Genomic DNA, 60,948 nt, shown 5'->3' with positions numbered 1-60,948 from the left:
TCTGCTATAGCAGCAAGTAGAAGCCCCAACTTCAGAGCAGAAAGTGCTGTGTTGGGTGCTTTATCAACAAAACTGAAACTTGAAAGTTGACCTAAGAAACTGCAGTATTTGCATAGATGCTCACACAAATGCCTGGAAAAAAATAACCACGCTACTACTAAAACTTGTTGTCATACTGTATTCATGGCAGCAGTTTTCCCACCAAAGCTGCCAAATTAGCCAAGAAAGTACTGCCACCTGTTAGTAAGGTGGCAGGAACAAGCTGGAAGCTGGGGATACACGGGGTGGCTTTGTCCAAGTATCTGCCTTTGAGGATCTCCTTAACGGAAGGGTTTATAGTCTGGGATGCTTGCTTGGAAATGGTTGTTCCCCCAGTGAAAGCAGACAGTGACTGCAACCCCAGCTGCCTGCAGATGGGGAACGGGACACAGGACCTGCTGGTCTCACCAAATATCAGACACCGGAAAGCCCAGCCCCTTCCTCTCCAAGGTGTCGCATCCCTTATCCACATGTGAACACGGTACTTGTACCCTGGCTTCTGCTGGTGGCTAAAAAATGTGTGGCTGAATGTAAGTGAAGCCTTTTATTCGTATCCCTCCACTCCAGGATTGATGCTGACCTTTTGCTGCTGCCAGCACTGATGTTGCAAGGGAAACTCTCCAGCACTCATCGCTGTTAGTATCAGCTTTGTCTTCCAGGCTTCCTGAAGGCCAGCTATGTAAATCATACGTGCAGCATTTCACTTTTAAGGAGCTTGTCACTTGAGGTAACCAATGCCGTTTGACAATGCTAAGGAGTGAAGGGAGTGACTGAATGAAGACAGCGTTGGCAGCCCAGCTTCCCATAGCCAGCACTGTGGCTGCTGAATGAGTTCGTTTTGACCATTGTTTCTCACATTCTTCCTTTCCAAGTAGTCTAAAAATAAACACTATTTGTTGGGTATTTTTTTTCTGTGTCAGAACTTTCGAGTGAACACTGTGTAGTATTTTCAGGAAACCAGTTTCAAGTGGGGCCATTATCAGCAGGTGCACCAAACACTGTATCAGAAGAAGAGCTTCCACGAGGGTTGGATGAAAGTGTTGAATTATTGTCACTTGGGTTTTTCATTGCACCTCTGAACAATACAAAGGCCAAAAGTTATTTGCAAAAATTATTCAGCAACACATTTCAAATAATGAATATTTCAAGTAAATAATTTTGGGCCTACTTGAATAGGAAAAGAGGCAAAATAGTTGATACATTATTCATGCAGCTTTAGCACTAATGTAATAAATATTACATGGTGTCAGAGGAAAATGAAGGATTTTGAAATGAAGAAAGAAATTAGCTATGAAAGAAAAGCACCTGAAAATTGGAGGAGGTGAATACACAGGTTTGAGATATGTGAATAATAATGAAGAGACTAATGGGAGAAAATAAAAAGGATGACAACTACAAATCACTTTGAGAGGCAAAATGCTGGTCTTTTTTCATTCTTTCTCTACAGAGAATATACAAACTTTTCATACTTCTTCAGCTCTGTTTAAAAACAAAACAAAGAAAATAAAAGAAGACCGCCCTAGGGTTAGCCAGGTGGGAGCATACCTAGATCTGGCTAAAGGAAATTATACAACCAAAGTACTGATTTACAAAAGGAGCATAACATTTTGGGAAAAACACCATTTTGAATATCAAAAAATGTGTTACTTTTATTTTGCAAAGTGACTTTTCTCACCAGCTTACTACTGAATTAGAACAGTAGGACTGTATATTTGTCAAGGGCAAAATTCATAAGGCTTCTGTTGTGCTTTGGATAGGCATGTTCAGCAGCATTAGCTGCCATGCTATTAAGCATGTCTGAGTGGTCATTCAAATCTGGTCTGACATGCAGCATCAAGTAGCAAAGGCGTTAATTCCTTGTTTCCTGTTTTGCTCAGGTGTGGTGTGTACAGATTGTCACTAGTCTTATCAGTTGAGTCCTCACTTTAACATTTGAAAAATTAATTTTTTTACTGTCATTTTTGTGTGACAGAGGGAGTTAACATTTTTTCCCCCTTCCAAATCTCTTCCTATTTACCTTCTTTTTCAATAGTAAGTAGAAAATAGGAGAAAAGAGGAAACAAGTTTAAAAAAACCCCAACACATTCCAAAGAGATCTTGAAAATAGTTACTTTCTAAAAGTGGAAATGGAGATGCATTATACAGTTTTTCACCATTGACAATGGTCTTGGGTTTCTGTTAACCTCAGGAATAGCATAACATTAAAATGAAATGTTTTACATTCTTCATTTCCGTAAATGTCTCATTTACAAAATCTGTCATGGGCACACCAGTCTCCTCCTCATTGGACATTTACCAGCCTTGGCATATCAATCCATCTTTTGCACATCTGCTCCGAAAATGTAATTAGTTATACCCATATGCTGCAGAAGTACATGATAAAACTTAAGAAACAGAAAAGGCCAAGACACTTGACAACCTTTCTCTTTCTTAGTATGTGTATTTAGTCGAAGACTTAGAAAAGTAAGAAGCTTTTCTTGCCCTCTGCCACAGGGTGGGGATATCACTGCGTCCTAAGCAACTTCAAAAGATTAGGCAAAAGAAATTTATAGTTTATTCTAACACTTTTGGTTCTATTCAATTGAGAAAAATAATTTATACTGTAAAAAGACATAATATTCCCCAAATAGACATACCTTCTTTTCCTGATCATTAGCATATTTATGAACTTGTCCTTGCAAAGACAGACAAGGATATTCATCTGAAATTTTGTGACATAGGAGACCCAGATGAGAAGCTCTTGCAACATAAAATGACACTGACATGTAGTAAATATGGAAACTCTAAGCTTGTTGATCAGCTTTTTGACAACCTTGCTCTGTTTTGCTGATAAGTGGTAAAGAAGAGAGGAACTACAGTCCAAAACTGAGCTATGCCTCAGCAAACAAAAAATTGGTTCAATGGCATCTTTGTGCAACTTTGGCTTGTGGGTAGAGCTGCTCCACATTCACTGATGTTCAGCCCCTGTGTTCAGTGGCCACGCCTCTGCAAAAGAACCAAGCAGAAGGCTGATGTAACTCCCTTGGGCTTTATGAGTTATACAATCCTCTAAATTCTGCATTTTTCAATAAGCAACATTAATTACCTTGGATTCATATTAGGCTCTTCTTTCTTATGAAACCACAATTCAGGCTGTAGATACTATAATAGAGCTGCTATAGCAGTGATTTATCTATTAATCCCAGCTTCTTCAAAGTTAACCCCAAAGGATGAAATATGCAGTGCATATACTGTAGTTCCATCTCCATGGCAAGGGGTTTGGAGTTTGCAGCTGTTCTCAAAATCTGCTACAATGCAACACTACTTTAGGGGGTTTTGGGTGGTACATTATCAGCTTTAGCTGGTGGCACAAGATTTCAATTCAGTTAACAAGAGATCTGAGCTTTCAATGGGACGTCACTGACACAGTGTGGAGAAGACGACACTGGCCACTTGTTAAATCTTATGGTACAACACAAATTCTGAAAATGCTGAATTCTGTGAACTCTGTTCTCTTGTTTTCTTACTGAAATCCAAAACAATGTATCGCTGTTCACTATCTGAACTAATTAATGGTGATTTGGCATTACTGAAACATTATTTTCAGTTCATCTCTGACACACCACGTTTAGTTGTTATGCTGTTTAATGGCTGTATATTTTCCTTTAAAAAAACCCAAACAAAACAAAACCAACTTTCAAATTATTAGCATTCTTTTAATTCAGTAGGGAGTTCAAAATCAAAGCTGCTGTACCTCCATCCTCCCACTTTTCTTTTAGGGTTAATTTGGAAAAAAGAAAAGCTCTCCTAATTATAGAGATTTAGCTTTCTTTATAAACTGGATATTTTAAGATCTGTTTAGAAGATCACAATGTGAAACATCATTCAAAAACAGTGTGAATTGATTACATCCTTCTGAAGAACACATAGCAGGAGAATATGCATTTGTAGCTGTTACACTGCCCTATAATTAAGGCTTTATTGCTTCCCTTTTAAACACACATTGCTGCTTCTGGAGAACAGCTGAGATACTTATGATTAGACAATGGAAAATTCTCCCCCCCCAAAAAAAGTCACCCCCCCAACCTTTTAGAAATAAATGGCAGAAACTACCAAATGTACGAGTAAAGTCAAGGTACTGATTATATTTTCCTGCTTCGGTTTCTTTTTAATGAGCAATTTTTTCCCAAATACTATTAATAATCTGAATGTTGTTTAATTGGGATACTTTATATTAAAAAAGCTCAACAGAGTCTTCAGCATTTTATTCATTTCCATGGATTCTGGATCATAGCATAATGATGGAGTGGTCAGCAATCACATTGGGAATTTTCATGTATACCAGAAAGAATGAACAGACCTAAATACAAGAGGCACCATATAAATACATCAGCATGGTTAGAATTATTCAGGGAACTCAATTCTGCTCTGAAGTGATCTCATATTTTTTAAAAGCTAAAATTAATACTGATGCTCCTTGCACTGAGCAGCTCTCCACACAGATGAGTGAGTGAAATGTCAGCTACTGGATTCATGGGCACATGGCTGTGCCATGTGACACTGCGCTGGCCATTTTATGGAGTTATATGTGTGTTCCTACATCCTAGATTTAAAATAGCTCTACCACCAGTAATGAATTAGAACAATCTAACATCTGGATCTGTGTTATTGGAGAGGGACTCCCAAGGAAAGCCTTCACAGCCTTGCAGTTTGTTCTGAATAAACACTTTCAATAAATGAGATGACAAATTAAAAAACAGATATGAAATAATACTGTTTTCCTTAAAGGTCATCCATAGAATCATAGAATCACTAGGTTGGAAAAGACCATTGAGATCATCAAGCCCAACCAACATAAGATAAACATAAGATAACATATATTGCAATAATGTTGATCAGCTTTGTTAAGCTGTAGACAATGGTTTTCTGAGAAGTGCAGCCAGAATTCCCATAGCAACCCTCACAAACTTCATACGCAATATACATTCAGTGTATGTAGCAAGCCATATAAAGTAAGAATGGGAACATTTTAAAGCAAGGGTTAAAAAGTAAGCTAAATATAATTTAAATCATGAAAGTAAATATCCTTCTAATTGCATCCAAGGTACTTTTTCCTTCCGTACTATTTTTTCATCTTCTATATTCTGAAATCTATGTATAGACTGCAATGCAAGTGACAGATGATAGTTATCTTTGTACCAATCCAAGAATCTTCTTTTGAATAATGAGACTCAGTACTGTAGCTCCTTTTGCTCCTCAGCATCTCTCAGCTCTGGGGCAGTGCTGTGGCCTAGAGAACCAGGATTACCTTTCTCTGACGTGTGCTTCACTCCCAGCACTCCACGTCCTCCTCTTTGCCAGTCCCTCCATCAGGCGGCTGTGTACCCTGTCCTAACCTGGCTGTAAAACACTGCATTAAATCTAGGTGAGAGGCTCAGTAGGTGAGCAGGAACGGGTGTAGGACCTGTAGGAAGTGGCTTTGCAACTCTTACAGAAAAGGAAAGAAAAAAAAAGAAAGTATCAGGGAATTGGCATCTCTGTGTTTTATCTGGATAGGACATTGGGTTTTTTACCTTAGTTGAAAGAAGCTGGCTAAGACTTACAAATTTGACCCAGTGCTGCCTTTCTGTGTCAGACATTCTGGGTAAGGCTGGTCTCTACTGGGAATATTTCTGCTTCAGCAAAAACTCGGAAATGAAGAAAAGGCTGATATAAAAAAAAAGGTTCTAGGTACCATCTTCAGCAGAGGTTTATTTCTTCATTTGCTGTACCCATTTATGACAAAGTGAGGCACAACTGTATTTGCATAATATTTTGAAATTCTTTTAACAATTGTGTGCCATAGTGCATGTACATTATCACAGAATATTATAAATTAATTACTTTTTTCTGCTTTTATGCCTTCCCTTTTATATTTCTCCATTATTTCTCTTCCCCAGAATGAGATGGTAACAAAATGTGTGCAGTCACAGGAATCAAGCTCCATGCTGGAAGTCACCAATAAAATATTGAACAACTTACTTTACTATGTTAAGCTGTCACAAATAATTCCTGCTGAAAACTCAGTGTCATGTCACAGGCTAGATCAAAAATTTTGAACCTCAAAGTATGGTCTTCTTGCCTATAGGAAAACTAATATAATAGGTTTTGATCACTTTTCCAATTATATTTTAAAAAAAGAACATCATTTTACAGTTCAGCTTTTCTCTATTTTTGCATCCTACCTAAAACAGAATATATCTTCACTTTTCAGTTCCACAAAACCTCCCACATCCACTGAAAGTTTGTGGCTGTCCCTTTCAGGATTGGATGAACTATCACCTCTCTGTTCCCCCCAGAAAGGCTGAGCCACTGCTAACAGTGGCGGCTGCACCCAAATGGTGCATCCTAGAAAAGGAGGTTTCTTGAAGGAGTTTAAGGTTCTGTTTGTGGCAACGTTTCTTTTAATCACTGTTTTCAATATGCTTCCTCCGTGGGATTCCATAGATAAAACTTTTCTCTCCCCACAGTGATGGCAGGGCTACAGTAAAGACAACAGAGAGCCAGTCAACAGTTTGTAACTGTCTCACACAGTAAAATCTTCAGTGTTTGCAGTGCTTTATGAATGTTTTGCTGTCTAGGTGTTTTCTGCTAAGGATGCACAATTCGATCCTCTAGTTACTCGAGTCAGCTCCACCAGCTACTGGGTAGGATCTCCACTATTTCTCAGAGAAGGTTTATGTGGCCATTTTCTTTGAGTAAACTTAAAACATGTGAGAGGAGCCTATTACACCTCTGCCCTCATCCATTCTTCACTAAGCTGCAAAGGATTGTTTGTGCAATACAATGGGCAGTGCTGATATGTAATAAAGTATGAGTTGGGCATATGAAAGAAACCTCCTTGATAGTCCTCCTAGCCTCCAAATCTCATGCTGGAAGATTGATTTCATGATATATTTATGCCAGCATTTTCCTTATTTAGTGAAGCTATCGGTGAAATCCTGCCCGTATCGATCAGGCAAATGAAAGAATTTCAATATGTAAAGCCCAAAGTTTTTTGAAAATTCACCGTCTTGGATGCAGGCTGACTGCAGCAGGGACCAGCAGCTATTTTTTAACGCCTGTATTTATTTCCTTTATCTCTGGACACGTGTCCTGCCACAGATCACTTGGAGCTTGCCAAGCAATAGAGTCTGCACAAGGCAACCATTTACAATTGTTCAGCACTTGGTGCCGTCGATGTCTGACCCATACAAGTTGTGCATGTTTTACCTTTATAACTGGCGATTTGCACTGGTGACAGCTCCCGTTAGGTACCTGAGAAGCTTTTTATTCTTTTGTTTCTTTATGTGTGTTTTCAGTAACAAGAAATAAATGTATTGTTTGCAGGCCCTAGGTATGAACCACTAACACGTTAAAGAGGCAGCATGCTCTCAACAATTGATCTTTTCTTCTAATTGCTTCCTCTTTATGGTCAAGAGACAGATCACAATGACTAAACCCTGCAGCCCCACAAACTGTACAATCACAGTACTGAGAAAGCTGACTGTGGTTAGCCAGGAGTTGGTGTTTGCACACTGTACTCTGAGCAAATGGAAGCCTCTTTCCTTTCTTTTAAATACTTTTGACTCGCACTTACCAAGTACCTGTACATAAATTCAGAATGCTGTGAGGGGCACTTTAAGAGGTGTTCAAGGCCAGCTTGGATGGGCCTTTGAGCAGCCTGGTCTAATGGGAGGTGTCCATGCCCATGGCACGGGGGTTGGAACTGGATAATCTTTGAGGTCCCTTCCAACCCAAGCCAATCTATAATTCTGTGAAAACATGTATGTTTCTGGTGTGCCTGCATTTGAATACTGGTTGCAGCAGAACTAGAAAATATAGCGAAAAGCAACAACGGTGAACAAAGATGTGAAATGCCTGTTGTTCAACACGATACTAAGCTACAGCTTTTCCTCTGGGGAAAAAGGCAGTGCTTGCAAGACACACTAGAGGTTTGCAAATTCTTGAGTGGGACAGGGAAGGCAAATAGGAAACAGTTGTTCATCTCTTCTCCTATTTTAAGAAGCAGAGGGAATTACCTAAAATTATTGGGTAGCTGGTTTAGGAAATGACAAAATGAATTGATCTTTCCTGCACATTAAATTGTGGAATCCATTGATATTCGGTATGGCAAATCCTAAAAGTTTAGATGGGGAAAAAGGAAAATAAATCACAGGAAAAGGCCTTAAGGCTATTAAGCTCATTGACAAAAGTTCTGATGTTAAATAAAATAAGTGGGAAAGCGCAAGACACTGAGTGGCACAGCCCTTCGGCACTGCATCGCCTTCTACCTAACATGGACTCACCTCTCATCTGTGCATTTTCCAAGCTGGGAGAGATACATGCTTCATATAGTATTTAAGAAGCATCTTAACTGCTATTTTATAGCTAAAATAAAAAAAAAAAAAAACAACAAAAAACCTGGGCTTCCATTAATCCTTCAGGGGGCAGCATAACAGCAGTCTTCTTTGTATTGCTGAAAAGGCTATGATGGATCCCGGTCTCACTTGCAATCTAAACTTCTTAATATCAAAGCCACAAAATGACTCATCCAGCTTGGACAGATCTATAGCCACCCAAGAGCAGCCGTGTGCTCAGGAACTGACTCTCTGAAGCCATTAGGTGACTGACAAGAGCAAGTTCACAAGTTATCAGTGATGATATTCAGTGATGACTGAAGCCTTGGTGTTCTGCAAGGCCAGAGCCACAGACAGGCTGTTTCCAATTCCTACACTTGATTCTTTCCATATTCAGACTTAGGCTTGCTCAGACTTTAACTACCAGGGAGAACAACTCCAAGAATTACAAGTGCAGACTAACAGACCTTTTGGGTGGAATAATTCTATGAGCGGAACATACTGCATGAGTGAATCAGTTAATTGTTTTAATTCAAAACTCTCTTTTCCTTTCTTATCCCTTTCTCTTCACCACTGGCTATTCAAAGGGGGAGGAAGTTAAGGCTTTCAGGAAGGTCAGCCACAGGAGTAAAAGGTTTGATCCCGCAAATGGAAGCTGTTGTGTTGGCAGGATCAGTGCTGTGACTAACATGGTGCTGTTGTAGAAACAGTCTTTTTAATGAACTGTAAGTTTTTCCTTTTTCCTTTTAAAAATGTCAAATTCAAGATGTCTAACAGACATGTAAAAACTGGAAACTGAATTAACAGTACTTTAAAGCAGCATTAATTTTACAAAACATGTTCAGCATCTTTTTGTACCACATTGCCATCAGCTGACTAGCACAATCTATTAAAATAATCCTAAAGGGCTCCTTGAAGACTATGCTAGGTAATATTAGAAGTCCTGGAAATTACTCAACAAAGAGAACATAACAAGCATACTAAAATATCAAAATACTTCTTAAAGACTAGGATACAGAATGAAGACATGCTTTCCTTATTAAACTTTTTATTAAAATGGAGCTATTTTTACATATTTAAAATACTTTATATCCAAATTATGCAATATTTATGAAAACAATTGTATGCAAACACTTGCATAAAAATAGGTAAAATCACAGCTAAGCAATATAAAGCAATATATAGCATGTTCCAAAATGTATTTCAGGACTAGAATACCTGAGTTTTCAATAAGCTGGTTTCCTGCATTTCACTGATTTTTAACAGTTAAATTTAATAATGTATCTGATCTTGTATAAAGCACTTCTTTGGCTGGGAGAAACTGCACGGAAAAGGCAGAGATCGAGCAGAGACATTACTCAAGGCCTATCTTCAGAATCTTCTTCCACATGAAGATCCACTGTTTGAGATGCTAGGAAGGACTCCCAAGTAGCAAGGCACTTTAAAAAAAAAACAAACAGACATACATGTGAATATAGCAGATGGATTTCTATACAACTGGTAGCCAAGGCGAAAAAGAATTTAAAGAAATATCAGAATACATAAGCATTGTCACAAGCTTCTTTTGTGGGATTATGTGAGCACAAAATATGGTTTCCTAGGCAGCTCAGTGATATGCAAAATGCTAGCCAACACGCCGAGTGAGCTGTAAAGGTCACTTTTACATAATGACAAGCGCACAGTGTGAGCATGATAATTGTATGTGGTAGCAAGGAAGATGCTAACATTAATTATGCTTTTCTTTAATCTCTCCCCTCAGTTACAGGCAAAGATCTCTTCCAAATAGAAAGTGCATTGTCAGGCACAGTTCCCTGTGGATTCCTATTATATACTTAATTTTCCTTCCAAGTTAAATTAAAACATTTTCTTTCTAAACACACAGAGAATTCATTTTTCCCCTGAGTAATGGGAAAGAAATGAGTAATGGGAAAGAAATGGAGGTGGGGGGGAGTAGGGGCAGAATTGTCATCCTCACAAGTGGCATTTCTCTCCTCTTGGAAAAAGTATATAACTGTACAAAGTAATTTTTTAATTTGAAGCACCAAGGCTGTAGGCAGTAAAATGGAAAAAAAAATCCCAAACAACTTTGGTAAAATTTGGCTTAAATGAGCGTTGGCAGCTTGGCAAAGCATTTTAAGTCAGAAATTCATGCTGAGGGTCATGGCAAGGCCATCACAATGTAACCTGTGGTGTGCTGATGCTCGTTACCCGAAGTACCAGGTTCTACTGTTTCAAATCAGTCATTACAACAGGGCAGGTACGCAAACTCATGCAATAGTTTTATTGTTTTGATGCTACTAAAAAAAAAAAACCTAAGACTCAACCTTGAAATGGCAATGTTCTATCAAAATTTTGACTTATACGCTCATATCTACTTATATGCTCTTGACAATGTGGCTTATTTACCACTTACTGTACACGACTTTTGTTCATGAAGAATCTAAAACGTCCACAATAAATAAGTCTTCTGAAATTCCTTAGGAAATATCTTCTATTAAAACCTGGACAGCATACTCCATTTATCTCAACTTTCAATTAAATCAGTACCCTGAAAACATCATCATTTCCCAAGCAAAACCTTTTGCCATACACTATTCAAGCCACAGTATTTTGCTATGCCCAGCTACAATAAAATATCAAAATACCTAGCTTAGGAGACATAGAAAAATACACTAGCATTCATACTGCTTGAACTTAAAGCCACTAACTCTGTCTTACTACACATTTCTAGTGAATGACTTCAAAAGTCTGCCATTAAGTATGCAGATTTAATGATAGTACATTAAAGAACCTAGGTCCTGGTGGTTTTGCATACCTGTATGCGAGGAGACAAGTGGGAGGTTCTGATAGTCACAAACAATGTTGAACTATAAGCCCAAGGAGCAAAATGAAGCAGACACATAGCATGACCGGAGTTGAGGGAATCCACAGTGACACATGGATGCAGAACCAAGAATACCCGTAAAATGATGGGTGTCAAAATTAACAATAAACAGCAAGCAAAAGTCAACAGCAATTATGTCTCTGAAGACAAAAAAATAGAAGACATAGGTCTGCAAGATAATGTGAGAAGTTTAAAAAGCCAACTGACCCAAGAAATCACAAGTAAAAAAAGATGGGAGCTTATTTCTGCTAGAGGTTTTGGGTCGTCATTCTCAGGCATGTTAGAGACTGTTCCTATCATTCGTATACCGTCCCCTAAACTGTGGAAACCACAAATCTGCTTCCCAGATCTTTCTTTTCTCATCTTGCCTCAAAAACCCCCAACTAAATGCTGCCGTACACAACATTACGCTGCTGTTCAGAGCACACCTAAGGTTGGAATTACTGTGAAAAGAGAGGAATAATAGGATAAAAGTCAGAAGGAAATCTGCTTTCTTTATTGACTTTTTGGAGAAGTGTTATTTTGAAATAGTAAATACAAAATCAAGGAGAAACAGTGAAAACAGTGTTAGCATGAACAGTGACCTGCAAGTGCTGCAAACTGATTTTTGATTTAAAAGGTATTTTTGACCTTTTGTATAAAGGCTTTAAGGTGTGATCATGAGATTTTCCCCTACTTCATGTAATACTGAGGCAGCAGAGCCTATCTGAGATGCTTGAGCTGGAAGGTGGCATCTTGGTTTTAAAATGTCAGCAAGGCAGCTGCTAGCAATGTGTCTTCACCGTGGCACTCAGTCTCAGATCTCTGTTTGCTAGAGCCCAGCCTGGATTACCATCCTAGAAAGCTGCAAGGCACATCTGTTTTCCTTGGCTTTTTCTAGGTGCAGGACAAGAAACTATCACTGTTACTTGATGCAACTTTTGTTGGCAATGACTGACCTTTTTTTTTCTGAACTACCACATAAATCCATTCTGTAATTTCAGTAATGTGAATTAAAATACATACATCGGCACTGGCTGGAATGTAAAAATGGCTATTATCTTTGCCACACTGAGCCAAACTGCACATATTAAAATGCAATTGCAATATGTTGCTTAACCACATAGATACAATTTACCAAAGTCTTTCCAGACAAAGATGAAAAGCATTTTTTTCAGTTACACAAGTTATTCAGTTTTTAATTTATCCTTGGTTTATATAACCAAAACACATTTTCCAAAATGTAAGAGCAATGGTGGCTCATTTCACTGTCAGACATCACAGTGCTGCTACAGCTGACAGCTTTATAATTAACCATACCAAAACAAAACTAGGTCTCTGTGCCTTAGGCTCAAGCTTTTTATATTGTGAAGCATGAACTACAGAAATGATGTTTCGTTAGTGATGTATACTTCAACATTATTACAGAATTATTTCACTTCATTCTCCTGGGAGGTTGAAAATGGAGATCTAAATAGGGGATCAGCCAGATTTTACAAAGGATACAGAAAGGAAGAAAGAAGAAAAACCAAACCCAAGAAATTAAATGTTCATGCACAGGACTGAAATTCATAATCCAATTACTTGTAAAAGCCCAGCAGAACACATTAAAAAAGCCTGAAACCTCAAAATCAAATAGCAAGAGCTTAAATAAGAGTATTTTACCTAAAATATTCTGATTAATACAGCAGGTCACACATCTGTTCTTCAACATTAAAAAGCAGAAAAAGCAGTACAATTGCAAATCTAACTAAAAATGAGATATAAAAATAGAATGTGTAGTAGGGATGATAACAGAAGCAGTGTGTCACATGCCATGTGTGTTACTGTTCCAGTTCCCTGTTTACTGTGTTTGATACCTTAAAAATATCATAACTTATGATGGCATTTTCTGGAGCAGAATCTGTAAATGAAATCTCATCTGTGTGTGAGTGACAGACAAAATGCTTTCATAGCTTCTGGTTGCAAGAAAACAAAAACTAGAGTGCACAGAAATAGTGATATCCTCTATGAAAATGATCTTTCTGAAATTTAAAATAAATGTTTATGTTTGGAGTGAATGGGGATTCAAAGATGGATCCTAGCTTTGAAGCCACATTCACAGAGACAAACTGACTTAGCCACATTAGAACTTTTGAAAATAACATGAAGTTTGTTAGCTAAATTCCCAGGCATTGCTAAGGTAAGATGTGATTAACATGCATGAGCAGTTATTTCTTTGCTACACAACCAAATGACTAGTTAAATGCATCAGTACAGAGGCCTCTAGGGCAAACAACAAATCTCATCTATTTCGCCACAGCTTATACTAGATAGAGAAGTACATAAGGGTTTTGGAGTTAGAGGGAAGTTGCTCTAATGGGAAATGAGTATTGTTTTGCCTAATGAAGCTTTTGGATCAATTTATTTCTGTACATCAATGTAGGTCACAGAAATAATTTATGCTTGAAATAGTTAAGAAAATCAGCAAATTATTTATATTTTTGGACAAGGGTAAGCTGCCAACAAGATACCAACAAGAATCTCACTATATCAAAGAGAATAGCTGCAAAGGTTTAACAGGATTAGTTTGACATGAGAAAAATAAAATTATAGGCTATGGTTTAAAACAAAGGCTCATCCATGCACAAGAAAAAGTGTGCCATTTCAGTGCCAAAAATAATTAAATATCATCTTAAATTATATAAAAAAAAAGAACCCAAATCTTCCTGCATTTAATAGAGCGCCTTAGAAGCTGTGGAACACCCAACTCTGGTACGTTTGCTGGATTTATAATGCCTAACTAGTCTCTGGATTGGGCTGCAAAATCTAGCCACATATTCCAGTTCTTTTTCTGAGTATAATACATTAACAAAGTTCTTTGTGAGGAAAAACTAAAGTGTTTCTTTTTCTTTGACGCTGTAAATATCCTATAGCAAACACGTGAGAAAAACAAAAGGAAAAATTTAGTCAACGTTTAATTGCAATTGCTCTTTGAAGCCAGAGTTCAACTTTGCCTGGTGTGGCTTTGCTAATTTGTACCAGGAACACAAACATTCTAGCTAAATAACAACAACACTGTCACCACCAGTAACTTTGTATCTTGTTTTGGTCTTAGTGATGCTGCATCTTTAGGGCTCTGCAGAATCTCTTTATTCAACCTAATGGAAATACTGGCAACAATCAGCCTCCTCAGCTGTAAGCTCCACCCTGTGGACAGCTTGTGGTTCTAGCTCTTCAGCCGATCACCCCGTCTGGGCTGAGATGTGCCATTTAGACAACAGTATCACACCTGAGGCACGGGGAAAAAGGGATAAAATAGAATGATACAGTGTTAACACGTCCTTCATTCAACTTTTCTCTGTAAGACAAACAAATTGATGGTATTTACTTCGGAAATAGCAGTAAAGTTCTGATTTTTTTCTTAATTAAAAAGTTTTCATATTGTTTTAGAAAATCATCCCTATTTTAGCAATGCACTTACAGTATGTTATCGGCTTTAAGCCTTTGTGGAATACAGAGAGGCTTCAACATGTATTCAACTCTATTCTAGAAGCAAAGTACAGGAAGTAGAGAACTCCATGAACTCTTGAGACCAGCTTACAGAAATACCAAGTGACTGGTCAGTCCTGGTGATTCTTGGCTACTAAGTGACATTGTATTTAAATGTATTATAACAGAGCTTGTAGATTATCACAGGAATGCCTTCATTTTCATAGGTCTGCGTAGCAGCAGCCAGTAAATTTGCAGTACTGAGCTTTAACTAGTGTCTTGGTTACCGCAGTGCTGAAAGACACAAAGCAACTGGTGATTCCACAGCTTTAGAAACAAAGAAATATTTCTTATTCTATTATGTTAAAACTAGACAGTCAATAAACTGGAAGGGTACAGAAATATCTCTACTTGTTTTGAATTAGTAAGTCCAGGAAATATAATCACAGATAACACTTTAAAGTAGCACTTCATTTAGCCTCAGTGTTAATGCAGCTTAAGGGAGACATACTCTCTTATGTTAGTTAGGTGATGCTTGACAAGCTGACAGCAGGATCCTTAGGAAATGGCAATTAAGGAAAAATCCAAACAAACATAAGGTCATACTCTTTCCCTATATTGTGACAAAGAAGAAATAACACTTTAGAAATTCTAGTGTGCTTTGACACACTACTAAGTTGTACTTGATCACACTGGCTTTAGCTATACAGTCTTGAAGGGCTCGATTCTCCACTGCATAAGCCACCACAAAACACGAGATGTCTGTCTCTCATTATTCTCTAGTTCTCAGAAACTTAAAGGACGCAGAGAATGGCCACTAACAGGAATGACTCCTGGTTAGGTTGTGTGTCTGGGAAATGAAGTCAGTAAGACTGGGGAATAACGAGGAGCTGTAAAACACTGCTGTAGAGAAGCGAATGGGAGTCTGCTCACAGAGAGGCAAGAATAGGAGTTGAATTTGGGGGGGATGGGGGAAAGCTGTGGAAAGGAGGAGAAACAGGTAGTGACTGAGTTAGAAAGTAGGAGATGATTCCTCACAGGAGGAGGACAGAAGTGCTGAGCAACTGAATCATATCCATGGCATATGTGGTGCCTGAGAGCATGGAGAGAACATGCTTTGAGAAAAAAGAGGCAAGCAATAAGGTGAGGGATGCTACAGTAAAAGAGGCTTAATGAATGTCAAATGGTGCATCAAAAACATGAATGAGTAACTTAACTTTGGACATGAGACAACAATAATGACGTTAGTAATGACTGAACAAGTGAAAAACACAGTAACAGGCACTGTGTTTGTGCACGCGTTTAGTGAGTGATAATCAAACTATTATCTTTTAAAGTAGGATTTTTGTTTTCTACTGAAAATATAAAAATCATATTCTGATTCTCAGGTTTTTGAGATTCCCTTCCTCAAGTTTCACTTCCAAATATTGAAAGCAGATGCTAGGGCTTCTTTTTCTGCTGTTTTCAGGAGTGCATTACACACCTGTAGTTTGTAGTATAAGGGCCTCTGACAGTGATCACTTCACCATCAGCATTAACCACAGATCTCAAACACGCATACTTTTGATAAAAACTCTCAATCTAAATATTAATTTTAGGAAATTCTCTTGACTATCAGGATTAAGGATAATGATTTTCTAATAAAAAAGAAAAAGCTGATAAGCCCTCACTTTGCAAACAATATTAAAACCAGTTACCAGTGTTTCCTATTATTGCAACTGCTGCAGTAAGATTTTTTTTTCCTAAAATCTAGACCTGCTGAGGTGTAAGAGCAAAAATATTTTTTTATGCAGATTTCAGTATTCAAGAAAAGCACCAGTAAAGAATAATGCCTCAGTACAAACCAATTCGTCCAGTATTTCACTGGCTATTTAAGAATCATGGGTAGTTCCAGAGATCGCTGAATCATTTTCTGCAGCTTGTGACATAATGACTGTAATTTCCTGTACAGGACAAGCTTTGGCGTTTTGAATTAAAATTCTAATTCAACAAAAAGCATCTCTAGACAGGAAAGAGAGCTGAAGAATTACTTTTGTGTTTTAACTTAGCCAATCATTCATTAATAAAACATACTTAGCATCATTTTAACATACATATTGCTGATCTAGAAGTCAGAGATCATCAATAACTGAAGAAAACCTGAAAGGTTGTCAAAAACTTGCTGCCTGATTTCAGAAAATATTTTGATCATAATATGTAACACCAGATTGTCAATGGCTGTGCATCTCACAGACTGTATGTTAATTAATTAGACTTGATCATCAAGAGTTCTCTCTTTTCAATTATGTTTTTACAAAACAATTTGTAAACTCAGGACACCGTCACTGATTAAATCCATAAAAACTTCAGAATATAGGAGTGGAAATTACAAATATCAACATATATCAGTGAAAAGTACTAATTTATGATTAATAGATTGCTTAGTGTATTCTGATTTTTTTTTCCAAAATAAGAAGAAATTCTTTAAAATAATTCAAGATATCTGGGAAATTTTCAAAATGCATGCTTCAATCAGCAATGTATTCCCCATGAAGAAACTTCATAGAATGATTAGCATACCTTGTTAAATATTTTCAAGTTTTCTTCCTTAGTGTATACTCTTTTAAAAGGGAATTCTTGCCAAGAATGTTAGCCGGGGCACTTGAGTTGAAAATAATAATCTAATTACAACCACTTTTCTTTTTTCTGAAGTGTGTTTCAGTTATAAAAAGATTCAATTTATTAATTTCATACATTTGCAGCATTTGTAGATTTTTTTAAAGTTCAATAAGCTTTTCATATTGACTTCTGAAAACTGTGTGATCCTTCTTTATCCTAGTAATGTCTGATTATTTAATGAAAGACTTAGAGACATAACAACCAGGACTTCCTGAATGTGCTGTGTAAAATGGAATCATGTTGAAATGTTTTCCTTATACAAGATCATTTACACAAGTCTGAGCTTTCCAGAGGGCTCATAAAGGGCTTCATAAAGCCGTGGCAAAAGGTTTCCAAATTGAAATACAGCAGCTGACATTGAAAAGAAAAATATGTTCCAAATTGTTGTGGTTAGTAAAACAAGAGTGCCCTCTGTCGATGATGAACTCAGGATCAGCCACTTGGGCACAAATAAAATACATTTTGATTGAAACTTGCCAAATTATGGATAACTGCCTCCCTCTTCCCACAAAAACTGATTCTGAAGGTAACACAGATTTGAACTAAAATGCAAAAATTCCTCTTTACAGACAACCCATGGAATTCTTAGTGAAGTAATCTATGAAAAAATAGCACTGCTATGATAAAGTGTTTTACTTTTACCTCTTCATAATAATGGAGATTATTCTCAGCCACATTAGTGAACGCTGACCTCATATCACACTGCATGTTTTGCTTCCACCTGTCCCAATCTGCTTTCAGAGCATTATTGGCACATTCGACTTTGTCTTCAAGTTTTCCAATCTCTTCTGAGAACTAAGGATGAATTGTAAACATTAAAAAATATTAGTAAAGTCACCATTTCAAAAGTGACTGAAATCAAGTAATTGTAGTGCAGACAAATAGAACCACAGAACCAGGGCTGATATATAACTTAGCACAGAAAATCATTCCCTAGGGATAAATTTAAATTTTATTCTTAATGAATAACTCAGTACAATTTCTGAAATATTAATAACAGAAATTCTAGATCAGAATTAAAGTGTTGCTGAAGGTATTTTTTGTTGACTGTGAAGTTACAGATTCTGGCAGCTCTTCACTAGCACCTGACAGTAATGCGTCTGAAAAAGAAAGTATAGAGGGCTTTACTGAAGTAGAATCAACTACACAAATTAGATTTGGCCAGAGAAACTGAAAAAAACCCTGACAAAACCTTTGATAATCTCAGAAGAAACCAGAATAGAGAGAAGACAGCAGAAATCAAAAGCACAAACTTTCTGATTTCTAGCCTGTTACCCTGCAATCTTTTCTCATGGAACTAATCTCTGTGTGACCATGTGAGGGAGAGAGAAATACAGAAGCAGAGAAAGAAATAAAAGCAAAGGTCTTCTGCAGAGAAGAAACTCTTTCTCAGTGAATGAGGATCAAAAACTTGAGGGCTACTCTACAGACATTTTCTTCTGATTACTGTAGTGGCACGAGTGACTTTTCAGCTAATGGGAATGAGTAAGCGGACAGAGGCCACCTCTTTAATGACTCCTCTAGTCCTCTCAATAATTTTGTTACCTATTGCCATTTATTAATTAGCTGTGTCAGTTCTGGCTGGCATCCAGTTACTGAACAAGGTCATCTGCAGGGATGTCACAGTGACTACCTGCAGCAGGAGGGAGGTCAGGCAGAAACACCACCAATAAGGAACATGAAGCAGGAAAAGATAATCTCCTTGTATTGTTTCCATTGCAACACAGGTCCCATAAACCCGCCTTTTCTTCCTTGTAATCTGCTGTCAGGCTTTTTTTTTTTTTCCCCCTCATACAGTGCCCCTGTAAAGTTGGATAGCAACTCACGCCCTCCGCAGAGCTGGTGCTTTTATCAACAGGAACTTCAGGATTCCAGGATTAACTTTCAGGATTTTTGAGGAATGCTCAGGCTATTGGCAGAAAGAAGAAATATCAAAACGCAAAGCAGGATGTGGAAAGTCTTGATGCACGGCCTCCAGCTTGAGACATGCAAGGAGGACAGTGTTCCAGTGCAACAGCCGGCACTGCTGCCACCATCAGAACAAACTATGCAGCATTGCCTGAAATGGTCACAGAACCTGAGCCCAGTGTTTAATTCAGACAACATGGTCAATTCAGTTTGACATACAAGAACCCTTCAGCTCTTAAATTAGCCAAAATCTCCTTCACTAGTAAAACTGAAAATTTCATCTGCATGGATTTTCTCCACATTCCATGATACGCAGATGAATAAACATTTTCTGTTAGACTTGATTTCTACACCGATCTTCCTTGCCATGTTTCTAGATTAATTGAAAAACTGGTTATTAATCAAGAACAAAAATGCAAAGTATTATTTCTACCGTACTGAAAAGCCCAAGTTCAATTATCTACCCAGACCAGTAACCAAACTAGGGACAAGGGTAATTTCAACTACCAACATTGTATGCAACATGAGAAGGTTGATCCAAAGTTTAAATGTGGGGAAAATACCTTTAAGGAATTACAAGCAGCTGGATTCGGTTATGTTGGGCATGTCACAAGTTAATTGCCTTTCATTCGAATGCCAAAAATGAATGCACACAGAATACTGAAAACAGTGAATATTTTAGATGACTTAGAGTAGGAAAGGCAGTTGAATCCATTTTCTGTTTTTGCAAGATAAAGTCCCATGTGGGAATGAACTCATACTACACACAAATAACTTCTCCAACTTAGTCCTGGCTGCAGCAGCTTCTCTTTGTCTCATTTTACATATCTTTAAGACGTTTGTTTTACAGTGTACTTTTGTCTTGCCTTTTCTAGGAACTATGAATTTCCAACATGGTATAGTCACAACGTGACACAGACAGGCAGGCTCTGTTCTACCTCCCTGCCTAGATAAGTGGCTTAAACATCACCCTCTAAAGCCCAAAAGAAACTGTGTGTTCTGTTAAGGCAAGAGTTGGATGTAAGGTCTAAAGACAGCATTATGCCACACTTCATCATCTCAGCTAGACAGGTTTAAGATCTACTTTTTCACAACTGAAAAGAAACATAAATACCACCCCCCTTCTGCCATGACAGAAGAAATCAAAGGATTGGCTTGGTCTCAACAAAAACATCTACCTAGTGTGCTCCTCATTTACAAGGTGTAAATTGTTACAATTTGTCCTGCAAATTAAATATGATTCTGAATCCACTTTCTTACATTGATTTCACTGAGGCAGCTGGTGTGATAAATTAAATCTCACATCAGTGATCCCCAGAGAAGGACAGCCCAGTGCTCATAAGACGATAGGACAAGAAGGTGGGAGGTAGACACTGCTAGGGCAGAGCAGATGTGAACACTGTGACCTGCAGACAGAGATTTGGCCCAATAGCCACTGAGCAAGTGACACAGCATTTTACACTAACTCACTATGCAAAATAGCCTGAATTTCTGTCTGCTACATGAACTCATCTTACAGCTTGGTGATACTAACCCTTTTTAGCCTAGAGTTAGAACATAAGACATACTCAGAATGTGATAGATACAGCATTTCATCTCTTCACTACTCTGTTTCAAGCCTGAACACCAGAATCCTTAAGTTAGGACTTAATGTTTCTCTGGTTTTGTCAGAGCCCATTATACCAACCTTTTGTCAGAATTCCTATTAAGCCCTAGCATCAGTACCAAAATTGTTAAAAACCCCCAAACTACAGAGGGATGTGCTAGATTTGCTGTCTATGCCTTCAGAATGGAGGATGGGAGCCATGGAGCCACAAACTCCAGCATCTTTCCAGACAGAGCTCTAGAAGTATAAAATGTCTTAATAAGCATGAGGACATCAAAGTTTTCCCAAATATCTGTACAGCCTGCATCAAAAATCAGTCTTCAAACCTTCCATACCCTGAACAACTGCTTTCTCTGTGGACTAGATTTTGGAGTGGGAGACAAGGTTTTGGCTATTGAGGAGCACCACAAGTAGCTTTGTAAAAGTCCAAAGGCAGAAGCACAGCTCAAGGAAATTTTTCCCAGACAATGATCCAGATATCTCCAAAGGTTTAATTTGTGATTCCAGCCTATTTCAGCTCTACCGACCTTGAGGATGTTTTGTATTCTCCTGCTGTATAACCTCCTGTTTGTTAAATCATTTAATGTTTGCTGTGACCAATGCTAAAGATCTCACAGCCTTTTATCAGCTCTAATGACAGTCTGAGATTCCTTATCCATGGTGGAAATGTACTTCAAATGAGATTAGAATTCATGCCACTCATCGTCAGCAGAATTTCTGGCTACTAGATTGCACTGACAAGTTCAATCTGACATCTATGAGATCATTATAAGCTACATGAGTTCTGCTTAGGAATAAAAATGTGCAAATACAGCCAAACTCAGTGTTCAACATGAATTCCAATAACAGTACCTGTGTTGTGACTACCTTTTATTCTGGTTAGACATGTCAGTGAAATATTTCAACATCACAAAAATTAAAACATAGTAAAGAAATAAGAAAACAGTTAAAAGTTACTTGAATAGTTAAAAATAGAAGTACGTTGTTTTCTGTGGCCAAACAAACATTAATAGAAAAAGCCTTAAACTTCTAATTTAGAAAAGTCTTCAGGATACAGCTGCCACTCAAGAACACAGGACTTCATGATCAGATTAGACTAACAGACATCTGTTTTACTGCTCTTGTGAGACTGCAAGGAGAATCAGGATCTCAGAAACAGGATTTTTTGAAACAAATAAGAAATAGAGGGGTTGGAAAGATGAAGCAAAGATCTGAACACCTAGGTAATCACACTATCCAAACAAAACTGTAAACACAATTTTGGAAACACAGAAACAACGAAAAAAGACAGGTTGTGCAAATTGATCTCAACATTTTACTGGAAGCAAGTACAAACATCTCATTATGGAGCAAACCATTGTCAATATCAAATTGACATGGTATGATCAATACTCTGCTAAGGGGAAAATTATTCCTTTTTGTCTGTAACAATTCAGGCAAAGAGAGTGTATGCACCTTGTCTGAGGACTCCATCAGATTATAACAGAAATACATTCCGAAAGAACCACGTCCTGCCAGGCAATGCTCCTCTCCCTACAGTGGACAGCAATAAGACTAGCTGCTAAACAAACTGCATCAAATTGCAATTCATCACTGAATTGCCCTGTGCAAATGCAACTGGTTTAAGCAGGCTGCCCACAAACCATACAGATGGGAAGTACTGATTAAACGGGATGCAATGTTGAAAAGTTGAAGTAACTCGCTGCATACAAATAACTCATGCAATGACATGTAACACTCCTTTCTGCCATAATAAATTCGTAGAATCATAGAGTATCTCAAGTTATAAGGGACACATAACGATCATTCTTAATATATACAGTGCTTTTACATGCAGTGCAACTAACGCATGCTGCTGGCCCACAGGGCACCCATGGTGTGGGGTGTAGGGGACATGGACAGGCTGGGAGAGAAGCCCTTGCAAGGCAGCAGGGGGACTAGAACCTGTGACTACAACCCTAACTGCCAGCTTAGGGGCCTTCTTCAACTTATCATACTCTATGCATTTTATACTTCGAACTTTATACGTAAACTAAGGACAAAGGACAGAAGAAGAAGCAGCAGAAGTAGAGAAACAAAACCAGATTAGAGAACATAAAGGCAGTGAAATGAGTATAAGAGGTAAGTAAACAGAATTTCAGCTTCAGGAAAATTCAAAACCAGAGGTAGTTAGCGACTGTCCCACAGCAGTACACAGGTAAATTGTTACATAATATACCATAGCCATTGTAGGTATCACACGGTGGTAATGTATTCTAATTTATTCAGTTTGGTGACAAGACATTAAATAAAAATATGCATTTCAAGTGCCCAAAACCATCTAAACAGCTCATCTTTACGTGAAAGCTAATTACAACAAGCCTAATAAAAAGTATCTGAAATGTCAAGGACTTTCTCCTTTGATGTGCTATAAAGTTACAGTGATTATTATTTAGTCATCTTTGTATATTAATTATACCACATAAAACTTTGTGTTAACACTGTGGTAAAAGGACATTATTTTGGCTGAAGAGTTAAATAATCAAAAATTTTGAATATTCTAATACTCATCCCAGAAATTCCTTTTAATCAGCCTGTTGACATTCGCTGATGTGTTTGGGGATGCCAACCCCCATGGGCCACCAGTTATGGTCTGACTTCACTAGTATGAAGGAAGGTGTCATACTGGAAGTAAAAAGTATCCCTCAGCCTAATCAGGAAAGAGAAAAACCTGGAAGAACATAATCTAGAACTTTTTTATTTTAAATAAGCTTAATGAAGACCTTCATACATTCCAACTGTATCCTTTCCCTCTGACATCAATGGAGCAGCAGCTACTTGAGCATGCTAGCAAATCTTACTTTCTTTTAACTCCCAGTGTGGAATTAAATAGCAATGCTAAAAATAAGCCATGGTATAGTCAGTGTTGACAAAACACAGTGGTCGCCCACTATTACCAGTCCTTTGCTCCAGCAGCCTGTCTGCTGAAGTTTTGCATCCTTCTCATAACTGCCTTTGCCTGGCATGTATATCTACAAAGACCAAACCTTTACAGAAGAAGTATGAGAATTATAGAGACACCATCCTGTTACAAAGCATGGCTTCAGAGGACACACTTTCTTCAGAGGATCATCTTTTGGAGTTAGAATAAGGCCTGAAAGATTTCAGCTTTTTGTACATACTCACCATATCATTTTCTGTCTTTTTACTGGCTAAAGCACCAACTTTGGAGTCTAGCTCGCCTTGAATTTGGTCTCTCCTTTTCAAAACACCCTTAATGTAGAAGAGAAAAAAAAAAAAAAAAGTAGACTGTCTATTGAGAAAACCACCAAACAACTTGGTTATTTAATAAATTAAGCAAGATCACAGAACGCTTATTTTCAGCAGATGTAATTATTCCCTCCTTTAAAACTTTAATAAGGTATTGGGTTTTAGCATAATGTCAAAAAATAATTAGAAAGAGGAAGGAACATTACTTGTTCAACCAAAATACAGGAACAGCTTTGCAGATTAAATTTCCATTTCCAATGCTCATTTGTACCGTGACCTCGAGAAAGCCTTAAAAATTTATCTTTACCTTAATTTCCACATCTGTAAAAGCACACTCAGGCATGCTTATCTCACAGAAATATTGCAAGGCTTTAGTCCTTTTCAAAAAAAATCAGAGCAGGACATATAAAATTACAAATCTCAAAACCATCTTTCACATTACCTTGCCGTAACTGGTTTTACAGCTTCTTCTGCATATACTAAAGAGATTTTCAGTATTCATCTCTAGCACAGGGCATGTTGAAACAGCACAGGGCACAAGCAGCTCTACCTTCTCTAGCTGACTTATTTAGAATCATAGAATAACCAGGTTGGAAGAGACCCACTGGATCATCGAGTCCAACCATTCCTATCAAACACTAAACCATGCCCCTTAGCACCTCGTCCACCCTTCCCTTAAACACCTCCAGGGAAGGTGACTCAACCACCTCCCTGGGCAGCCTGTTCCAGTGCCCAATGACCCTTTCTGTGAAAAATTTTTTCCTAATGACCAGGCTAAATCTCCCCTGGCGGAGCTTGAGGCCATTCCCTCTTGTCCTGTCCCCCGTCACTTGGGAGAAGAGGCCAGCACCCTCCTCTCTACAACCTCCTTTCAGGTAGTTGTAGAGAGCAATGAGGTCTCCCCTCAGCCTCCTCTTCTCCAGGCTAAACACCCCCAGCTCTCTCAGCCGCTCCTCATAAGGCCTGTTCTCCAGCCCCTTCACCAGCTTTGTTGCTCTTCTCTGGACTCGCTCCAGAGCCTCAACATCCTTCTTGTGGTGAGGGGCCCAGAACTGAACACAGGATTCAAGGAGTGGTCTCACCAGTGCTGAGTACAGAGGGAGAATAACCTCCCTGGACCTGCTGGTCACGCCGTTTCTGATACAAGCCAAGATGCCATTGGCCTTCTTGGCCACCTGGGCACACTGCTGGCTCATGTCCAGCTGGCTGTCAACCAACACCCCCAGGTCCCTCTCCTCCAGGCAGCTTTCTAGACAGACTTCGCCTAGTCTGTAGCACTGCGTAGGGTTGTTGTGCCCCACGTGCAGGACTCGGCACTTGGCTTTGTTAAACCTCATGCCATTGGACTCAGCCCAGCAGTCCAGCCTGTTCAGATCCCTTTGCAGAGCCTCCCGACCCTCCAGCAGATCCACACTTCCACCCAGCTTAGTGTCGTCTGCAAACTTGCTAAGGGTGCACTCGATGCCTTCATCCAGGTCATTGATAAAGACATTGAACAGGGCTGGACCCAGCACTGAGCCCTGGGGAACCCCACTTGTCACTGGCCTCCAGCTGGATTTCACACCATTTCCCACCACTCTCTGGGCCCGGCCAGCCAACCAGTTTTCCACCCAGGAGAGTGTGCGCCTGTCCAGGCCAGAGGCTGACAGTTTCTCAAGCAGAACGCTGTGAGAAACTGTGTCAAAGGCTTTACTGAAGTCCAGGAAGACCACATCCACAGCCTTTCCCTCATCCAGCAGCCGAGTCACTTTGTCATAGAAGGCGATCAGGTTAGTTTGGCAAGACCTGCCTTTGTGAACCTGTGCTGACTGGGCCTGATCACCCGGTTCTCTTGCATGTGCTTCATGATAGCACTCAAGATCACCTGTTCCATGACTTTCCCTGGCACTGAGGTCAGACTGACAGGCCTGTAGTTTCCTGGGTCCTCCCTGAGACCCTTCTTGTAGATGGGCACAACATCAGCCAGCCTCCAGTCCAGTGGAACTTCCCCAGTCTTCCAGGACTGTTGGAAGATGATGAAAAGGGGTTTGGCCAGCACATCCACCAGCTCCTTCAATACCCTAGGGTGAATCCCATCCGGCCCCATAGACTTGTGGCTGTCTAGTTGGGCTAGCAAGGCTCTGACCACCTCCTCTTGGATCATGGGAGCCTCATTTTGCTCCTCTAGCTCCTGAGTTTGTACACAGACCGAGTTCTCTTTGAAATCTTGTCACTTTAACAAACACAATAGAATAATTTAGGAGGTTAATTTTCAAATAATTTTTCAATCTTTCTTTTTGAACAGGTACTCACTAGAAATATCTAGTAAATCTAATTTTGGACAATTCCGAGTAATAAATTAGCAATGCATACTAATATTCATGAATCTACTTTTCAATAGCTCTGAATATCTTTTGATTAGAAAATACAGAAAATGTTTAGCTGTAAGCATAGAAGCAAAACAAATGTGTCTGGAACAGCTTCATATTCAAAATGCTTTCTCTCTTTTTTTACTATTTCTTTTGCCTCTTCTAAAGCTGTTTTAATGACTACTTGGCAACTTTCACCACAAATACTCCTTAAATTACAAGATAAAAACAATTATTTGATTATTAATGTGCTACAACTATAGATGACTGCTGGCTTCTAATGGCAAACAGAGGGACTGTGTTTTTAAAACATACATAGTTTTACAATTTTTTTGTGTAATATTTAATGGTATCCTGTGACAAAACCCTCAAACAATTGTCTGTGGATCTGTAACCAATTCATTGCTGCAATTCCTACCCAGAGGCACAGCAGCACTCTGCACTCTCCATATCTCTTCTATGACTCAGTTAAGAATGAGCCAGTCCAGGTGTAAATATTTTAGCTATGAATTCATTTTTCTCCCCAGTGTAAGGCTGAACTCTCAACACTGGAAAACACAAGGATTATACTGTACTGACCACACCTCCTTCTGCACATTTGTGCATGGTCTTGGCGGCACTGCATAAAGGTCCCTGTGATGAAGGGTTAAACACACCTCTGAAAGCAGGTTTTACTAGCATGTGACCTATTGAATTTTCAGCATGAGTAGTCCCTTCTCCAAACTGCAAGAGGGAAATCAGCTGTAGGAAAATTAAAAATCCACGACGAATGAAAGGAAAGAACAGTTGTTGAACAGGAATGAGCTAGTGGAGGAAGATTTTACTTAGGGACAGGTCCTCACGGCAGCCTAATGCTGCATTTTAAGTGTCTCATAAAGAACACTGCAAGCAGAAAAAAACCCAACTATGGCCAACAGCTACTTGTACACGAAGAGCCAGGTTGTTACTCTGGGATCTGTACCCAGAAACCTCTTTGTGCTCTGGACAAAAGAGAACACCTTAGAAAGGGTGAGCCTGGCAGCCAACTAGAAGGGAATGCAAAGGCAGAATCTCTTCAATAGCATGAGGACTGGGATGGCTCATTGGTAACAGATATCAAAGTTATGAAAAACAAGGAAAATGCAAAATGGAGAGAGTAGGAAGACCTGCAATTTGCTAAGACAGCAATCTTTTCAGACTTTTATGCAAATCAATACTTACCTCCATCTACCTGCACTTACATGCAAATAACGAGGCCTGTGAGATACAGGACATTTTGTATATCCCCTCTTTCAGTGCAGCTGGTTTTAAACACAGCAGTCGTTGCAGCAGTAATTCCTAACATCTTGGTAGCTAAGCCTTACTGGGAAACTGGTAATGGTGCCAGCAAAGGATGAGTTAACTTGCTCTGGTCTGTAACACACTCTCAGCACCTACTCAGAAACGACTGCAGTAGGAGTTGGGTTCCCAGCAGGAAGGCAAGAACAGATACAGCAGCTTGCATTGCTCAAAACCTAGACAAAGAAGGGTTTGTACACATTTTGTGCGGAGTGGAAATTAAGATATGCTGAATTGAGCTACTCAATTACGTTGATTATCCATCAGCACTGAGTTTATCACTTCTGAAGTTTGATTTTTACATTCTCTCTAACTGTAACAAAAATAAGTACATAAAGTGAACTGAGAGCATCAGCTTACAGCATAGACTAACGTGCTTATATAAAGGCACAGAGACTGGAAGTTCCCTGCTATTCTAGGAAAAGAAAACAGTTTAGGAACATCTCCTAGAAAGGTAAAAACCTCTCCATTACTTTTCCCCCACACCATCTGTTACTCAATGAGTTCATATTTCAGCAGTGTCAGAGGAGCGCTCTCTCAGCTGCTGTTCCCCAAACCTTTCTGGGTTCCCACCTCTGCTACAGCGTAGAGCTCTCTGAAGATGGCAAAGCCAGGCACTCTTTAGCCCAGCCTCCAAGGCCTGCTACACAAAACTATCAAGCCCTTCTCATCTGGAAGGGATGCCTCTTGCCTGATCTACACGGAAACACGACCAAACAGATTCTCTGCTACCGGACAGCTACCCTATGCTGTGCATGTTTAATAAGAACAGTAAATAGAGGGACTGCAAAATCATTTTCATCAGTTGCAAATTCTTTTCCAGACTGTGTCACTGGACAAAGCCAAACTTTATATAAAGCCATAATAAATGCTTAAGGAGGCCTTACCATCAGAATTTCACTGTAGAGTACATATTCATGTAAAATTGGCAGCAGATTTTCTGAGAGCCCTGCCATCCACTTCTCTGTAGCCTTGCAACACTTGTCGATGCAGCTGGCAACACCTTTTAGGGAGTCAGCTATATCTTCTTCTGATGCTGACCAGAGTGTGTAGATGGGACCGTATTCCTTCATTTCATTAAAATACTCTTAACAGGAACAGATACACGTATTAGTCTTCTGTTCATTAATAGATGTCTAAGTGATACTAATCGCAATCTCGTATCTACTGTGAGCAAAGCAAGAGACAGAGGCTAGTGTTTAAATTTGCTCACAAGACAAAGACAAACTGCAGTTCACTGTTTATAAATAGATTTATCAATTAATGTACTGTAACTAAGTAGTTCATAGTAACCACCTATGAGCAAAAAAGCCCCAGTCATTTTAAACACTCTTAGACCTGATTGGTTGTATTCATTTGAAGGACCTGAATTACTTCACATTGACTTCAAACAGAGGGACATGAGGCACAGCAGCCCTGGGCAGCAATCGGCTGCACTTGCTTCTACTGCCCTGAATTCCTCTGCCTACAATGATCATAGAATCCTGTCTAGCACTTGGGGTGTCCCAAAAGCTTCAGGAGACACACTGAAGTTCACTCCAGTTCTGCAGGCGTTATCTCCTTTAGTAGTTCTTATTCATCTAAATACAAGAATATCCTACAAATCATTTCTTTTATATCTCTAGGCCAAGTAACAACCTGTAAGCAGAAAAAAGGCCTGGAATTCACTGTGCCGTTTAGTAGGGCTAAACTTGGGAAACGCTGGATATGACCCGGTAGTGTCCTGTTCACAGGAATGTACTGCGAACAAATTGATTATGTACCAAAACCACAATTGCATAACAACTGAATTTAAAATGAAGGCATGTCCAAGGAAAGGTGCCAAGCACCTGTGTGGCATGAAGGATAAAATGTCTCCTTTAAGATCAAGTGGACAAAAAAAAATCTCTATTGAAGATTTAATTAAAAAGCTCATGTTAAGCTATTGCAAGCAGGAATGTTTTCTGAATCACAGCTATCAGCAGTTCACATCCATGACAGTGCAGCCCTGCACACAAATGTTCTGCCAAGTGCTGCTTGGAAAATCCAAAAAAATTATAACGTACAGCATTTGGGAGCATGTCAAAATACATGAGGTTTTCCAAGAAATATTTTGGCACTGATGCCCTGAAACTATGGACCTCAGCCAGCTATTTCCACTGAAATACATGATACCAAAAGGAACTCTTTTTCGATCAACATGTATTTTCCTTTTATAAGACCCCTCCAACTTAGTGAGGGCACGCTGAAATCTGGTACTGGACAATAAAGCACAAAGGCTGTTACTAAAGAAAGCAGTGCAGCTCTTCAAATTATATTATACAGACAATAAAATCCTGCAAGCACTGACCAGTGGAAATTCTACTGAAGAGGCTTAGTCTGAGGTCAAAGCCAGTCTCAGAAATTTTGCAGTTGAAATAGGTGTGCAAACTGCTGTTACTTATGGGGAAAAAAATAGATTAAGTCATCCTTTCTAGGAAAACACTAACAGACACATTTTCCCATGACAGAAATTATAGTCAAAAAAATCCAAAACATAATTGGTTGACACAGAAAAGAAGTGGAGAATGAAAACTAAAAAAGAGATGTTTAGAGATCTGGACTCTAGATAGCATTTGCCTGTACAAGACAGTACAGAAAACAAACTACTTACATTCCACTGAAAGAACAAAAACAAAAGGTCACACAACTTTCCAAAAAGCGTAAATGAAAAGACAGCCATAGTTGTGAGGTTTTTGTCTTTCTAAGTTCTTTATCAAGTAGTTCAATGACATATTAAAACTCTTCCTATTAAGAAGTTATTCAAATTAACTAAGTCTGCCCAAACAATGACCACTATGAAAAGCACAGTATAAAGACAGATCACCCTTTCCCCTGCTTGTAGGAAAGTTTATTTTACCTGACATAATGAAAACTAATTTAACTTTTCCAATATATTAATTTCTTAAACCAATAAAACTGATACTTGTTTTCTACTTACCTCTCTCTTCCTTGTAAATTCTATGAGCTATTTTGTCTAATACATTTATTTTCTGACTAAATGTTTCCATGTAATGGTTCATTTCTGTAAACATTTCAGGACGATTTTTAACTCCTCCTCTTACTGAGGATGTTACAGCTCTGACGGTCTGTCCCATCCTGCTCAGCAAACCGGGACCCTGCTTCTTGTGTGAGGAGAGCTCCTAAAGACAGAACAAGCTCTGTTTACTTCCAAGTACTTCTTTAAATTCTCTGAAAATAATACATACATTAAAGCTGTTTTTTCTTAAACAAAACTACATACATAAGCATGTATTTTTAGTGCACAAGTCTTGTTTAAAAATTATTAGACCCGTGTTAGAACCGTACCTGTCACGTGCTCTTATTAGCTAAGCCTTTCTCAGAAAACAGAAGCATGCCAAGTATCATGCTCCCACAAGAATGGTTAAAGATGGCAGAGAACCTTTACCCTCTCATTCCTTCGGGTGAGTCACCTAGTTTTCAATTTCGCCTTTTGAACAGGGAAGCAGAAGTAATTATTGCAGAAATAAGTGATTGAGAAAAGCAAACAATGATCCTGCTGGAAGAAGTAATCACCTTTTTTTTTTTTTCCACAACTTTTTATATGCTGCTAGAATAACCTTTGCTGAAGTTCAGAGGCAGGCTTGTTTGAGGAAAAAATTCCAATTTTCAACTGCACATATCTTGCAAAAATAGAACAGGAAATTCAAAGGCTACATTTTTTTTTTTTGGTAAAGCTAGTATAATCTTAAAAAAAATCAGATGAAACAGTGCCAAACAATACAATAATTAACTTAAAATACTACTTTCTATATATTGGGCGCTTATAAGTATACCATAAAGCATGCAGAGCTGAAATATTGTGAATTTGCCTCAAAAAATCCAAAATGCAGCAACAAAAACTGCTGTGGAAGGTACAGCAATATTCATGGCCACACATGTGACTACCAAAATCATGGAAGAAAAGGTTACATCAGGAGATGAATATCCCATAAATCCCCTGCTGCCTTTTGACACTTCTGTAACAAGCCGTGGGAGGACTCTATTGAATACAGAACTTGGAAGACTTCTGATATACTCTGCTAACACAAAGTATAGTATCACATAACTGTAAATAAAACTAAAGTCATTTTACCCAGGCCTGTGCAGTAAGAAAAATTTTGAAGTCTTCGTTAAAAGTTAAAGTTGGATGATCAGCAATGCGGTTCAAAAATTTATGTAAAGCTTTTCTTCGAGTCTCAATGAATTCATCACTAAATCGTTCCACCATTCCCTTCATTATGAATTTTTCAGGTAATGGCTAAGAGGGAAAAAAAAAGAAAAAAAATATATCCTATAATTTACATAACGTTAAGGATATTATAGTAGTTCTACTCACTAAAAAATATAGGTATACTGTGTAGAATCCACCATGCAAAACCCAAATTCTTATAAAGTTATCACATTCAACAGTGGTACAACATAGTACTTGTAGCACACTGTGCAGAAGAATACAAATACAACTATGAAAGGACTGCATATGGCACAATTACAAACATAAGAAATACCTTTATGGGATATTTACTTATAACATATGTATAAAGCCAATGAAAGAAGGTTGGTTTAAGGTTTGTGAGACATCAGAAACTGAAGAAAGACCTCAAACATCTCTGTATAAAAGTGAAGCCATCTTATAAATAAATAAAAATAACTCAAGCTTTAGCAAACGAACAGGAATAATAAGCGTCGGATGTGCTTCTTCAAGCTTGCTCTTTAACCACAGGAAATCCTGATATCGTCTTCGAACTTCATATTCACTGGAGTCAAATTCACCACGGGATGTCTGAAAGCCAGAAACAGAAAAAAAAAAAAGGCCAAGATTAGTTTTAGATTTTGGAGAAAATTGAGTATCTGAAGGGAATGCATACATGATTCTATGTTGCTCATGTTATTTGCTTGCTTTTTTTTGAAGTGCAATGATCAAGTACTTGAAGAGATAAAACATCCAATTCTAACAAGAAATCAAAGTTCTACTGTAAAAAAAGAAAATAAAAGAAAGCACTAAACTGCACACAGAATGCCTTGTAATAATTAGCCTACTAAAATTTTTTTTTTAAAAAAGTAATCTAGTTTTTAGCATTCTGGAAAAAAATTAAGGAGCCGCATGCATCTTTGGGACCTGCTGACCTGAGTCAACAATCCCCACATCCAAAATGTGAAAACTTCAGCATATCATGGCAATAACACTTCCTGCACTGCTTAATGGATTCTGCATTCCATCTTCAATTCTGGTTTTGTAGCCCTTTGTTAGAACTTCCCAACAAACCTTTAATGCCTAGAAAAAAATGCTTATTACAATGTTGCAAAATTGCCAGACCATGAGATTTATTTTATCACTGCTCTGTCTTCTAGAATGAAGCCACAAAGAGCCCATGCTTTCATTAAAGTAATATCTCCCGTTTAGCATTGATTTTTGCACAGAGATTTATAATGTGATGCAAGTAAATTCCAAAACCCTCAAAACATTCGTTTGTAATCTAAACGTTTTTGAGGGTTGAATAAAAAATTTTCAAGGTATGTGGGAAAAATGCTATTCTTTTATCATGAACAACCAGCACTTCAAATTAAATATAATAAGAAAGTATAGAATAGATAAAAAAGCAAAAGCAATCCACCTTACAGCCCTTCTACATTTGCCTGAAGAAAAAATGTTCTTGTCTACAAAAACATGCATGACAATTATTGCTAGCAACCTAATGAAGATAGCTCTCTTTCTACTCTTCAAATATTTCATGAGGAATTGATATCTCCTCTTATTTAAGGATGAATTATCAACATAAGCCATTATAGCCATGACCAGATGCTTACCTTTGTGACAACTCTGTATGTGATAAATGTTTCAATGGCTGTAATGTGGCTTTCAGGATCATCAACTGTAATGAAGAGATCTCTTAGTTCTGGTTCATCTTCAAATTTATACTGGTTTATCATTGATGAGGGTGATATTGGCACTGAGGGACTGAATGAGTTTACCTCGGCCAGTGATGTATCCTACAGATTAGACATGGGAACGTCCATATCAATGCATGTTTATATACAAACACACACATGCAAACACATAGTTCTCAGATGTTAAAATGGCAAGGCTTTAAATAATCTGGTAAAACAGATAAAACATAGGGCAGATGAAAGAATTGCATAGTACACGGCAAATCTATTTTTCTTTTCTACATCTGCTTCAGTGAGGATGTAAGAAATAAGAATAAGATTTATTCTAGAACTAACGTAAGAGCCATGTGCTACCACTTGACAAGAATGTTATGCATAGCTAGAAAGAGATCTTGCCTATGAATGCTCAAATCAGTTACAAATGCAAGCACCCGGTAGCTGTGTAGGATACTTACCAGCTTTATTATAATTGTTACAAGCCAATTACTCAAGACTTATGAAGTCTGAATTATCGCTAATAACCTAACAGGGTGGATAAAAAGTTATGATTTTAAAGGAAAACAAGATAAAATTCTCATTAGAACTTTTATTGGAACTGGATAGTTCAGCCTGAATACATTTTTAAAATAAAGTTTGAAATGGGAAACTTCACAGAGAAATATTTTTTAAAAAAGAAAAACAGTAAGTAAGGATGCAGTACAAATGTGTTGCTCAATGTCTAAAAAAAAAAAAAAAAAAATCAAAATCAAACCATTGTTTTGCTGAAGTGGAAACCCACTTTTTGATACTATCAACCACTTCCACCACAGCACTCTAAGTATATGCCCCCATAGCAGCTGCTTCAGCTCAGTGTGTTCAATTGCGACCACTCAAATACTGAGAAATGAAGTGGAAACTGGAAACAAGCAAGAAATGTTCTTTTTCTTCTTAGATGCAACTCTGGATGGGATCTACTAATCTAAAATCTTGAAGGACACAGTGACTGGGAAAATAAATTAAATTCACTAACACCATAAAAGAAAATAATAATTTACTAAATCACTAAAAACACATTTGGGCAACTCAAATCAATCTCTATGTTTTAAATATGAAACACTTGATACAGTATTTCTAATACATCCAATACAATGAAGTATTTTTATAATAAACTTCTAAATTAATCTGTTTTCTAGAAGCTTTCTAGACATGTTATTAGGCTACACTAACTACCGAGTGGCAAAAAGTATTCCCTATTGGTGACTCACTAACTATGAGGTGCAAGAAGAAAAGGGACATTGCTAAAGAGAAAACTGCTGGAATGGCAGAGTGGAAATGTGGGAGTCCACAAAAACCAGGGTCACAGCATCATCCCAAGGCCAGTCTTGTCAGAGTGAAGGGGATACCACTGCAGTGCTGCTGCACTTAGCAAGAGTTGCCTTCTTTTTTTTTTCCTTTGAATTCAGCTGGATCAAAAATTTCTCTGGAACACATTCTCCACTTATTCTTTTCTTGCCTTAAACCTTATTTCCGGCTGCCATCCCTCTTCTCTGGATTTATCAATGTACTCCCACAAATACAGAGCAAAAATTTATATTGGGAGTTCGGCACAGGAAGCACTGACGCACCAGTTCTACTCCCATCACATCGGTACAGTTCTTTGAACAGGGAGACAAAACTAGGACAGAAGACCAAAGGCAGTGCTTTAAATATTACATAGCTGCTTACTTGTACACCTGTAAGTCATTTTATTTTTACTCAGTCTGTTCTTATGCAAGATTTCTGTACTGGTATCTAGCCAGCACTGTCCTGTTTGGCGGAGGATAAACAGAGAACCTGTTCTCTCTGCCTGCAAGCACTAGCTGTTCATGCTCTACATGAAGAATGAACACCACTGGTTCAGAGCAGCCCATGAGATTCAAAATGCTGAGACAATGGCAAATTTCTAGAAAAAGAAAAATACATGGGAGCATGTAAGGGACTTGAATGGTCATCTACCTTGAGGAATAATGACTCTGCAAGGCAAACGTATTTCATATTTTCTCATTTTCCATGGGTCATTAATACCTTAATGTTTTATTCCTCCTTCTAGGTTGCTACTAAAAATTGCTCTATGCAGGCAGGCTTCATAAGATATATTTTTATATGAAAGGGCTTATGAATATGTAGTTTATGAAACAAAACATGAGCAATAAAAATCCATAGAATAAGCAGGTCTTCATTTCTCTTGCAATACAGCCCTAGTGTTTGTGTACACATGGATGAAGGTGAGTTTTAAACAACCATCTCTTTCTTTATCCTCAACATACTCAACATTTACTTCCAGCAGTGCCTGAAACTTGGGTGACCGAAGTCTGATGTCATCACAGGAACATGGTTAAAAAAGATGATAATTTTCTACTTTCTCTACAGCTGTAATTTTGTGGTTGGAACTGTGTTTTTGTGCGCATACAGATGAGGACAGAAGGAGTTTTGTGGCACAGGAAAACCAGAAATTTCTTCTAACTCTTGGGTTGCGTAACGTTTTTTAAAAAGCTTTTTTCCTATTCATCCATGCAAAGAGAATCGAAGTCTTGCCCCAGATAATGACATCTTTTCCCACACCTGCTCCAGCACCACCTACCCATACTACCCCTTCTCCCTTCCGAGCCCTTTTGCTCTTGGCAGAGCAGTTGGCAGAGCTATGTGTGCCCATCAGCAAGTAGGTTCATGCATTTTGATTTACTGGCCAGGAGACCAAAAGGATAGGAAATCAACGAGCTCCTGGCAGCAGAAGGGCCTTGTTCTGGGTCTCCTTCCTCTAATACTTGCAGTTACTCTATCTCACACTCACATTTGGCTGCAATAGGTCAATATAAATAAATATATCCAAAACAAATAAGGGAAGGAAAACACTCACACAGCAGGAGCAGCCTGAAAGTAGGATGAGCACGCAGCTGAGCATGCAGCTCTCTGTACAGGGCATGAAACCTAGGGGTTTGCCTAAACACCACTCCTTCCTGGAGCACAGATCTTTGATTCAGGCCTCCATGCCTCATCCATCCCCTCCTTCCTCCCTCCCAGCAAGGATCCAGAACTTGCAACCTTCTGAAGCAAAGGATGCAAAGCAAGTCTGGAGATAAAAGACGTGGTGGCAGAGTTTGTCTTGTAGGAGAACTGCTTAGTTGTTGGAGCATTTTTCAAAGAAGCAAAGAGATTTAAGAAGGCAGAATAGTTCCCTGGCTGAAAAAAAATCACAGTCCCCAAATCCTTGATCAACTTGTTTTGGAAGAAAAATTAAAATTACACAATTCCAAAGTGGCATGTACTTCTTTTCCAGAAATACCATCAATTTTTCTGTAATTACAAAATGAGGACGAACAATGCAACAGAGAGTTTAAAAGAAAAGCTGCTAAATATTTGCAGTATTAACAGGAGCACTGACAGCTTTGTCAAAGCTAGGCCACCATATGAGTTAGCAAAGATCAAGGAATGGGTATTGCGATACATGTGGCACTCGATACTTTGAAACTTATGGAAGAAAGCATTGTATTTGTGCGACTCATAACTCAGCCCTCAGATGTTTCCTCTGCTAAAAGGACTTCTGAACTTTTCCATGGTATGGGAAACTAGGATAAAGTGAAATGCATGTCACATCATGAAATGTTTTATCACAGTTGCCGAAGAAGACGCTAGTCTGTAATATTTGAGATATGTCACAGGATACTGGGTCAATGGTTTATGACACCATGAGGTTAAATGTCCATGAATTTTCATAAAATAAAAGCCCTGTGTTTAAATCTTGAGTAATAACTCAGGGTATTGAGGTTGACAATTTTTAAGAATCCCATTTTTCACCGTTTTGGTAGCTGGTGTATTTCATTGACTAAACTGAGAAAAATGAAGTCGATGTCAGGGTCAGGCACCAAGCACTGCAGTGCTGCTGCTGCAAATGCTACGCCACTGCCTTAAAAGACAGCAACGTGAGAAAACCCATCGAGATACAATTTAAAACTAGTTGGTCCCGGAACAGTACATTTTGGAAAAATTGGATTTACAAAACCTAGTCTGAAGCTACATTTAGCTTGTCAGTTTCCCTTGAACACACAAAACACGTACAAATGGGGTGTAATCCCTAATCAACCTCACAGATTTTCACCAGCTCAAAAGATCAGCCCTCAAACTGCACACCTGAAAGTAAACTATGAATTTCTAGTCTATATATAACCACCAAAGCAGGTAGCTAAGCTTTGGAGAGAACTCTGCATTTTCACTTAGTCTGACAAATTTGCTTGCTTGTAGGAACAAGTTATCATGTGACGTGCATGAATAGTAGTTACGATTTAAGGTAAGTAAGAAATACCGGGCATTAGTCCAGGTAGCAGAAATTAAAGATATAGATATTTGCCATATAGCACCAGTATCTCATCACAACTACACTTGTTTCAATCTTTTATCCCCGAGAAGTATCACTCCTGACAGGCAAGCGGTGTATTTGCTGATACGCTCTATTGATAGGTGAATATCTGCATGCAGACCTACTTGAGCTTACCTAGTTAAAGCAAAAGGATTCAAAGTAAGAAACAACTAAAATTATATTTTAGCGCTGCTTTTGCATGTGAGTTCAGTGAATCATTCATCTCTTTATGTCAAACCAAGAGTGTCTCTTTTCCACAAAATACAATTTAGCTAAACCCTAGTTATGGTTCAGAAAAACACAGACAGCTTGGTGGAATTTAGCCTGACCACTTGCACGCTACAGACCATTAAATCACCTAATAGTCCCTTCTGGCCTTAAAAATCCAAGAATCTCAAGAATTTTACTACAGTCAAAGTTTAAACACATAGCTCTTAAGTATGAAGCTCTTATTCCAATGGTTTTATTCATTCATACCAAGAAAAGTTTTTCATTTACAGAAATAGAAAAGAATAGGCGTTTAATTAATATGACAATCAGTCCTACCGGAAATAGATTTATTGCTACATTTTCAAATAGGAAACATCTGCTCTTTCTCTCCAGTGTCACACACCAGGTCAAAAATCTCAGAAATCTCAGAAAGCGAACAGTGCCTTAGCCCCCTATATTTCATTTTTTCCACCTTAACTACCTGCATGTCCTTATATTTTAGGCACTGCCTGACAAGGCCAATAGATCCACGGGACACTGAACAGCTGAGAAGGGAAGAGATACGGCTCCTCTTAACCAAATCCGTACAAAATAAGAAACACGTGGCAGCCCGACCGCACTTCACCGCTGATTAAAGGCAGCAGCGCTGACCTGAAGCATCCTCCGTGCCCCTCGCGGTACTCCCTTCACCGAGACACAGGCGTGACCTTGCCGAGCCTCCTGCGCTCGAAAACCCAAACTCGAAAGTATTTGTTTATACTGCAGTACAGCGGCGATTGCTAAATACGAGCGATTTCCGCTTACAGACACGGTAGGCGACAAACCCCAAGGGTCGGGTCACTCGGAACGCTTAAGGTAAGCGCGGTTAGGACCGGCGCGGCTCGCCCGGAGCTGCGAACCCCGCTCCCCGAGCCCCCGCGGCGCCGCCGGGCGAGGGAGCCGCCGGGCCCGGGCAGGGCGCCGCCCTACCTTGCTGAACACCTCCAGGTCGTCCTCGTCGTCGTCGTCGTCGTCGTCGTCGTCGTCCAGCGCCAGCAGCTCGGGGGGCTCGGGCTCGGCCCCGCCGCCGGGGGAGGGCGCGGGCAGCGGCCCCGGCTCCCGGCCCTCCGCCTCCATCCTCCGCTGCGCGCGCGGGCGGCCGCCCCGCCGGAGCCGCTCCCCGGGGCGCCGCGATTGGCCGCGCGGCCGCCGCCCGCCCCCGGCCCGGCCCGGCCCGCCCCGGGGCCGCCCAGAGCGCGGGGAGCCGAGCGGGGAGCGGGGCGGGGGGCTGCCCCCTCCCCGAGAGGGTGCGGCTCGGCTCCCTCCCGCCCTCCCCGGTGCGGGATCCTCCCCGGTGCGGGGTCCGTCCCCTCCTGTGAGGGCAGCTGCCCTCCGCCCCAGTGCGGAGTTTCTCCCATTGCGGGCGGCTCTCCACCAACCCCCCCGCCCCAGTGCAGGATCGTCTCCAGTGCGGGATCTCCGACACCCACCCCAGATCTCTTACCCTTCCCCGGTGCGGAATATCTTCCCCCTCCCCCTCTTTCCCAGTGCGGGATCTCTTCGCTCCCCCACCCCCCCCCCGCCCCTTTCCCAGTGCGGGATCTTTTTGCTCGCCCCCCCCCCCCCCCCCGCCCCTTTCCCAGTGCGGGATCTCCGCCCTCCCCCCCGCCCCAGGTGCGAGCCCCTGCTGTGTCGGGGCTGCTGCGCTTTGGGATGCTGAGACCAGAGGTTAGTTTGGGGGCAGAAATTTGCTTGTGAGAACAAGTTTACACCGCGTTAAGTCTGAACAGGAGCAGGGAGAGAGACACACAAGGCTTAAAGATAGCGAAGCTGCAGAAGGTAAAAACATCTTTCAGTACTTAAGAAGGGCCTGAAGGAAAGCTGGGGGGGAGGGATCTTTATCAGGGAGTGTAGGGATAGGATGAGAGAGATCGGTTTTAAGCTGCAAGAGGGGAGATACAGATTAAACGTTAGAATCATAGAATAGTTTGTGTTGGAAGGGACATTAAAGATTAAACATTAGGAAGGAATTCTTCACGATGAGGCTGGCGAGGCACTGGCACAGGTTGCCCTGAGAAGTCGAGGATGCCCCATCCCTGGCGGTGTTCAAGGCGAGGGTGGATGAGGCTTTGAGCAGCCTGATCCACTTGCAGGTGTCCCTGCCTCTGGCAGAGGGGGCAGAACTGGATGATCCCTGAAGTCCCTTCCAACCTGAACCATTTTATGATTCTATGTGGTATGTGCGCAGGCTGGTCGAAGGAGGGGAGGGCTGGTCTAACCTGTCATGGGGTTCAGTGCTACCTCATTGACCAATTCCTGTCTGACCCCAGGAGTGCGTCTGCAGTGCTCGGTGCGTCACCGAGGCCCGTGTTTGCAGGGGACAGAACGAGGTACAGGCTTACAGGACCTACCTGAAACGCCTCCGCTCAGTGGGACCTTTGTTGTTCAGGGTGGGTACTTAAACAGGCAGGTACAACATAATCTCTGCGTACCTCGGTTCCCTCACTGTCAAATCAGAAAAGGCAAACCTCAAAATCAAATGGGAGTATTTTGTAAGGCGGTCACTCATTAAATGCTCCTGCCAGTTGATGAGGAAATTCTTTTGGTATTTCATGCTTTTCATGAAGTCTTGAGCCACAACTTGAAAGGGAGAGATAAGCACTAAATGTTCACTGAACCATGCAAAGAGGAAAAGAATGTGCTTGTCTAACTAGAGAACGTATGCTAAGCCATTTTCATGTTTGCTTTAAAACTAAAATTCAGGGGGAACGGTGGTTTGGGAGTGGCAGATCTTCGCACAGAAGCTGTTGCACACGGTTTGGCCGGCAGAGCAGCGATTGCGGTGGTGCTTTGCTCCCTTCTCTAGGTCAGCCACCAGAGGGAGATGGGATGCACCTTTCCTTGGTACTCGAATACTTGCTGGTAGCAGAGCGTGTTTCAGTGAGTTAAAAATAGCCCCCTTCTGTGGTTTTGAAATGGCCCTGGTATGAGATCCTCATGCTTCTTCTCCTTTCAACCCTGTGCAGGCTATCCCTGCCCTGCTGCTCTTTGCTGTGCCCCAGCTCTGTGCCTCTGAGGAGCCTCCGGTTTCCCTGCCGTGCCAGGTGCTGCTCACCTCTGGCTCTGCAAGGTGCAGGCTGGGGATCCTCTTGCTTCCCATCCAGTGGCAAATTACAGCTTTCCCCACTTCTGCGCCTTTTACAGTTCCTTTCCCGTGACCTTGCTGCTCCTGTATCCTCCGGTTACCCTTGAGTACCAAACACTGATGAAAAATGAATGTCAGAATATACGTTCTCTACACTTTCTATCTGTCTTTTGTACACCAATGATAAGAAAAGTGTAGCTAGTTTGTTTTCTGACTTTAAAAAGGCAAAGGATGAGTTTTGTTTGCTCAATTTTTGCCTTTTTTTTTCACTATTTATAAGTGCTACATATTGTGCCAGAGGCCTATAGGTTTTCAAAACAGAGTAAGTGCCTACAACCCATGTAACACCTGAGTTTTTAATACATCTGTTTAAATTCAGATGTTATACTTTTGGGGCAATAACAAAATGAAACTCATTGAAGATCAGAATTCCAGACAGCACACATCAGAGATGATAAATAAAAGACAGACAAAGTATAAAACTGATGTACTGTAGGCTTGAATACCAAGGCTGTCATCTGGATCATACTAATTTTTCAAAGTTTTACCGTTTTCTTGAGTTCTTTATTTCTGTTTGAGAGAAATCTCACAAGATGCTTTAATTGGTTTTTTTCTTATTATAGCTTTTTATTAGCTCATTAATCAAGCTTAACAAGGCATATTTTTAGATTCCTTGCTGGCAGTGCTTATCTTTCTGCGCTTCATAATTGAAGTATCAATCTGTGAGGCAAAGGTATTCGTTGTCCTTTGCTCTGGGAAAATATGCTTTATGTTTAACAGTTATTTGGAATTTTAATTATCTCAAGGACCTATGCTAGAACAAAATAAGAGACAGTTGTGCCATCACTTACACCTGCCTTCCCCACCCTCTATCCCAGTTGTCCCTATCCTATACTGACAGGGGCCCAGAGAGGAACTGTAACTTCAGGACACCTTCCCTCCCGTGCTGAGTCTCAGGGGGACTGCCAGCACCCCTCTTGCCCCCAGTATTTAGCAAAAGGAACTTTTTACAGACTCGAGAATTTGTTGCTCATTTTCTGTTGTAGGACCAAAGATGACTTTGAACAGTTGAATAATTGTGCTATTCAGAGATATTGCAGGTAGCTAAATGCAAAGCTATGTTTACCAGAGGGGATTTATAGGTTTCGCTTGTACTGTTATTTCAGAAGTGCATTGCTACAGATCTTGATTATTCTTCATTTCAATGTGTGCATGTGCACACATGTGCCAGGTCCTGGGATTTACACATGTAACCACAGATATCCTTCCCTGAACCTCCGGAATTAGATCTTGGCAACAATCAAGGGTAATTCTGCCCCTCTGCTCTGGTGAGACTGCATCTGGGATACTGCATCCAGATCTTCAGCCCTCAGCACAGGAAAGGCATGGACCTGCTGGAGAGGGTCCAGAGGAGGGCCACAAAAGTGGTCAAAGACTTGGAAGTCTTGGAAGTCTCTTCCCTTGTGAAGAGCAGCTGAGAGAGTTGGGGTTGTTCAGCTTGGAGAACAACAACTCTGAGGAGACCTTATTGTGGCCTTTAAATACTTAAAGGGGGCTTATAAGAAAGATGGAGAAAAATTTTTTGGTAGGACTTGTAACAACAGAACAAGGGGTAGAGGTTTTAAATTAAGAGAGGAGAAGTTAGGGTGAAATTTTTTTCACTGAGGGTGGTAAGACATTGGAACAGGTTGCCCACAGAGGCGGTAGATGCCCCATCCCTGGAATATTCAAGGTCAGATTGGGTGGGGCTCTGACCAGCCTGATTTTGTTGAAGATATCCCTGCTCACTGCAGTGGGTTGAACTAGATGACCTTCATGGACCTTTCCAATGCAAATCATTCTATGACTCTATGAATATATCAGATGTTGTTATGCCATGAATATTATTGCCCCACTTATGAAAAGAAATAGCTATAGCACTGAGACAATACCAATATTTTGCTAAACAAATGTTAACATTTTGTAAAATGCAATGTTTTCTAAAAACCTGTGCAATCTTCATTAAATTCTCAGCCTTTCCAGGCCATCCTTCTCATGAACACGGAGTGGAGTATTTGCATATGCCAGGGCTGAGCTGCAATTGCCTCCAACTTTTATTTATTCACTTAAGCCCAAAAAGCTATTTTGTATTACAAAACTGTCAATATTATTTCTACTTGCATTTTCCCTTTTTCTTTGGTAAGAGTGTTGATCCTAGCTAGTAATCCCTTCCAGAGTTGCTTTTTCTTGAACAAATTAAATTTACAAACACCGAAGCAGAACCAAGCTATTCCTTCTCTCTCATGTGCAGACTGCATGTGATCCCTTTAGGCCACAATACCACTTTGAATACTTAATGTTGACTTGTCGAGTTTCACCAACTGCACAGTGATATGGACAGAATTAAATCTTGTTTTATTTCACCAGGTCCCTAGCTAGGCGGTAGCAGGATATGGAGGGTGTGTAGCGTTTTATTCTGTTCCACTGCTGCGGTGCAAATAATAAGCATATTAGTGAATCTGCTGACATTCGGCACCTTGACACAAATGGGAATGCTTTTCTAGGTCTAAAACACATTGATAAGTAGCATTCTTGTCAGGGTTGGATAGTGTATGAGCAGAAGTCATTATGTTTACACACAGAAGATATTTTGATGGTGAATTAAGGGTTGACCTTCATATCATACCATTTATTACCCCGAGCTTTATAGTAAGCTCCATATAATGGCTCAAAATAAGGTTAACTATTTGTGTTCCATGCCTGAATCGGCAAAAGAGTAGGAGCATTAAACCTCTTGGATAAGTTGTGAGCTGCTTAGCTTTTCAGCTGCCCATTGTGTTTTGATTGAAAGGGAACTGTTAAGCTCTTCTGTTATTTTTGCTGTTATTTTTAATTTAAGTTTAGAAGCTGCTTTAATTGGGTTATTGTAAAATGATTTATCTGTCAGACAGTGGATATCCTCCAAGCTTATTTTTTTCAGAGACTATCAGACTGTCTTTGCTTTCTGACTGTCCAAAGGAAATTACAATGTACTGTACTCATAATCATGTTATCTCTTTTATAGCTGCAGATCATTTTTATGACATTGTAGATATACAAAGCCTTGATCAATATCTAGAGACTTACTGTCCTTTTAAGTTATGTGACTCTGCCAAATTTTAGACATGAAAATATTCCAGGTGAAGCGTTATTTGGTTTCATAATTTTTACAATATCTAAAAACAGTTGCTAGGCTTCATTGGATATGAAAGCATTGATTTTTTTTTTTTTTTTGGCAATACTTTGTACTGTTGTCAGATAAGAGTCCATTTGTTCTAATCTAGCATTGTCTCTTTTGCTGAAGGAATGGTTTCATGTTTCCAAATAATTGCTGCTGCTCATGCTTTGTGATGAATAGTATATTTAGCAATCTGTACTTCATGGCATGAAATATTGGAATATCTCTTAGTCCAAAAGTATGCAATGAATATATTAATATTTAACACACTTTTAAAGGTTTTTTTTATTAATTTGGTATATGAATTTGAGTTCTTTATGCCTAATTTGGGAACTCTGAACTTTAGGTAAAAGGGAACAGATTAATTCCAGACCTCAGTTAAATTGTTTATCAATGGCCAGATGTGGTCTTGTTTGTTAAATAACTGAAAAGAAATGACAGTGACTGATGTGAATGTTAGTAATTTACAGATGTCTTGTTTGTAACCCATTTAAATAGAACTCTGTATTTCAGCTGTTGCAGTGTAATGCACAGGCTCTAAAAATACTGTGCAAACCTGTGATCATTGTTTGACCTCTTAGGCACAGGGATTGCCATTATTTCAAGAATTATTAGCCTCTACAGAATTGCTTTATAAGGATTTAGCAATCTCATTGTTCACAAATGCTTCCAGTGACCTTAAGAAAATTTACCAAAGGGAGCTGGCAGGTGGGTGAGCTTGCTTAAACCGATTCAGGAGGTGTTTGAATTAACACTCCATATTAATGATGTTTTAATAGATTTTTTTTTTTTTTTAGACAGAAGCTTTGTATGCCTCTTGTCCTAGTTTATCACTACCAGGATGAATATTAAGGAAGATTTTATATTCAAGGCTTTTTTAATCTTCAAATGCACACACATTATTGACTTAAAATTGGGATCTACCTGGGACCTAATTAACATTTTAATACTTATTGATATTAAAAAAAACCGATGTGTATATAGTAATTCATAAACTGCGTGGAAAACTCATTCGACAGCTGCACTGCCACAGAATCTCTCATTTTTATCTTGTGTCACCAAGCTCTTCTCTTTCATAAAACTCTGTATGACACTAATTGTAAAGGACAGTGCTTCAAGGTCACTCTTTCTAAAAACAGCCTTTTTTTGTTCTGCAGAGATCAGAAAATGTAAAAAAGAAAAACCCATCTTCATCACAATGCAGAAATAAAAGTATGGGCATGGACAGTAGATTATGACCCAAAGGAAAGAATGTGAACAACGTGGCTGCGAGAGGAATTTTAAGTGATGTATGTGAAACTGCCAAAATGAGAATTGCAGCTGAAGGAAGCAAGCCAGCAATCTAACTACAATCAATATCCAGGTTAAGTAAACAATTACAGTCTGCTGGAATTGGAAGGAAATCCACACAGCCTGGTGGGATAACTGCAGTGTCTTCAAGTATAAATTCTGAATTTACTTCCTGGCTAGCTTTCTTGCCATTTACAGAGTGTAACTGAGCTTTTTTCTCAACCTATCAGGCAAAGTCTGCTCTTGATTTATAAAGAGCTATTGTTAAGTCCTTGCAAACAAATTGTGCATGTCAATTAATAGTGGAGGTTGTTTAAAAAATCTGGCAACTAGTGAGGTTCAGAAGTGACCAAAAAAGCAGTGTATATCACCAGACAATATGACTAGACAGGTAAACAGGCTTATGAAGAAGTAAAAAAAAAAAGGAGTAATATTAGGGTACTTTGTGAGCACTGAGCTTGCCCAACATGCAAGATGTCAATCATATAATGGAAAAAACTATGTTTACAATATTTTAGGATATTTTCCTTATGAAATATTAATATGTGGAAAAGACTGTGAAAACTTGGCAGTTCATCCAACAGAAGATACTACTTCTATAATATTTTCTAAATAGCTCAAAATAGTTTCAACCCCATTAACAGAGATGGATAACCCTGAAAAAGAGCTGAGATAGATTTATAGATGAAAGATTATTTTTTAGATTTTGGCTTGGTCTCTTACCCTTTACTTAGGCAAAACTTGGCGAACTTCAGAATTTTCCTGAGACCTTATATACATTTGACACTGATATTATAGTAGACAGCTGATCTGCTGTTACCTCCTTATTTTATATTTAACTCCTGCCAAAAAGATAGCTTTGTGCTTCAAAATATCTGTTGCTCCTAGTGGACAGTAAAGTGTCAGACAATATTTGTTTTCTTGTGCTCAGAACAGATGAAATTCAATGAACCAGCCACTGCCTGGTTTTTCATCGCTACATGTCTTGCTTAGGATTAGCTGAGGCATGTAACATATCTGGTGGAAATGCTATTTAGTGAAGTGTGAGTGAGGTGTGGTCCAAGTACACAGGAGAGCAGGCTTCATTAATTTTATAGCCCCAAGAATAATTTTGTTTTTTATTTTATTTCTTCTTAACATGTCTTTGTGTTTTTCCACTGTGAATAACTTCAGAGACTCTTTGTCTTCAAAATTGAGAAGTGTGTTTTTCTCCAAATACTGAGAAGAATCATTGCCAAATCCTAGAAAATAATAGCTGAGGAAACAAATTAAATTTCAAGATTTCATGCCAAGTCACAGAGCGACTTGGAACAATGTGGTCAGACTATGGCTGCAAGAGGTCTATATCAGACAGGGAAAGAAATATTCCAATAGATGTGACTTATAGTAGCAGCACAAGCAGTGATATGCTTCCTGCAGTTTTCTCTGATTTAATAACTATTAGCAGTTTCAGTTTGGGTTGTGAGAAAATGAGAAAGACCAGTTTTATTGGTATCTTAGAGGAGAGTAATTGGAATTAACTAGATCTCTATTTTATTCAACTAATTTTACACTCAGGGATGATGTGGTAGCAGAGCGCTTGAGACTATGACCCTGTAGTTTTGCAAGAGAACTTGTGTTTAAAATTAGGTTTGTGGATGAGCTGTGGCACTGAAGTACTATATTCTGGTGAGTTACAGTGAGCTCTGTAGTTAGACAGCACTGGAAATCGTTTTCCACTGAGAGAAAGAGAAAAGTTGCTAGGCAAGATGAAACTGCAGGAAAGAGTAGGTGTACCTTCCCAGCTTTATAGGAATTAAATCCCTGTCATATTAGATGAAAGCTTAAATACATGAAATTTCTCCTCCTTATTCATCTTTCTGGTAAGTGATTGCTAAAAGAGTGCTATATGCTTAAGAAAATTGAAGGACTGTAGAAGAATGAGGTGTGTAGCACAATATTTACACATAACCTACTCCATACTGTGAAAAAGTTTGGAAATCGGAGAGGTCAGTTCCCTCTAATTTAAGTATATAGCTGTGCTTTCCTTATCTTTGAGGCAGAGCTGCATGCTATTTTTGGCTTTACTGAACTTCTGAAGCCTTAACAGAATAATATTGGTTTTTCTATGTCATATCACTTAAGACAGCAAATGACTGTCTACTAGACTGCATTTTTCAGCCTGTGGCCACGTATGCTGTAATAGTTGATTTGATATCCTGTAAGAATTCCTCTTAAAATTGACTTAATGATTTATACTACCAAATTATTCACATTTCTAAATTGTATATGAAACTAATGAAACCGGCTAGAATTTTAGATTGGCAACTTTTCTTGTTCTTATGTGATGTTACGCAAGGTAAATAGACATTTATTAGACACAACACAACAGAACAGCTGGTGGAAAGGGCTGAGAACACCTTTGGCTTTACCTAAGAGCAAACTCCAGTTTAAACGTTCTAGCATCTCTTAAACTGCTGCTTAGCCACCAAGCTCTTTCGACTCGATAGCTGAGTGTGTGGGAAGGGGTTGCAGTGGTAAACTTGTATGTTTTGAATTAGCTGGCAATTACTTCAACTCTTTAGCAGGCTGGAACAGCTTAGGAATGCCTTTACGTGAATTTGAATCTCTGTGTTTCAGAAAGATGTTCAAGCTGCCAGGAGGAATGGTATAAGATGCAGGAGACTGATTTGATTCCCACACTGCCAAAAATATCTAATATAATTCCCGATAAACTATATGGCTTCTGTCTGAAACCCTGTACTGATAAGGCAACTCAGGTATCTTGGGTATAATCCTGGAGCACAAGAAGACCACGCTTGCCTTCAGCTATCCTCTCTGCTTAGTAACAGTTATTGGGGAGATTGGAGTAAATCTCTTTTGGTATCTAGGTGCCTTTTTAGTGATTTAGGAGCATTTCCCAAGAAGATTCATGGTTCCCATGTTCTTGCAGGACCAATGCAAACTACTCACAAAGCACCAAATAAATTGGCCTAAGGTTTCCGTGAAAATGTGCTGCTGGTGCGTGGATGCCTTTATGCCTTTTAACTTTATGCTTAATTTTGCATGCACACCTGAATACAAATACATGGCTGATAGGAGAGAGGAAAAGAGGTGAGAGGAAACAATAAAAGTAAACATGGGAGTCATGAACTTAGCTGAAAAAAGGTTTGAATAATCCTCTGGCTATGCAACATATTTATAAGTATGATCTCGTTAATAAAGCATTTTTTCTCATTATTATTTATATAGTACAAAAAAGCAAGTAATATACAGATCAGTACAGGAGCTGAAGGAATGATTCTTGGGTAAAAGTATGGCCTGAAATGCTAATGGCTTGGAAACAGAATTATGCCTATTTACAAATGAATCAGTCAGGTTTTAGGTAACCAAAATGCACAGTGGAATGGATACAAATTATCGCACTATGATTACATGTAGTGCTGCATACTGAGGAAGCTGAAAATAAGGAAATAGCTTTGGTAATCATCTTCTGAGATTGGCATAATTGGTAAAGTCAGTCCAAAACTACAAAATGAGGAGTAATGCTACCCAACCTATCTCCTGTAAACTGAAAGTGTGAGTTCACATGTCTTCCAATGAAGATGAAGTTAGCAGTGAGCAGAAGCACGGGCAGCAAGAAGGGAAAATAATGGTGAGGATGACAGTCAGATAGGCCAGTCTGGTCCAGCTTCTGCTGTGTGAGGGATGGGTTCCTTGTTGGGGCTCGTTCTGTAAGCCCCGCACCGATGGATGCAACCCTGAGGCAGATGCACTGTGCCCCGCTACCTGCCTCTCCTCTGGGGCTGCGCAGGGGTGGCTGTTTGTACCGCTGGGAGGAAATAGCTGAACGTTTGGCAAAGCCAACCCCGCTGGAGAGAAGAGCAAGAGGCCAGAGCTGTCCTTCAGGATTATAGTCAGATGTTGTAATCAGCAGAAAGATTTTTGTCAATCTGGGTAAAAACTGACAGTCAGGAAAGAGGAATAAAAATGTTTGCATGCAAATATAAGAAGCTGGATCAACAAATGTGGGGTGTTAGAAGGATTACAAGAATATAGTGGAAAACCAGTTGAGGAACAGGGTGTTGTAATCAAAAAAAGATAAAATTGCACATTAATTTATGAGATAGAATAAAGAAAGGAGTAGCAATAGTGTGGCTATGCCGCTTGATTGAAAAGTGCTTCAAAATTAGGGAATGATAGAAAAATTCTATTAATTTTGCGAGTCTGTAGGATAATGTAGGGTTGGATTTGGTTACTAAAAGAGATCTTTTTGAAGCATTTTGTTTTAACATTTTGTGCGTGGTTAAAGCTTTAAGTACTACCAGGAGTTGTGACCATGTGAGTGGGCAGCCCCACATATGGGAGTATTTCACTTCTTCAGCTTGGAGAACAAATGCTAATAATACTGGTTATTTCTGCTGGTAATAGCTGACAGGTTTTTTTCACTTCATCAATAAGAGACCAACTTTAAGGTTTCATTTTGGTAATGAAGATATTGTAGATGAGTTGATTGAAGAGTATAAGATGTGTGATTCAGATAAAATTAAATGACAAGATTAAAATAAATGTAACTGAGGATTTCAAAGCTCAATACTCTATGGATGGGAATGATTATATCAATCTACCTAAGATGTTCAGAAACTTAACTGTGGAGTAGCTCTGGAACCTTCATAATCAAAGTTTTGAAAATTATCTGAGATTAATATCCAGGACAAAGAAGGAAACATTGAGGAAACATTGTAGAAAGACTCTAACTGGATGAATAGCCACATAATTAAAAATAAATGAACAGAATGAAAAAAAGATTGCAGAAAGGACTAACAGGCAAAGACATTTTTGCAAAAGAGGTAAGGAAGCATAGGTATAAGGTGAATTGAACAAAAGTCAAGCAGAGCTTGCACTAGATATTGGACGTTATAAAATTACCCAGCTCTAAGCAAACAGTTTCAGAAACAAACTGCTAGGAAGTACATGGGATCAGTGTTCAGAGATTAAAATATGACCCTAAAAATAAGAAAATCTTTTGTTCTGTCTTCATTAGAAATGAAAATGATGATTACTGGTGGTTGCTCGTGTTAGCATCATGCTGCAGACAGTGCGCACACGTTCATCAGGCACCAGGTATTCTTAGGGATGCTTGTCCGCAGCCTACTACACCTGCAGGCTGAAATACTTCTGAAGAAATTACTCCTTTAGGTAATACTGGACTTTTTTTTTTAAAGTGTATGAGCATGGGTCAGTCCAGCATTTATCTGTAATTCCATGCCTGTAACATAATTTTGATACGTAATGGGCAGATCAGGATTTGTGCAAACTTTGATTCAAGTTTCAGTCTGCAACTTTCTCATCCAAAGTACCAAAATTTAATACAAGAGCAGAGCACAGATTGTGAAGTTTCTGTGAGACTTTCCTCCAACCGACTTATGAATGCAGCTAACTCTGTGAAGTGATATTAATTCTGTTCTTAAGAATGAGAGAGGGAATGCACTGGAGTCTACAAAGATTTTCCCGTTAGATACATTGAATGTTTTGTCCTGGAAGATAAGCGTTTTAGACATCTTACTGGCACTTAAGTTGTAAATTTCAGTCTGTATAGAAATATTAAATTTATTTCTAAAATCTCTTTAAACAGTGATGTTGTCAATGAGGTGAGAAAACACAACAGAACTTTCCCAATAGGTTCCGTAATAAAGGATTTTCCTTCTTGACCACAAACAGCCTGAAAAAAAAGCATCCTAAATACCACATTTTCTGTACTATGTTTACAGTTGCTGCAAGAAAAATATGCTCAACCCAAATATCAGACAGCAAGTCACTTGTATTTTGAGACCTATGCTCTTCCCCACCCTTTGGGACTGTCTGTTGGACTGAGGTTTGAGCAGGTCTTCCTAGAACTGAGACGAGGAGGTAGTGGGCATATTTACAACACAGGTTGTTTTATTATTAAAATCGGTGCTTAGAGTGCTTATACTGTTAAAAATAGTGCTGGAAGAGAACTGTGCAATGAATAATAATTTTAGGCAATGCTGATAAATGAAAAATAAAACATGGCTTTAGAAGTTGCTCAAAGGCTTTTGTTTAATCGTTAAGTTTTCCCAAAATTAAATATCAAATTATTGGTAATGCCTGGCATCCTATGTATGAATGTAGTTAGGATACACTCATCAAAAGAGGGTATATCATGATAGGGGTGATTGTGTCATCTGCAGTTGAATTATTCTGCACCATTGGTATTTCTTGGCAGACTGACATGTTTTCACTTGACATTGCTGTAACCCCTGGGAAAGAAAGAGAGTCCTACCTTTCTGTGAATAATTCATTAGTAAGCCATCACACTGAAGTATTCCAAAAAAGTATTCCCTTCTGTGGGGGGAGAAGGGGAGGGATACCAAAGCTTCTTAAATATTTTCTACTTTTGATTTTTAATGTTACCCTGCAATCTTACTACTTCCTAGGCGTTCTTCCGTAGCAAGCTTCTCTCGCAGCAAAGAACTAACTCTCAGCTCTGATCTTTTGGTCTAAATTAATCCATGTTATTTTTCCAAAGGGTTCTGGAGCAGAGCAGTGGAAAGCTGTTGACACAGTGTAGCCTTTCTGAGAGTGCTGGATTGTCTGGAACTGGACAAAAATGCTGATAAATGAAACTCTCTCAGAAATCCAGACAAGAAGCACGGCTAGCTCTTGAGTAAAATGTACGAAAATGTATTTTATAAGGACTGGATAGACTGATGTTGTTAGCAGTGGCTGTGAAGACCATATATTAAACACCTGACAGAATCAGGGGAATGTGGTCTTTCATATTTGATCAGAGAATAGAGGGCTCAGCATTCATAAGCGTGTTTAAAGCAGTGGAGAAAATGTTTACACAGATTTGACTTGTCTTATTTTTGAAGTGTAAAAAACCTAGATTTTTCATTTATCTGGGTAAATGTTCCTGTTACTAGTAAAAATTTTAAGGTGTATTAGTTAAAACAGAAGACTCTGTATGGCATATTTTTCTTATTTTAGGTAAGCCTTTCCTAGGTGTCCTGTTTGAAGGCTCTGCCACTGACAGTTTTTTTCCTAAAATTGTATCAATAGCAGGTGTTCACTTTATTCTTTACTTTTTCACTTCTAACATGTATTTTTTCATGTCTGCTAGAAAAGCTTGGCTATCAGTTTAAAGCATGTTCTTGATAACAGACAGGCAAGGGCTGGATGAGCTGTTCTTTTATTCTTATGTGTAATATCTTGGGTATTCGAAGGGCTCTTTAGTGATCCCTTCCTCTAAGAAGCTCAAATAATTCCTGGTGTTTTATTAATCTGTCAGAGCAGGGGTTGCTTCTGAATTTATCTTGGTATTTCTGTCTGAAACAGCTGTGCAGCCTATGCTTCAAATTGCCAGCATTAAATCAACATAGTTTTCTTCCTCATTCTTCATCAATTTGTCATATAGATATGCCCACTACCTGCACTAGCAATCTTCCATTATCCACTATTCTTGCTGGTTTCTTCCATATACCTCCATCAACACCCACAAAGGGTTTTTACTCTCAGATGTATTCTGTCTCTTTCTCTTTAGTTTTTTAACTCCAGTGCTTAAGATGATGTCTGCAGATAGCTAATGACTCTAAAAACTGAGTGTGTCATATGACTTGGTTTGCCCATGATATAGCTAGATGATTTGGACTTTAATCTCCTGAGATTACATAAAGGAAATAAAAAAATTATAAGGCAGATAAAAGGAAAAAACACACAAGAGAAATTATGTATGTTATTTATGGGGACTCTAGCATCCTGATTTATTTTCTAATTACAGAAGCTGTACACACTGAAAATGTACGCACTTGAGCAGAAATGAATACACCATACCCTCCGTTACGCACTATGCAGAGGGTGTCCTTTATGATCAGGTTTTTACCCCGAGAAATTTAACCATCATTGAATCTTCTGTCTTTTTCAAATTTTTGCTTTTCCTTAGATGTGCTTCTGTGACGTGAATGTGTAACCTCTATAAGTAAGATGTTCTTATTTGCATTGTAAAAGAGTAAACTGTTTCCAATGCCACTTTTATAATGAACACTGTGTTTAAAAGATCATGCCTCATTTTTCTATGTGCTGTATTGGCAGCACATTTCACTGTATAAATTAGACAGCTAAGGAAATCAGAAGAAAAACAGCAGATATAGATTAAGTTACCTGTTCCAGATCACAACACACAACTTTGACAGCATGAGAAGTAGATTCCCAGCCCAACCTACTAAATTTGGAATTATCAGAAATGTAATCCTGATTTTTAGGAAAAAGTGAGGGCTTTGGGATTGGCTTGAATTTTATTTTTATCATTTTTATGCTTCTCTGCAGAAATAATTATAATTATTTACAATGGCTGTTACAAACCTTGTTGAGATGATTTTCAGAAACTGCTGTTTCCAATTGTCATTTCAGTAATGTTTTTCTGAAATGGGAAAAGTGAAAACACTATTTTTGCACAGCAAAGACTTGCTGCTTTTCCTCCATTAGAGCACAACCATAAGTTGAAAAGGGGCATATGTTTTTCAGTGTGTAACCTCCATGTGTGGGCATATTTGATACTAAAAAAGAGCTGCTAGACTTTTTTACAAGGAATAGATTTATTTGCAAAGGAAAAGATAAACAAAATCACAAAAATAACTGAAGAAAAATTAATTCAGAAGTAGAACAAATGGGAGACTCCTCTGGAAATGTCTGTAATTGTGCAAGGTGTTTGCAAATAAATACTTAAAAATAGGTGTTTCCTCTTTCAAATCAGACAGAAGCTGCTGATTCCCTCTGTTTCCCTGTTGCTGCTGTGGGTGCCCCAGGCTTTTTCCTCTAGTGCAGCTGTGCTCCACTGAAATAAATGACACTTCCTGGGGACTACATCTTTAGTTACTGGTACAAGAGTCATTGTAATGTGCAATGAGATATTTCAATAATGCTTTCAAATGACTATTAAAACACAACACTGCATAATAAAATCACAACTGCATGGTTGCAGATAGAGCTACCAGTGACGCAGCTACTACATATTATTCCTTTCAAAGAAGAGCTGGTAGAAAAATTGTAAGGCAGCAAGGAAAAGCAGAAAAAAAACCCCAGACACTCAGTGGTGTAGTCACATGGCTGTCTGTCTTCTCAGCTCCTTCTGAATTTTCTGTTTTGGTTTACAATCTCCAAAGTACTGAGTTTTCATAGCTCAACTTATTTATTGCCTCACATCATAAGGCATAATAATTTATGCCTATCATTGTGAAATCTAGAAAAGTGGATTAAAAGTGTGCCTATATCTCCAAGGAGACCCCAGTTATTTCCCATATGAAGTAATCATCTTACTTGGGAGAGTGGAAGATGTGCACTAACAGAAGTGCTTTGCCTTTTCTATAAGAAAGGTTTCTTAATTAAGAATTTATGTGTTAAAGCAGAGGTGAACCCAAATGATGATGACTGCATCCTAAAGATTGCAGCCTGTTCTACAGAATAGAAATCAATAGGGTAAAGAAAGGAGTTAAACAGTACTGAAGAACTGAAGGAAGAAGTTCCCTTCTCTTTCCTGGTATTCACCAGTAAATACTGTAAATGAATTGTATTTAAGTTAGTTTTAATGCAGCACGTGTTGCTGGATTCTCAGGACCTCACCTGGGACATACAGGATTTATCTGCCAAGGGCTTTGCAAGGATCGAGAATGTTGATCTCAGAAGCAGTTAAGGACTCCTCACCTAACTCTAGGTATTTGTATATCTCGGTTAGGACACCAGTTTATCAAGGCATCCAAATTCTCAGTAAAGAGCAGTGGACACCTCTTGGGGCAAGTAGCAGCTAACAGTATCTAGCCCTGGGCTTTTTTTTCTTTTTTTTTTTTCCTCATATTTTTGTGCTTTTGGTTCGGGCCATTATCTTATTCTGCCCTTAAATACCATGCGCAGCTTGTCACAATTTTCATTTGAGGATCTAAGCTTGTCTTCCTGGAGTCGTGAATATGAACAGGGAAACAGTAGCACTTCAAACACCAGCATATATTTCAAGCAGACCTTGTATGCTCCTAATATGTTAGAATTGAGGATCTTTCCAGTGACAGCCATGACCTGCTTGTAGTTGTGCTTCTGGAAGATCATTTCCTAGCCAATACTGTTTAGCTGTTTGTCCCTTAAAGAGAAAGGAGACACAGATCTTGTGTTTCAGTTTCTCCCTCTCCAGCTGGAAACACTGTGTATTATATTCTTCAATGTATATATTACAGTGTATGTGGTATCTGCTTGAGTATACCAAGACCAGATATTTGTATTGCTTTGTTTATATGGTTCATGACATTTGCCCAATGATGGATAATCAAATCTTTCTGAAGATCTCTTATTTTTGCAACAGAATTTCAGTCTCATCTTGCATTCTGTACTATTTATTTTGTCATCAGAACTGTTAAAATTTATATTAAGTGCTTTGGCACTTTGTCTATTTGTCAGCCAGTTTATTTGGGAACACGTATGGTTGTCTCGTAGATATTTCCAGCATGTATTTTTTAAAACAAAGCCTTTGTCTTTACACTATTTGAGAAAATCAGTAAGTGAAACTTGAACTGCACACTGCTTTGATAGAAAGTGTATTTTGGTTTTGTTTTCTGCTTAGGGAAGCATCGGGTTTCAGCTCCAATGGTCATGTATTCTCCCTCCATATTTTGTTTCTGCTAGGTTGTTCTACAAGCCTCCCGAGTAATGGTACAGGATAAAAACCTCCTGAACACATCCTAACTATGTTTATGTGTATATGCTCTATAAATAGGTAAATTTGCCAGGATTAAGGATTAAAGGATTTTAATTTCCTTATATTTTGGATAAGATTTTGGAGTGTCAGAAGAAAGATGTCTGTGTTTTCCTTCAACTCTTTGCATTAGTGTAGGGAAATTATCCCCAAAAAGATGTCTGGGAAAAATAGTTTCCTTTAGTAGCTTAAAGGCATCACTTAATTTCATTCATTTCTTTATATATATGTATGTGAATACAAAGACTGAAGATTAACATGTTTGGGAAAGTTGAGGACCACTGGAAAGGGGGCAGTGGACAATTATTCAAATTCAGCATAATTGAGCTTAGAGATGCAAACAACTGCTCTTAACATTGATTTAATGTATCTAATATATCTAATTTTCTTTTGATTATTTTTGTCATTTCAAAAATACGTAATTTTAAAGATGCATCTTTCTACAGAGCTGTCAAAATCTTACTGTTCGCGTTTCTGAAATAATCAAATTATACCTTCTTATACTTAACTAGAGACACCAAAGTGCTTTTCACATGCAGTATCGCGCTTAGCACAAAAACAAATGCTAATGTGACTATCGGTACAGGACCAAACTTTATCTGAGATCTAGGGTGTTGCCATGGCAATTCCAATTGTTGGAAAAAAATTCCCTTTTGTGCTTCATTCTGACATTATATTGCAAAATGATGATTATGAAGAAGCATGTAACCCAAAAAGGGGAAAAAATATCTCTTTTTGAAGATGTAAAGCATACTTTCTATCCCATTTACTTCTTGTGAAACAGCGAGTGTGTGCCCAGATTGTTACGAGCTGTATTTTTTTTCAGATTCAGATACATCTTTATTTCTCAAACTGCTATAGTAATACTGAATGTTATTCCTCCCAAATGTGATAATCAGCATAATAAGGAACTCTGAGACAGATATCCCATTTCCTATGCAAAATATCAATTTCTAGTATGCTATACTGCTGATATGGACCTCTTGCTTTTAGCAATGCTGCCTATGTTAGTTGAAGCATATCTAATACACAAAACTTGCTTCTGTTATTTATATATGTCAACTATATAATCTATGGGTAATATAATCTGAATAGCTCATAATAGCCAAGAGATCAGTCATTTCTGTTTCTAGTTATAAAACTGTTTTTCTACCAATACATCTCACAGAGAAAATTGATATGGCTATTACCTATTCCTTGCTAAATCAATATACAAAAAGCTTTAAATAAAACAAACAAACAAAACCCCCTAAATACTTCCGAAACAGAAAAAAAAATGAAGGGTAAAGTTAAAACATGGTTTGCATTGCAAATCACACTGAAGTTTACTGTGCATTCTTTTATGTAGGAAATGGATAAAATGGGAAACATTTCCACAAAACAATTAATTCTTGCAGTGCTGCATTGCTGCTTTATAAATAAATCATTGTCCTTTCCCTATTGATCACTGGAACAATCCAGTCAAAGAATGCTGACTTAGTGCAGAACTTCTCAGGATGCTGGATTGAGAGAAAAAGCTGGGTAAATGGGACCCAGCATCAGGAAACAGGGAAAAACCTATACTGGTTACAGACCAGGTTTGGTGCATAAAATCCAGCCCTTGATTTATTTCTTACCTCCACAAAAGCTTGACAAAGAAGCTGGTGTCTACAAGATTTTCTCTTTTCCTTTCTTTTCCTTTCTTCCTTCTCCTTCTCCTTCTCCTCTCCCTCTCTTCCTATCCTCCTCTCTTCCATAACAACATTGATTGGGATAAGTATTAAATATGAGGCAATACTAGTCATAATTACTGGATGCTGAAGATCTTTGTATAATGTGTTGTGATTTTTTTTTGTAGAACATACTGGAAAAGACCTTCTGAATTTAATGCAGTCTTTTAATGATCCAAATTATACTTATTTTTCAAGAAAAAAGGGCTCAAGTCTTCAAGGAATATGTTTGAATTAGTAGAATATTTACTGCATTCCCGTGAATTGAAGTAGAATTTGAATTTTATTTGGTTATCTCAAAGATCACAGCTTGTCGATTTGACAATTTTGTGAAGTCTGATTTGTCGAGATTACTGGTATCAGACCTCAAGGTTTCTCTGGGAAGAGGATTAGCCTGCTACAGTGAGGAGCTGAGAAATACTACCTGGGTTTGCATGTTTGACCGTTATGATCAGCATCGGATCTCAGAGGCGTATGCCTTCCAACACATGGCTTTCACTAAAGCCTGCAATAGCTGTCCTATCAAGACTGTATGCTCACAGTGTTGTTATCCAGCACTTCCAGCTAGTTTTAGAATGTAAAGTTCTTCTTTTTCAGAAAATAAGATTTACTGGTAGATACAGGGCTCAGCTGATGACAGGCTATTCAGAGCCATGGTGATGCATTGCTTTTAGGGCATGTTGTCATCACTTTGTTGGGTTTTTTTCTGCTTCTCATTAATTACGAATACTTCCAGGATGCAGGTCTGTAAAATGTAATTATTTATTCTACTGTTTTGTCTCTAGTGTCACAATCAGAGGCAGCACATGCTCGCTGTATTCTCACTCAGTGCACAGTTAGCTGGCTGATAGGAAGCAAAGTATTAGTAAGCTTTCTGGAATAGAGGCGTATGGTGTTGAGCAATAAAGCTCGACGAGAGGGACTGTGGAATTGAATGCATGAATTGATCTCAAATTACTTCAGGGATGGTCGGAGGGTTCTGTTCCCTGTTTACTGTTGGCAAGGTGAGGCTGGGGTGCAGCCAAGGTCTGTGCGGCACCACAGACCTGCTGGGATTGGCCCCAAGCTGAACGCACACAGTTGCCAGCAAAGCTTCCCCCAACTTGAAATCTGAACCAAAAGGACTATGGGGAACAAATCCGGAGGCAGAGGAACAGCCTAAACCTCTCGTTGTTGCTAACATGGCAGAGAGCACCTGGCACAGCCCTAATTTCCATTGGACTGGCAGCTGATGGGCTTTCCCTTCCTTTTCCTGGTGTTCAAATATCAGCCTGCTCATGCCTTCTGCTAGTATGCTGAAAGATCTGTGGCTAACTTGAACATAATAAATCACAAAGTATTCTGTTGTGTGGAATAACACGATCTATTAAACCAAACGACAAAGCCAGTGTCACTATTTCTCTTTTTCATCATCCCCAGTGCCCGGCTCAGCCGAGCCCAGCTGGGCACCACTAGATGACACTGTTGTATAAGGACATGGTCAGTGCGGCGGCTAAGACAATGACTAATTTACTTAGAGAACGTGTATGTGTATAATTAGGACTCATCAATGTCTTTCTTTTAAAATAAAATAAGTTTACCATATCTAATTAGATATTTCTTATACGATGGATTTCATTCTAATTGGGTAAAGCTATGCTACTGGTTTAAAATATAGCGAAGGATGGATTCGTATTCACTTACACATTTTTTGTATTTTTTTTAGTCCTTGCAATAAATGGGTCTGATTACACCTTTCAAATCGGTGTTCTCTCAAACTGGTATGACATAAATGATTGTTCTGTCATTGTGATTTTACTGCCGTTGTTTTCAGTATGTGAGGTTTGTTAGTGATATCTCTCTTAATCTCATTCTGTCTTTCCCCATCCTCCTGATTACGATCTTGAATCTGCATGTTCTTTCCATCCAAACTGAAGTAATCTATTTAAAGAGCCAACAACTGCCAGCATGCATGACTGTAGCTTGACCACGACACTGCAGGCTTTCCAGCAGCAGCGAGATCACTAATCCCTAGCTAATGAACAAAAGCTTCAAGATGTCTGTGGTGTGCAGGATTTCTTTCAAGGCTCAGATTTCCCGTAACTGAGTGTTGCCAATAGAAAATCTATTTTTTTTCAGATGTCAAACTAAATTCAGCCTAGGTAAAATTCAAATTTGATGCTTTTATATAAGGAAAATTAATGCCTTTAAGCTTTTGTGTGAATTCAGAAGGCACTGGCTAGTCAGTGACGCACCTGATGTAGACAAGGCTTTTATCCCTTCCCGAAGAAATTTCATTCATGCCCGAATTTGCCTCACCAAGTGAATTCTGGATATTCCCACCAAAACACTGTGTCACATGCCAGTGTAAGGACTACGCTCAGTTAACATTTCTCTCAGAACTGTGAGAGTCTTGACACAGGTGGCCTTCCTCAGATCTGCTCTGGTGACACTAGACTGGGACACCCACCACTTTCACCTTGTGAGGGTTCCCATCGGTCCGTTCCTGCAGCCATATGACATGTGAACCACTCCTCACTGTGTTTCCCAATTGTAACTAGAACTCTGTTAAATCTTGATGGCATCTTTTAAATTCTCTTCTGAAAAAAC

The 60,948-nt window shown here is 39.0% G+C and overlaps 1 protein-coding gene across 2 annotated transcripts; it reads right to left on the bottom strand.

Moving 5' to 3' along the window:
- Positions 1 to 9,420: 9,420 nt before the first annotated feature.
- SNX7 (sorting nexin 7) lies at positions 9,421 to 39,436 on the bottom strand. Of its 2 annotated transcripts, XM_069862208.1 has the most exons (9): positions 39,275 to 39,436; positions 33,643 to 33,825; positions 32,507 to 32,617; positions 31,931 to 32,095; positions 30,776 to 30,977; positions 28,704 to 28,903; positions 24,068 to 24,154; positions 18,031 to 18,183; positions 9,424 to 9,835 (listed from the first exon to the last, which is right to left on the bottom strand). In XM_069862208.1, exons 1-9 carry the CDS (start codon positions 39,419 to 39,421, stop codon positions 9,755 to 9,757), a joined length of 1,329 nt encoding a protein of 442 aa, XP_069718309.1. In that variant the 5' UTR covers positions 39,422 to 39,436; the 3' UTR covers positions 9,424 to 9,754. The 2 variants fall into 2 exon arrangements, with proteins under 2 accessions (XP_069718310.1, XP_069718309.1); XM_069862209.1 differs by lacking the exon at positions 18,031 to 18,183 and having other exon boundaries at positions 9,421 to 9,835.
- Between the last annotated feature and the right edge of the window lie 21,512 nt (positions 39,437 to 60,948).

The sequence above is a fragment of the Phaenicophaeus curvirostris genome, chromosome 8, assembly GCF_032191515.1.
Source record: "Phaenicophaeus curvirostris isolate KB17595 chromosome 8, BPBGC_Pcur_1.0, whole genome shotgun sequence".
NCBI classification, from domain to species: Eukaryota; Metazoa; Chordata; class Aves; order Cuculiformes; family Cuculidae; genus Phaenicophaeus; species Phaenicophaeus curvirostris.
Note: the sequence above shows the minus strand (reverse complement) of the source record. Positions and strands in the feature narration are given on the sequence as shown.

Excerpts from the sequence above, each read along its gene's own strand:
- SNX7 (XM_069862208.1), bottom strand. The coding sequence starts at position 39,421 with ATGGAGGCGGAGGGCCGGGAGCCGGGGCCGCTGCCCGCGCCCTCCCCC. Across the intron at positions 32,618-33,642 it reads CATACAGAGTTGTCACAAAG|ACATCCCGTGGTGAATTTGA; the intron begins GTAAGCATCTGG and ends TCTGGCTTTCAG. Across the intron at positions 24,155-28,703 it reads TCTACAGTGAAATTCTGATG|GGTGTTTTGAAAAGGAGAGA; the intron begins GTAAGGCCTCCT and ends TTCTACATTAAG.